The sequence below is a fragment of the Triticum aestivum genome, chromosome 4A, assembly GCF_018294505.1.
Source record: "Triticum aestivum cultivar Chinese Spring chromosome 4A, IWGSC CS RefSeq v2.1, whole genome shotgun sequence".
Lineage (NCBI taxonomy): Eukaryota > Viridiplantae > Streptophyta > Magnoliopsida > Poales > Poaceae > Triticum > Triticum aestivum.
In genome coordinates, this window is record NC_057803.1 from 347,281,560 (window position 1) to 347,353,648 (window position 72,089).

Consider the following 72,089-nt stretch of genomic DNA (forward strand, 5'->3'; position numbering starts at 1 on the left):
TGCTACTTGGCATAATTTCAATGCAAATCTTCTTAATTGTGGTATGAATATTCAGATTAGAAAGAAGCAAGACAAAAGTTTATATTGACATAGAAAATAATAATACTTCAAGCATACTAACAAAGCAATTATGTCTTCTCAAAATAACATGGCCAAAGAAAGTTATCCCTACAAAATCATATATTCTGGCTATGCTCCATCTTCCCCACACAAAGTATTTAAATCATGCACAACCCCGATGACAAGCCAAGCAATTGTTTCATACTCTAACTTTTTCAAAACTTTTTCAATCTCCACGCAATACACGAGCGTGAGCCATGGATATAGCACTATAGGTGGAATAGAATGGTGGTTGTGGAGAAGACAAAAAGGAGAAGATAGTCTTACATCAACTAGGCGTATCAACGGGCTATGGAGATGCCCATCAATAGATATCAATGTGAGTGAGTAGGGATTGCCATGCAATGGATGCACTAGAGCTATAAATGTATGAAAACTCAACAAAAGAAACTAGTGGGTGTGCATCCAACTTGCTTGCTCACGAAGACCTAGGGTAATTTGAGGAAGCCCATCATTGGAATATACAAGACAAGTTCTATAACGTAAAATTCCCACTGGTATATGAAAGTGACAACATATGAGACTCTCTATATGAAGAACATGGTGCTACTTTGAAGCACAATATATGAGACTTGCTATATCATGGTGCTACTTTGAAGCACAAGTGTGGAAAAAGGATAGTAGCATTGCCCCCTTTTTTTGGGCCTTCTTTTTTTTCTTTGGCCTTTCTTTTTTTTGGGCAATGCTCTATTGAATGATGATCATCACACTTCTATTTATTTACAACTCAATGATTACAACTCGATACTAAAACAAAGTATGACTCTATATGAATGTGTCCAGCGGTGTACTAGGATATGCAATGAATCACGAGTGAAAAGTATGAAAGAATTATGAATGGTGGCTTTGACACAAATACTATGTCAACTACATGATCATGCTAAGCAATATGACAATGATGGATGTGTCATGATGAACTAGATGGTGGAAAGTTGCATGGCAATATATCTCAGAATAGCTATGGAAATGCCATAATAGGTAGGTATGGTGGCTGTTTTGAGGAAGGTATATGGTAGGTGTATGATACCGGCGAAAGTTGCGCGGTATGAGAGAGGCTAGAAAAGGTGGAAGGGTGAGAGTGCGTATAATCCATGGACTCAACATTAGTCATAAAGAACTCATATACTTATTGCAAAAATTTAGAAGATATCAAAGCAAAGTATTACGTGCATGCTCCTAGGGGGATAGATTGGTAGGAAAAGACCATCGCTCGTCCCTGACCGCTACTCATAAGGAAGACAATCAATAAATAAATCATGCTCCGACTTCATCACATAACGGTTCACCATACGTGCATTCTACGGGAATCACAAACTTCGACACAAGTATTCAATAAATTCACAACTACTCAACTAGCATGACTTTAATATTATCACCTCCATATCTCAAAACAATTATCATGCTTCAATCTTTTCTTAGTATTCAACACACTCAAAAGAAAGTTTCACAAATCTTGAATACCAAGCATATTATTATTAGGCAAATTACCATGCTATTAAGAGACTCTCAAATTAATTTAAGTGAAGCATGAGAGATCAATAGTTTCTTTAAAACGAATCCACCACCATGCTCTAAAAGATCTAAGTGAAGCACATAGAGCAAAATTATCTTGCTCAAAGGATATAAGTGAAGCACATAGAGCAAAATTATCTAGCTCAAAAGATATAAGTGAAGCACATAGAGCAAAATTATCTATCTCAAAAGATATAAGTGAAGCACATAGAACAAAATTATCTAGCTCAAAAGATATAAGTGAAGCACATAGAGTATTCTATCAAATTTTAATTCATGTATGGCTCTCGCAAAATGTGTGTACAGCAAGGATGATTGTGGCATACTAACAAACAAAGACACAAATAATACAAGACGCTCCAAGCAAAACACATATCATGTTGGTGAATAAAAATATAGCTCCAAGTAAATTACCGATGGAAGTGGACGAAAGAGGGGATGCCTTCCGGGGCATCCCCAAGCTTTGACTTTTTGGTGTCCTTGGATTATCTTGGGGGTTCCATGGGCATCCCCAAGCTTAGTCTCTTGCCACTCCTTGTTCCATGACCCATCAAAAGAATTCACACAAAACTTGAAAACTTCACAACACAAAACTCAAGATAGAAAACTCGTGAGCTCCGTTAGCGGAAAAAAACAAAAGACCACTTCAAGGTACTGTAATGAACTCATTATTTATATATGTTGGTGTTAAACATACTGTATTCCAACTTCTATATGGATTATAAACTATTTTACTAGCCATAGATTCATCAAAATAAGCAAACAACACACACAAAACAGAATCTGTCAAAACCAGAACAGTCTGTAGTAATATGTAGCTAGCACAAGATCTGGAACCCCAAAAATTCTAAAATAAATTGCTGGACGTGAGAAATTTATCTATTAATCATCTGAAAAAAGAAGTAACTAAATAGCACTCTTAAAATAAAAATGACAGCAGTTCTTGTGAGCGCTAAAGTTTCTGTTTTTTACAGCAAGTTCAACAAGACTTTCCCCAAGTCTTCCCAACGGTTCTACTTGGCACAAACACTCATTAAAAACAAAAAAACTCAACCAAAACAGAGGCTAAATAATTTATTTATTACTAAACAGGAGCAAAAAGCAAGGAATAAAAATAAAATTGGGTTACCTCCCAATAAACGCTATCGTTTAATGCCCCTAGCTAGGCATAACAAGCAAGGATAGATCTAAGTATTGCCATAGTAATAAGATAGATTGGTGAAACTCATTTCATATTCTCTATGTTCGGCAGCAAGTTTTCTTTGAGGCAAGCAAAATTAATCAAAAGGATTAAATTTAGCGGGACAAAAGTCCCCAAGAACAACATTGGGAGGTATAGGTTCCTCCTTTGGTCCTTCGTAATGCACCACCAATTCATCATTATAAGCATTCTTTTGACAGAACTTTGTGAGCCTATATTAAAGAGAATATCCTAGTTCATTATTTCGAATAGCCAAATCATCATTAATATCAGAAATTCTATCAATTAAAACATTGGTAGGAACCTTTCTTCTAAGATTTTCATTGAAAGCAACATAATCTAGAGATTGAAAACACATTATTTCTTCTTGATCAAAGAGGATAGCCTCTATGGGAGGACGGCAAGCGTCCACCCTATAATGCGCAAAGATTTCTTTGGCTTCTCTTATTATGAATCTAAACTCATGATCCAAAAAGATAGTAGCGACACGCTTAACAGAAGAATGCTCAATATTAGAAAATTCCAGAAAAATCCTTTGTATAGAAGGATGCATGTGCATGAATTGTCTTTCAAGTTCAACTACAAGCATGGCAATAGCGTCCGCAAGACTACTAGTTCTGTGGAGGATAGAACTACCCATAGAAGGTAAAGCACCAGCACAAGTAAAGAAATCTTGAATAACTCCTTTTCCAATAATACTAACACTACCAACACGGAATTTTTTTTGTATGAAAGATGTTAGGTTCTTTAGCAGGAGTATTAGATTTTTCCATGATATTGTTATTGCCCAAATTGACGATAACTTCCCCAGTTTCAGACATAACGACAAGCAGGCAAACAAACTAACACACAAACAAACAAAAAGGGAAATAGAGAGGGAGGATAGAGAGAGAGGGCGAATAAAATGGCAAGGGTGAATTGGGGGAGAGGAAAACGAGAGGCAAATGGCAAATAATGTAATGCGAGAGATAGGGATTGTGATGGGTACTTGGTATGTTGACTTTTTGCGCAGACTCCCCTGCAACGGCGCCAGAAATCCTTCTTGCTACGTCTTGAGCTCACGTTGGTTTTTCCCGAAGAGGAAGGGATGATGCAGCAGAGTAGCATAAGTATTTCCCTCAGTTTTTGAGAACCAAGGTATCAATCCAATAGGAGCCCATGCTCAAGTCCCTCGTATCTGCACAAAGCGATAGCTACTCGCAACCAACGCGATTAGGGGTTGTCAGGCCCTTCACGATCACTTACGAGAGTGAGATCTGATAGATAGAATATTTTTGGTATTTTTGATATAAAGATGCAAAGTAAAAAGTAAAAGCAAAGTAAATAGCAAAACAATATAAAAGTGATGGAGATTGATATGATGAGAATATACCCGGGGGCCATAGGTTTCACTAGTGGCTTCTCTCAAGAGCATAAGTATTCTACGGTGGGTGAACAAATTACTGTTGAGCAACTGATAGAATTGTGCATAATTATGAGAATATCTAGGCATGATCATGTATATAGGCATCACGTCCGTGACAAGTAGATCGAAATGATTCTGCATCTACTACTATTACTCCACTCATCGACCGCTATCCAGCATGCATCTAGAGTATTACGTTAAAAATAGAGTAACGCCTTAAGCAAGATGACATGATGTGGAGAGATAAATTCATGCAATATGAAATAAACCCCATCTTGTTATCCTCGATGGCAACGATACAATACGTGCCTTGCTGCCCCTTCTGTCACTGGGTAAGGACACCGCAAGATCGAAGCCAAAGCTAAGCACTTCTCCCATGGCAGGAACAACCAATCTAGTTGGCCAAACCAAACGGATAATTCGAAGAGACTTGCAAAGATAACCAATCATGCATAAAAGAATTCAGAGAAGATTCAAATATTATTCATAGATAGACTTGATCATAAACTCACAATTCATCGGTCTCAACAAACACACCGCAAAAAGAATATTACATCGAATATATCTCCACAAGAGAGGGGGAGAACTTTGTATTGAGATTCAAAGAGAGAGAAGAAGCCATCTAGCTACTAACTATGGACCCAAAGGTCTGAGGTAAACTACTCACACTTCATCGGAGGGGCTAGGATGATGTACAAGCCCTCCGTGATGACGGCCCTCTTCCGGCGAAGCTCCGGAACAGGCCCCAAGATGGGATCTCGTGGATACAGAAAGTTGCGGCGGTGGAATTAGGTTTTTGGCTCCTATTCTGATCGTTTGGGGGTACGTGTGTATATATAGGAGGAAGGAGTATGTCGGTGGAGCACCGAGGGGCCCACGAGGTAGGGGGCACATCCTAGGGGGGGCGCCCCCCACCCTCGTGACCACCTCTTTGATCCCTTGTAGTAGGGTCCAAGTCTCCTGGATCACGTTCGGTGAGAAAATCACATTTCCGAAGATTTTATTCCGTTTGGACTCCATTTGATATTCTGTTTATCCGAAACACTGAAATAGGCAAAAAACAGCAATTCTGGGCTGGGCCTCCGGTTAATAGGTTAGTCCCAAAAATAATATAAAAGTGGAAAATAAAGCCCAGTATAGTACAAAATAGTAGATAATATAGCATGGAGCAATCAAAAATTATAGATACGTTGGAGACGTATCAGATTCCGAGTCTGATCGGGTCTTCCTGGGAGAAGGTATATCCTTCGTTGACCGTGAGAGCTTGTGATGGGCTAAGTTGGGACACCCCTGCAGGGTTTTGAACTTTCGAAAGCCGTGCTCGCGGTTATGGGCAGATGGGAATTTGTTAATGTCCGGTTGTAGAAAACTTGACACTTAACTTAATTAAAATCAGTCAACCGCGTGTGTAGTCGTGATGGTCTCTTCTCGGCGGAGTCCGGCAAGTGAACATGGTTCTTGTGTTATGCTTGAACGTAAGTAGTTTCAGGATCACTTCTTGATCACTCCTAGTTCACAAACGTTTTTTGCTTCTCTTCTCGCTCTCATTTCGTATGTTAGCCACCATATATGCTAGTGCTTGCTGCAGCTCCACCTCACTACCTTTTCCTACCGATAAGCTTAAATAGTCTTGATCGCGAGGGTGTGAGATTGTTGAGTCCCCGTGACTCACAGATTACTTCAAACAGTTGCAGGTGCCGATCATAACCGTGCAGGTGATGCAACCGAGCTCAAGGAGGAGCTCGATGAAGACCGTGTTCGTTGTGTTGTTTCGTTTCCAGTTGATCAGTAGTGGAGCCCAGTCGGGACGATCGGGGATCTATGCATTAGGGGTTGTCTTTCTTTATTTGGTTCCGTAGTCGGACCTTGATTGTATTCTGGATGGTGTAATGCTATATTTATGTATTGTGTGAAGTGGCAATTGTAAGACAACTCTTGATCCCTTTCTTATTCAGTACATGGCATGTGTAAAGATTACCCCTCTTGCGACATGCCTACTATGCGGTTATGCCTCTAAGTCGTGCTCCGACACGTGGGAGATATAGCCGCATCGTGGGAGTTACTGTTGGATGCATCATGATTGGATCTTTTCTACCATGAATTACAATGTTTAGTCGTTGCTTGAACTTTGGAGGTTCTCTGCACTTATGTTTTGCAGTCTCAGAAAGGTTTAGTGAGATACCATTGTTGTCATATTATATCATGATTGTATTGACAAAGTGTTAGAATTTGAGATATCTTATTATTGCTCGCTAGTTGATTACGCCATTGATATGAGTTAATATAAATTTTAAGATCTATTTCTGATATGGTTAGTCATGATTTTTGCTGAAAACCTGGGTGCTACTTAAGCTTATTTATCTAAACAAGAACAAAAGAGTTCGTAAAAGTTTTTTCTTTTTCACTTTCAGTTTGTCAACTAAATTTCTTAAGGAGAAGCAAAGGTTTAAGGTTGGGGGAGTTGATACGTCTCCATCGTATCTACGTTTCCTAATAATTTTGCTCTTGTTTTGGACTCTAATTAGCATGATTTGAATGAAACCAACCCAGACTGACGTTGTTTTCAGCAGAACTACCATGGTGTTGTTTTTGTGCAGAAATAAAAGTTCTCAGAATGGAACAAAACTTTTTGGAAAATTGCTTTACAATAAAAGAAAAATACTAGAGCTAAGAACCACCGGAAGGGGGCTCCTGACTAGGCACAAGACACTAGGGCGCCCCCCTTTGGCACGCCCTGGTGGGTTGTGCCCACCTCATGGCCCCGTAGAACCTAATTCCGATGCTATAAAATCCTATTTTTGGAGAAAAAATGAGGAGGAAGTTTCATCGCATTTCACGATACGAAACCGCCTTCACCTCCTATTCTTCATCGGGAGGCCGGATCTGGAGTCCGTTCGGGGCTCCGGAGAGGGGGATCTTTGATCTTCGTCATCACCAACCCTCCTTCATCACCAATTCCATGATGCTCCCCATCGGGAGAGAGTAATTCCTTCATAGGCTCACTGGTCGGTGAGGAGTTGGATGAGATTCATCATGTAATCGAGTTAGTTTTGTTAGGGCTTGATCCCTAGTATCCACTATGTTCTGAGATTGATGTTCTTATGGCTTTGCCATGCTTAATGCTTGTCACTTAGGGCCTGGGTGCCATGATTTTAGATATGAACCGGTTATGTTTTCACCATTATATCTACGTTCTAGATCCACTCTGGCAAGTCATATTCACCTATTACGTGTAATGATCCATAAACCTCAGTGTGACAGTAATTGGGATACTTTCTGATGATGACCGTAGTTTGAGGAGTTCATGTATTCACTATGTGTTAATGCTTTGTTCCTGTTCTCTATTAAAAGGAGGCCTTAATATCCCTTAGTTTCCTTATTTACCCTATTGCCACGGGAGGGTAGGACAAAAGATGTCATACAAGTTCTTTCCATAAGCATGTATGACTATTTACGGAATACATGCCTACATTATATTTATGAACTAGACCTAGTTTTGTATCACCCGAGGTTATTATTGTTATATGATGAATATCATCCAACGAATCAACCAATCCAATGCCTGAGAATTTTCCACATATTGTTCTTGCTAAGTTACTACTGTTGCTATTACTGTTACACTTTCTACAAAATCATTACTATGACTGTTACCGTTACTACTGTTGTTACCATTTCTATCAAAACTATCATATTAATGTGCTACTGATCACTTGTTGTAGATATTTAATATCCATGTGTGGTTGAATTGACAACTCAACTGCTAATACTTACAAATATTCTTTGGCTCCCCTTGTGTCGAATCTATAAATTTGGGTTGAATACTCTTACCTCAAAAATTGTTGCGATCCCCTATACTTGTGGATTATTGCATACCCCCCTGATACTACCCATATATTCATTAAATTAAGAAAACAACACACAGAAAACAGAATCTGTCAAAACAGAACAGTCAGTAGTAATCTGGAAACTTCGTATACTTTGGTAACTCCAAAAATTCTGAAAAAATAGGACAATCGAGGCAATTTTTATATCAATCTTGCGTGAACAATTCAGATCAAAAACACGTTTATGTGATTTTTTTTAAATTCTGGTAATGAGCGCAAAAGTTTCTGTTTTTTTAGCAAGATCAAACCAACTATCACCATGAACCATCCCAAAGGTCTTACTTGGCTCAAACACTACTTAAAACACCAAAACACAATTACTACAGAAGTAATAATGTCTATATATTGAAAAACCGAAACAAAAAAAACACAAAATAAAATTGGGTTGCCTCCCAACAAGCGCTATTGTTTAACGCCCCTAGCTAGGCATAAAACGGAGATCTAGGTATTGTCATAGAAGTGAGGGAGATCATCCATGCTCATCTGATACTCCCTCCTCTCAGCAACAAGCTTTCTTTGTGGTAAGCAAAAATAATCAAAGGGGCCAAATTTAATAGGGAAGGATCTATAAGACCTTGTTTGGGAGCAATATGTTCCTCTTTTGGCCCTTTGTAATTAATAACTATCTCTTCATTGTGGACATTCCTTTCATTGAACTCCCTAAGTCTATCCCTAAGCACAAACCCTAATATGTTATTTTGTATAGAAAAATTATCATTGATTTTAGAAATTTTATCAATCAAAACACCGGTAGGGACATTCGTTCTTAGGTTCTGATTATAAGTCGCATAATCCGGAGATTGTAATCTCCTAATTTCTTCTTGATAAAAAAGGATCTTTTCTATAGGAGGACAACCACCATTAATATTATAATGAGCAAATATTTCACTGGCATCTTTCATGATGAACCTAAACTCGTGAGCTAAAAATGTAGTGTGACATTCTTAATGGAAGCATCATGAATATTGGAAAATTGTAGTAAAAGCCTTTGTATGCATGGATGCATGTGAACAAATTATCTTTCAAATTCATCTACAAGGAAAGACATTGCATCCTCAAGGCTAATTGTTTTATTAATAATTGACCCTCTATCATAGGTAACGTACTGGTACAAGTAAAGATATCTTGAATCACCCCTTTTCCAATAATATTTCCGCTACCTACACGGAGTTTTTTAGTGTGCATAATAGTATGTTCTTCTTCATGAGGATTATTATTAGAAAATCATTAAAACTTCCCTCAATATTATTACTATCCTTTTCGACGATAACCTCCCCCGATTCAGACATGATGGCAATAAACCAATCTAGCACACGAGGAAATAAGAAGCAAACGAAAAGACAAACGAAAGAAGGGTGAATAGAAAGGCAAAAAAATTGTTTTGCTGAAAACATTTTAGAAGTGGGGGAGAGGAATACGAGAGGAAAATGAAAAATAATGTAAGTGCAAGAGATGATAGTTTATGATTGGTACTTGGTAGGCTTGATTTAGAACCTCCTTGGGCAACAGTGTCAGAAATTCTTCCTCCTACTTCTTGAGCTTGTGTTGATTTTTCCCTTGAATAGGAAAGGGTGGTGCAGCAAAGTAGTGATAAGTATTTCCCTCGTGTAAGAATTAAGGTATCAATCTAGTAGGAGGCACAAGCAAGTCCCCAATAAATGCACCTGCACAAACTAACAAGTACTTGCACACAACGCGAAAAAGGGGTTGTCAATCCCTTCATGGTCACGAACAAGAGTGATATCTAAAAGAGATAGGTACAAAAGATAAAAATAAAGTAAATAAAAATAAATAAACTATAGTAAGGTATTTTTGGATTTTGTGGTTTGTAGATCTGAAAATATATAATGGAAATTAGACCCGGGGTCGTAGGTTTCACCAGAGGCTTCTTTCTTGAATAAAGCATACGGTGGGTAAACAGATTACTGTTGAGCAATTGATAGAAAAGAGCATAATTATTACAAGTAGACGGACTCCTGCCCGCATATACTACCATCACTCCATACATCGACCACTACCCATCATGAATCTAGAGTATTAAGTTCATAAGAACAGAGGAACGCCTTAAGCAAGATGACATGATGTAGAGGGATAAACTCAAGCAATATGATATAAACCCCATCTTTTTATCCTTGAAGGCCACATTAAAATATGTGCCTCGCTGCCCCTTCTATCACTAGGAGAGGACACCACAAGATTGAACCCAAACTAAGAACCTCTGCCATGGAAAGAAAAACCAATCTAGTTGGCCAAACCAAACCGATAGTTTGAAGAGAAATACAAAGATATCTCAATCATACATAAAAGAGTTCAAAAAAGACTCACATAATATTCATAGATAATCTGATCATAAATCCACAATTCACCGGAACTCAACAAATGCACTGCAAAAGAATATTACATCAAATAGATCTCCAAGAACATCGGGGAGAACATTGTATTGAAGATCAAAGAGAGAGAAGAAGCTATCTAGCTACTAGCTATGGACCCTTAGGTCCGTGGTGAACTACTCACGCTTCATCAGAAGGGTAGCAAGGTTGATGTAGAGGCCCTCCGTTATCGAATTCCCCTCTGGCGGAGCGCCGGAAAAGTCCCCAAGATGGATTCTCACGGGAACAGAAGCTTGCGGCGGCGAAAAAGTACTTTTGGTGTGCCCTCTGGTATAGGGCGAATATTTGAGAATATATAGTGGTGGAATTAGGGTTGACCTCTGAGGGGCCCACAAGCCCTGGTGGTGCACCCCTACGGCTTGTGGCCTCCTCGTGAAGCTTTTCGCCTCCTCTTCATCTCGTCCAAGAAAAATCACCATAAAGTTTTATTCTGTTTGGACTCCGTTTGATATTCCTTTTCTGAAAAAGTCAAAAACAAGGAAAAAACAAAAACTGGCATTGGGCTCTAGGTTAATAGATTAGTCCCAAAAATAACATAAAATAGCATATTATTACATATAAAACATCCAAAACAGACAATATAATAGCATGGAACAGTCAAAAATTATCGATATGTTGGAGACGTATCATGAGGCTGCAACCTTTTGGCCGCAACCCGGTCGCCGCCCCCTTCTGTTTTTGGTGGGCGCGGTTCCAGGCCATTAACTCGCTGTGTGTGGATGCTATCAGCGGTTCATCAATGGTGATGAGGGTGGGTAGTGCATCCTTCTCAGCGACGGTTGTGGGAGGCGCATCTTCCGTGCCTGAGGTGTGGATATTTACCACCATTTGAGGGTTTTTATACCTCGCACTGGTCCAAGTCTAGTGTTCACCGATGATGGTGGACGGTACCTCTACTGTCATGATGAGGAGTGTGGTCGCGGTGTCATCGACGCCCCTGACATTGGTCGGGTCCTCCTCATCACCGACCGGTCTCTCCTACCAGCCTAGCTTCGGTCCACCTTCATCGGCATGATCGGTTCGTCCATCTGTTGAAAAATGTAGTAGAAAACAAAAAACATCACCCTACGATCAAGATCCTGGACCACTATGAAGATGCATACAAGGTTAGATCGGATCATTACCAACTTCGAGTTGCAGGGAAAGAAGAGTTGGTGTAGATCATCGATGAAGTCTCTCGAACCATTCATGAATGATCCCCTGAACTGAAGATCCAAAGAATAATCTCTCTCCCGATTGCGCGCCTCGAGCTTCATGATCTGACAATGCTTTGTTGTCCATAGCTTTGCATCACCGGAGAACTAGAGGAGGAATAAGTGAACCTCATCGGGCTTCTCTATTATGTGGGATAGAGAAAAGTAGAACTAGATCAATCTAGAGAAGAACTAGAACAAGGGAGAACTGGAGAGGGGGAGCTGGTGGCAAAGGGACTTTTGTCTCTAGGGGGACGCTCCCTTATGTATAAATATAGGTGGACGAGGGTGTGGCTGACTTGGGGAGGCTCCTACCCATGGTGTGCCTATGACGCGGAGCATTCTATGGACATCACCATGTCAAGAGCACCTTTGCCAAGAGACATGTTGTAACAACCCGAGACTGACACTCTAGAGGCCTTCCATGTTTTTCGTGATAACTACATTACTTAATTTTTTTGTTGCATTCATCATCACATCATTCACATTGCATTGGCACTCCGTTGCCATCATTTTTTCAAAACTTGCATTTGTTTGTAGTAGCCATTTCTTCCTTGTCTCTATTGACCTTCCCTCAGATCAACCGGACCGCTCTCCCCTCTCTTTTCCCTATTCCCAACAAAACCCCCCTTTTCTCAGTGGACTTTTGTCAGAACCCTTTGTCTTCATTTTCCCTGGTCTCATGTCCATCCTCTTGGCACAGTGCACGGATTCCCTCGAGCATGTCCCAAAACTGCCCCAAACCTGAACCGCTCAGTTGTCATCGATGGGTCCGGATCAACCCTGAACATCCCCAAACATCTTCGGTTTATTTATTGGACTTCCCTCACCTATTTATCTCACCTACCATATTTAAATCGAAGATTTCTTTTAGCCCCTAAACTGGCCACCCTACGTATATATAGCAGACAACCCTAGAATTTCGGAGGATGTGTGTTAGGGCATATTTCTCCCTTAATGGTTTTGCTGATTGATGACAATGCATTTGCGGATGTGCATTGAGTATTTTAGATAATCTATCATATGGCACAAGACGATTCGAGCCCCTCGGAGTTTTAAAAGTGAAGATGGTTATATTTCTGCGTTTCTTTTTTGGTGGATTTGAGTCATAGGAGAACCATTCTATTAAGAGGGGGTCTGTTTCTGAAATGTTTGGCTGGAATCAACACATACACATTTTCATTTGGACCCTCATTCCTTTCCCATGTCGATGGAGTTGTTGCTTTGTTTTCTGTGCATGAGTCCTGAAGGCCTCAAGTGGCAGTACTACTCTGGGCAACGGTAGTACCTCTTATAAGCAGTGGTAGTGTTATCCACTATTGTGTGTACTACCGCTACTTCTAGGGACTCGACTTTTCGTATCGGGTTTGCGCGATAGTGGAATGGGAGTACGAACAGTAGTACCCCTTACAAGCGGTAGTACCGCCTGCACACTACCACTCCACTTCCACTTCCTTTTGGACTCGTCGTGCTCTCAGTTTTGGTAGGCCGGTAGATGGTTCGCAGGATTACGGATTTTAAGCCATAGTACCACTCTTCGGAGCAGTAGTACCGTTGTTGCAGTAATGCCACCATCCCCTGTTCTTACCCTGGCTCTGTGGGCTCCTGAGTTGCAACCCCAGCGGTATTACTGCTGTGGAGAGCGGTAGTACTGCTCCGGCAGCACTACCGCCTTGTGGCTCCATGCCATTGCAATGGTCGACGAGTACTTCCGCCAGAGCAGAGCGGTACTACCGCTTACATGTGGGATGTGAGCAAGAAAACAGTTGGATTTCTTCCCAATATAAATAGTGGGTCTTCTACCCCAAGAAGACCCCCCTCTTCCTCTCCCAAACTCCATTGTTGCTCAAAGCTCCAGTTTCGCCCGATCTCTCTCCCTAACCAACAAAACTTGTTGATTCTCTAGGGTTTGGTTGACAGGTCCCCGATCTATAGGTCCACTAATAGAAATTCGATTGCCGCACTAATCCCTTGTGGATCTTGTTACTCTTAGGTGTTTGAACACCCGAGATGGTTGAGGTCACCTTCGATCCACAATCCATTGTGGTGAAGCTTCGTGCTGGTGTTGGGAGCCTCCAATTAAGTAGTGGAGATTTCCCCAACCTTGTTTGTAAAGGTCCGGTTGTCACCTTCATGGGCACCACTAGTGGAATCAGGACATCTTGCATTATGTGAGGGCGTGAGGAGAATACGTGGACCTAGTGACTTCTTTGGGAGCATTGTGCCTCTACGCCACTCGAACAGAGATGTACTTCCCCTCAAAGTAAAGGAACTTCGGTAACACCCCCCTCTTCATCGGCTCCACTTGTGGTTACTTCTTACCTTTACTTTGTGCAAGATTTATTTGTGTTATACACTTTGCTTGCTTGTGTTGTTGTTGTTGCTAGCATCATATGTTGCTCACCTAGTTGCATCTCTAGACAACCTATTTGTTGCTAAACCTAACTAGTTAAGAAAAGCTAAAAATGGGTAGTTGCCTATTCACTTCCCCCCCTTCTGGTCAACCATATCGATCCTTTCAATTGGTATCAGAGCCTCATCTCATTTAAGGGCTTAACCGCCTGAAGAGTATGGTTGACGATGGGTCAAGTGATGGTGGTCTTCCCATGGCCGATGCGGTGGCCATGGTCACACGAGAGGACCTAAATGATTCTATGTTTTCACTTAGGACCTCTATGATGACCAAGGTCAAATCCTTATTCAAGGAATTAGTTGAGGGTCTTAAACTACCTCTCGATCCGTTGGTCAAACCCGCTAGCACGGATTCGGATGCCAAGTCCGTCAAGGAGGCGGCTAATTGTGATAAACTTACCGCCTCAATATAATAGTGGGATGGGAATCCATGCTGCGGTTGCCCCTCCCCCGGTCTATGGAGAACCGGTCCATGCACCTCATATCAACCACCTTGGTCCTCCTCCTAAGCTTGTGTTAAATGATTTCCTTATTGGTGTTTCATATCAAGTCTCATTTGAATAACATCTCAACTCAACTCTGGAGAATTATTGAGCAAGGATTCTAGCCACATGATCCACAAAACTTCACTCCAAGAGAAGAAGTGGACAACCAATGCAACCACTCCACCTTGTTCATCCTCCAAGCCACCATGCCTCCTGAAGAGCTCTCACATATTCGGCCATTCACGGTTGCTAAAGAGGCATGGGAGCACATCGTGTCTTTGTACAAGGGAAGCTCGAGCATTCAACGCACCAACTTTGAGGTGGTCCTTGATGAGGAAGACGAGTTTGTGATGTATGATGATGAAGATCATCGTGAGCTTTACCGGAGATTGACTACTCTTGTAGTCTCACTCCAAGATCACGGGAGTAAGGATACAAATGATACTTGGATCAAGTGCAAGTTCCTGAAGGCCATCATTCCCCACAACAAAGCTATGTCCTCTATGATTTGCCAAAGACCTAACTTCCACACCTTGTCCTCAAGTGATGTGTTGGATGAGTTTATTGATATGAACATATTGAAGAAGACCATCGACAATGCCGTTGCGCGTGCTCAACGGTCAAAGAAGCCTAACCTTGCCTTGAGGCCAAGGCCATTCCGAAATCTATCCCTAATAATAAAGCACGGATTGACTCTATGGGTTCACCGTCACAATACGCTTTCTTTTTCATATAATACGCTTTTACAATTTGTAGGAAGAGATATGCGAGGTGGTATTAATCCGCGGTCTGTTTTTTAATCGACTCGCTGCGACGTTACTTGGGCCTCGGCCTGCACGACAAACACACGGGCTGGGTTGTGACCTTATATAAAAAGGAAATACATGAGTCTCGACGCTTACAGCACCCACTGGGCTGACCTTATATTAATATTAAAAGAACACGAGTTTGGTAAAATAAATACGAGTACGATCATGTTCTCCTGGATGTGTATACGCGGACGCCGCCATGAACACGAACCGACTCCTCACCTCCGTCTTCCTTCACCAGGCCGTCCTAGGAGAGACGATGGATGCATATACGCCGCGGCCGCCATGAACACGAACCGACTCCTCACCTCCGTCCTCCTTCGCCAGGCCATCCTAGCAGAGACGATGGATGCATATACGCCGCCGCCGCCATGAACACGAACCGACTCCTCCGCACCTCCGTCTTCCTTCGCCAGACCGTCCTAGCAGAGACGATGTAGTCGTTGTCATTATGGTTAAGGTCGTAATGCATGGAATGCACGACCTCGATGATGGAGATGCAGCAGTTGCCGTCGTGTTTGAATATGCGGACAACATGGAGCAGCTCGGCTGGTCGACGAGGCGTCGTCGCGCCGCGTAGCTTGGCGTCGGGTCCTTAGGTGGTGGCCCTCAGAAGGCCTCAGTTGACGAGACCACGTAGGGGCAGTGCTGTGGTGCACGGACTATGACGGCATGCAAGGGAGTTTCAAGCCGCCGACAGCGCAGTCCTATTCTACAAGCTGCTCCAGGCCCCCGAGGCGGCGGTCCGCTTGGTGATATGGCGGAGGAGACCCTCTGCGAGAGGAGTGCGAGGCATAGCCCTATAGCTGTCAGCCCATACAAGCATGAACCTCACAAGGCAATCCCTACAAGCTGCTTATGCTGCTCACCGATGGCTTCATCGGCGGTGGATTTTGGGTTGCACAAGTACAATTAACAATAGCAGTCTGATTCCTTGTCCATCTCACGTGACTCGCCTTCCTCCTCTAAGCTACATACACTTTTTTCTCCAAATTGCAATCACTGCCTTTACGTCGATCTAACTGGCCGTAAGTTCGTTCTCTGCAAATCAAGCCTCCTAGATCCTACCCTAATTAATTCGTGATACACATGGTTTGATATTATAAACAAGACGGAGAAGCCTCCTCTCCCTAGCGTTAACGCTACACTCTTGCACATTTGCTTGCTATTGGTTAACACTATATGATGGATTGTAGTGCGAGGCTCGATTAGTACGTGCGCCCAACCTTCAGCGATGTACTCGGTAGACGAGTCCTGCTACTGCTAGCTTTGGCAGAGCCTCGCCACGACCAGGTGCTTCCGTACAGCTCAATAGGCCAGCAAATCAGAATATTTATACACACATATTGAGGTATGTAATCTGTTGTGCACAATCTAATGTACAATATGAATTTTAGTCCTACAATATCAAACACAGGAACGTCCATACTAGTTTATATGTATGCATGAGGGTGTGAGTATTATTTTTTGTTTGAAGGTCCTTTCTGCAGGTTTCTAGCTGTGGTTTGTTCTTGTGTTTTGGCGCGTACGTGTGTGTGGTTCGCTTTGTATCCTTCAGTGAGTTGCCTATATTCCTTTCCCACATAAATTTATTTTTGTTTTGTTTTGGAATTCAATACTGCTACCTCCGTCTGAACTTATTAGTCACGCTTGTATTTTGTGCAAAGTTTGACCTTTGATTTAATTATAAAAAATAAGTTACATACGACAAAAATAGTATCATTGAAATCTTTTAAATATGAATCCAACAATATAAGTTTTATGACCTACTATTTATATTTAGTTAGTCAAATCTATAGTCAAAGTGGGGCACGAAATATAAAGGGGACCAATAAATCAGAACGGATGTAGTACTTTATCGATGTACACAATATATATAGGCGACTGGAGTTTCCTCTTAGCAAAGCATGGACATTCACAACACGACCACAATCAGGGATGGGGAGAAGGAGAATATGCGGCGGCATGGGTGGATTGCCACGTAGACATAAAGAACGTGGGCTGGTGTGAAGAGGTTCTTGAACCATAAATATTGAATTAGACACATCTGAAGTGCTTTTTCTCCCGGTGCAACGCACGGGCATGTTTCCTAGTAAGAAGAAAAGGAAGAAGAGGAGGGTTGCCCCGAAGACACCAAATATGCTTACCATGAGCACATGGCTCTTGCACGAAGCAAATTTTGGGGCAACAAGAGAAACACCAAGCCCAATTTCTCCAAGAACAACTCAAGTGGATCTAAGGGAAAGCAATGTGTGAGAACTTGATACAATTGTGGAAATGTGAGTCACTTTGTGGTGGATTGCTACTATGAGAGGAGGGAAGACAATGGTGGCAAGCTTATACGCAAAGACAAGGCCAAGTCCTTCCCCAACAAGGACAACTTCACCAACAAGGTGTTAGAAAAGGGGTTGGTGGTGCAAGAAGAATACATCTCCGATGATGATCATGATGATGCAAGTGGTGAAGGAATGGCGACGGCCTCCATGGCCATTGCGACCTCTTCCCCAACCAAGATGTCGTTCTTCAACGGCCTCAACAAGAACCTCATCCCCAAGTGCCTCATTGCTAAAGGGATCAACAAGGTAACCTCCAACATCAAGACTTCCATCATGACTAATCCTTCTTTGTTGGATTGTGTGGATGAACATGAGGAGGTAAAGGTGGATGATAATGAGTTTGACAAGTTCTTCGGTAATATCAAAGGTGAGACCAAGAAGCACGTTGTTGCTCTCTTGGAATAACTAGGTGAGGCCAACAATATCAATGAGTCTCATGAGGAAACCATCACTAAGATGGACGGGCATAGCTGTTACTATGCCGATGAGATAGCGGATTTTTCCATTGCTCTTGAGGAAGAGCTAGGTCTTCATTTGGCTCTTGAGGAGTCACACAAGGATGATCTTGCTAAATTATGAAAAGATCATGATCATGCTCTTGTTCTTGCTCGTGTGCTCAAATCCAAGAAGGTTGCACTTAGGATTGGCCATGATAGACTCAAGAAAGAGATTGACACACTTGATAAGGTGCATGAGGCTTTGAAGAGTGCTCATGCTTATCTTAAATAGTCTCATGATCAACTCCAAGTGAAGCTAACCAAGGAGATAACCACTTGCCCTCCTTTATTTTAATTGATAATGCCCATGATACTAATCCTTGTTGTGAGCATGTGCACCTTGTGGAGGAGAATGGCAAGTTGAAAGAGCAACTAGAGAAAGGCCTTGTGAATTGCATACAAGGTGAGAAGAACCTCAATGATCTTTTGAGCAATCAAAAGGAAGTTGTGGCAAAGGAAGGGCTTGGGTTTGTACCCAAATCAAAGAAGAAGAAGAAGAAGAAGAAGAAGAAAAGCAAGACCAAGAAACCTCTCCCTCTCAATCAAATCTTCATCAAGGCGGGGGAGGGTGCTCATGACAAGAAGAAGGACAAGGGTGTGGGTGGTAGTGCCAAGAAGGGCAAGACCACTCATCGCAGCAAAGCCGGTGGCTTTGACTGTTCTTATGTTCTATGTCATGCTAGTGATGGGCATGTTTAGGGCAAATTTCTTGGTTCTTCTTATGAGTATATTGAATGGTCTATTTGGGTTCCTAAGACCAATGTTGGTAACATCAAAGGACCCATACAAAAATGGGTACCTAAATCCAAGCATTAATCTCTTGTAGGAGTATGCTTCTGGTGGAGGTGGCATGGTTGCTCGATAGTGGATCGACAAATCATATGACCGAAAGCAAGGACTTGGTGGTGGGCCTACAACCAAGCCCATCTATGCCCACTGATAACCACAAGTATAGGAGATTGAGGGAGTCCTGGATTAGGGGGTCTCCGGACAGCCGGACTATATCCTTTGGCCGGACTGTTGGACTATGAAGATACAAGATTGAAGACTCTATCCCATGTCCAGATGGGACTCTCCTTGGCATGGAAGGCAAGCTTGGCAATACGGATATGTAGATCTTCTTCCTCGTAACTGACTCTATGTAACCCTAGCCCCCTCCGGTGTCTATATAAACCGGAGGGTTTAGTCCGTAGGACAACAATCATACAATAGGCTAGCTTCTAGGGTTTAGCCTCCATGATCTCATGGTAGATCAACTCTTGTAATACTCATATCATCAAGATTAATCAAGCAGGAAGTAGGGTATTACCTCCATCGAGAGGGCCCGAACCTGGGTAAACATCGTGTCCCCCACCTCCTGTTACCATCCGCCTTAGATGCATAGTTCGGGACTCTCTATCCAAGATCCGCTGGTTTTGACACCGACATTGGTGCTTTCATTGAGAGTTCCACTATGCCATCACCATAAGGCTTGATGGCTCCTTCGATCATCGGTAACGATGCGGTCCAGGGTGAGTTTTTCCTCCCCGGACAGATCTTCGTATTTGGCGGCTTCGCACTACGGGCCAACTCGCTTGGCCATCTGGAGCAGACCGAGAGCTACACCCCTGGCCATCAGGTCGGGTTCGGAAACTTAAACTACACTGCCGACATTCGCGGAGACTTGATCTTCGACGGATTCGAGGCCATGTCAGGTGCGCCGCACAATCACGGCGAGTATGATGTAGCTCTGCCGTTGCATAGTGTTCGGGAGATCACACCTGCAACTACTCCGGCCCTCAATCCAGAGCAAATCTTGCCATCCGAGGACGGGGGGATAGACCCCACCATGGAGGCCGCACTCTCAGTGGCGATGGAGCCGGATACTGACTTCACCCCTCACAAGAGCCGTGTTGCCGAACCACTGGATTCACCTCCGGCGATGGACTCCGAGCCACCTGCGTCCGTGCCTATCGAATCTAATTGGGCGCCGATCATGGAGTTCACCTCCACGGATATCTTTCAGCACTCACCTTTCAGTGACGTGCTAAATTCATTAAGGTCTCTCTCCTTGTCAGTAGATCCTTGGCCGAACTATGTCCGGCTAGAATGGGATGCGGACGACGAAGAAATTCGCTGCCCACCCACCACCCACTTAGTAGCCTCTGTCGATGATTTAACCGACATGCTCGATTTCGACTCCGAAGACATCGACGGCATGGACGACGATGCAGGAGAGGAACAGGAATCAGTGCCCACAGGGTGCTGGACAGCCACTTCACCACATGACATATACATGGTGGATACACCCAAAGAAAACAATGACGAAGAACAGCAGGATGCAGCGAAGAATAGCTCCCTCGAGAAGCAAGCACAGCGTCGGCATAGGCGCCACTCAAAATCCCGCCTTGGCAAAAACAACGATAATAGCACAAGAGAAAATAACTCTCCAGTCGACTCCAGAGGAAACGACAACCACATTGACCCAGCGGCAGAGCATGATGAAACTGCAAACGGCGAACATAGTACGGATCCGATGTCCAAACACGGTGACGCCAAGGATAAACCTCATCAACCCCCCTCTGGGGAGGAAACACAGTCTGGACGAAGATGCAGACATCCTCCCGGAAAGGCACTTGGAACAAGAGAACCTCCGCAGAAGGCTTCTTGCCATAGCGAGGAGTCTAATGAAGCAGAAGCAAAGGTTCAAGGCCGCACAAAATACGCTCAACAGCAGGTGGAACAAAGTGCTTGACAACGAAGAAAAGTATGGTGGAAGTTAACACACAAAGAGCTATCCAAAGCGCAAGCTATTACCTGAATTCGATGATGAGGCCATAGAGCCCACACAGCCGAAAAATAAAACGGCCAACCGGCCGGATCAACCACCTTGTGGCCACGATAGAGCGGCTAACAAGGCCGGACATAAGTCAACACATGATCTACGTGAGGACTTGCGCCAAAAATCCAGTATGACCAGATCCATCTATGGATCTAGGAAGCGCGCTCCGGCACAAAATCAAAACCGAATACTACAACCGTCCGAACGCCATGATACATCCAAATACATGGGTGCCGCACACCCCCTATGTTTCACTGAGGTGCTGGACCATGAATTTCCAGAAGGATTTAAACCAGTGAACATAGAGGCGTACGACGGGACCACAGACCCTAGGGTCTGGATTGAGGACTTTATCCTCCATATCCATATGGCTCGCGGAGACGATCTCCATGCCATCAAGTAATTGCCCCTCAAGCTTAAAGTACTAGCTCGGCACTGGCTGAAAAGCCTCCCCGAAAACTCAATTGGAAGTTGGGAGGAGCTCGAGGATGCTTTTCGGGCTAATTTTCAAGGGACCTATGTCCTACCTCCATATGCAGACGATTTAAGTCATATAATTCAACAGCCCGGAGAATCGGCCTGAAAGCTTTGGAAGAGGTTTCTCACTAAGAAGAACCAAATTGTCGACTGCTCGGACATCGAAGCATTAGCAGCTTTCAAGCACAGCGCCCGAGACGAATGGCTCGCCAGACACCTCGGCCAAGAAAACCCGAGAACAATGGCAACCCTGACAAGCCTCATGGCCCGCTTTTGCGCAGGCGAAGATAGCTGGTTAGCCCGCAGTAGCACCAGCGACCCAAGCACATCCGAAGTCAGGGATAAAGAAGATAGCCCAGATAATACGGTGGTAAACTCCGGATTCCGGGGCTCTCGACCAGGTCAGCGGAAAAAGCCTTTCAAAGGCAGCAGAGATGGACCGTTCAGCCTAAACAAGATTCTAGACAAACTATGTCAGATTCATGGCACCCCCGATAAACCTGCAAATCACACCCACAGAGAATGTTGGGTCTTCAAGCAGGCCGGTAAGCTAAACACGAACACAAGGGGAGGGAGACACCAAGCGAAGACGAGGACAAACCTCACCAACAAAGCATTGGAGGACAAAAAAAAATTCCCACCAGAGGTTAAAACAGTAAACATGATCCACGTGACGAAGAGGAGAAACAAACATGCACTACGAGACATATGTGCCGTAGAGCCCGTCACCCCTAAGTTCAACCCCTTGTTGGCCTGCCTGATCACTTTTGATCGCAGGGATCACCCGATAAGCATCCGGCATGAAGGATTGGATTCCTTGGTGTTAGACCCAATAATAAATGGATACCATCTCACATGAGTCCTTATGGACGGCGGCAGTGGTCTAAATCTGATATATCAGGAGACAGTCCGCAAAATGGGGATAGACCCGACAAAAATCAGCCACAGTAATACTACCTTCAAGGGAGTAATACCAGGCCCAGAGGCCCGCTCCACGGGCTCTCTAATACTAGAGGTTGTATTCTGTTCATCCGACAACTACCGAAGTGACAAGTTAGACTTCGACATTGCTCCATTCCGAAGCGGCTATCAAGCACTACTCGGAAGAACAACTTTTGCTCGTTTTAATGCGGTACCATATTATTATTCTCTTAAGCTTAAGATGCCTAGTCCACGTGGCACCATCACAGTTAGTGGAAATATTGAGCGTTATCTACGCGCGGAAGAACGTGCGGCGGTTTTAACAGCTGAGCACTAGATGACCTCACCAACCAGAATAAATGAGAGGTCGTCAAGACCGCGGACACGGTTAGACGAGTCCGGTGCATCACTAGATATACCTGAGATTGGTTTGATGGTTAAACCCTCATAGACGGTACCAGGGGCTTCCCGCGTGTACTCAGGGCTAGTTCGACTCAACTTGACTTATCTTGAATTTTAATGGTTTATCGAGAATAACCAATTTTTTTTTGGCACGACAACTTTCACCTAAGTTCTTCTCTTTTACATATGACAATCGTGCTACACCCGTCTAGGACACGACACAACAGAGACACAGGCGTAGACGTGCAGCAGGGACCTGCTTAAAGGTTTCTTTTGAGATTAAGACCCTGCGTAAACCTTTTTTTACTGTCTCTTGTTGTTCACATCCTCCGGATACTCAATACAACCGAGAAGGATGCTGGCGTTATTGGCATTTCACCACGTCAGAATATTGCACGTACCTGGACACTCGGGGTTTATTATTAAGGGCATTGTTCAGCCTGGAATATGTTATAAAGACCGAATACCTTAGGGAGTGTTCGGCGTCGCGAGTTTGGCCTTATATGCATCAGCTCCGAATCATGTCTTTGGTCAAATGTTGGGTTTTCTCGGCTCCCGTGTTTTGCTACCTTACGTTCCGCTCTATCGGCTAAGGCGACACCGGGAGAACTAATGCGATTGTGCCCTGGTTCATCCGGATGAGCACCTCAGTAGAGAAAGCCGAAAACTGACTGTCATGATAAAGCGCGAGGCTGGTCAACCACTCGATGACTTAGCGGAATCTTCGGGATTCCTCCACATTAACGAAGGGCCGTTTCCCGGTCATGTACGTACGCGCACCATATTCAGACGAGCGCGGAGGTACCAGGGGCTATATAGTAGTCCAACCGTCAAACTCCTATGGCTAAGTGAAAGTGTTAAAGCAATATAGTCTGATTGCCTCGTTTGCTGTGCCACCACTTCCTTAATGGACCAAGACGTTGGATCAAGTGTGAATACGCGTTTTTTGCGAACACCCCCGCATTATATGCGTGGGGACTGAAGCCAACGACTGCAAACTTTCAGGTTATATACATATATACATAAACGGCCGCACATGAGGCATCATAATACTTTCAGGCAAAAGTATAAACACAGCCTTTATTATTCAATAAAACATTGTTTTTACAATGGGAACATAATATTCTTCGAGCACTGAGCCTCTATTGAACGAGCGCCTTCGAGGACTTCTTCAAAGTAGTGCTCGGCAGATACTCGGCCTACGGCCGAACTCTGGGTTGCAATAGCGGTGGCCTCCATCTCTGCCCAGTATGTCTTGACACGGGCAAGTGCCATACGCGCACCCTCTCTGCATGCCGACCTCTTCATAGCGTCAATGTGCGGCACAACACGAAGGAACTGTTGCACTAAACTAAAATAACTATTCGTCCTCGGCCCTTTCGGCCACAGATGATCCACAACAGACCTCATGGCAAGCCCGGACAACCTATGGAGCTCGGCCTACTCGGCCATTCGCTCATTCAACAGAAGTGGACGCACTGGAACATGGAATTGTGACTAGAATAGACTTTCCACTTCACGATCTTTTTGATCCTTGAAGTACTCGGCTGCATCAGCAGCACTGGCTGCCAAATCCACGTATGCGTCTACAGAACTCCATAGTTGATCAAGAGGGGCATAATTCGGAACTTCGAACTTCGTCCGCAACAAAAAGGGCTTCCCAGCCGCGATATCTCTAGCTTGACGCAGCTCCTCCTTCGCTGCTCTGATTTTAGAGCGGGTTTCCTTGGCTGCTACCATGGCCTTCTCCAGGTCCGCTGCCTTTGCCCGTCTTTCTTTTTCAAGAAGCTGGTAATGGTCGGCGGCATCTTTCAACTCAATGTCCATCTTGGCTATTTTTTCCTTGCTTTGGCAATGGGCAGCCTGTTCGGCCCTCAGCTCTTCGACCGCCTTTAGAGCTGCCGCATCATTATTCCTGGCTTGTTCCTTGGCTCGGGCAAGTTCCGCCCGAAGGGTCTCCACGGCGGCAGCTCCATCTGCAGTCACAACATATTAAAAATACTAGCATCATGCTCCTATTACTATGTGTTGATCACCGAAGAAATCACATAGCCTGTGCCTCGTCGAGCCGCTTGTTGACAAGCACGATGTCGGCATCTGCCGCATCAAGTTGCCGCTTCAGCTCGGCAAACTCACCAGTCCGACTAGCCACCTGACCTTCAGCCACCTGCACATGAAGGCATCCTGATTATTACCTGGGACTATGATCCTCTATTTGCCACCGTTCTCGACGACAACCAGAGTCTCAGGGGCTACTATCTGCATAGGGCACATCTAACGTTTGCGGTACTGTCAAAAACATACACTATTTCACGTACCTCAAGGCCTTTCAGCAGACACATAAAAGCTTCATGCAACCCGCTTTCGGCGGATGAAATCCTCTCAATCAACGTACCCATTAGCGTACGATGCACTTCTGAGATGGCCGCTTGCTCTAGAAGATCCTTCAGTGCATCCGATCGCACACCAGAAGGTTCCAGACTATTTTTGTTGCTCTCTTTAGGAGCCGAATACTGAGGACTTTGGGTGGCCGAAAGATTACCCTCTGGCCTTGGCAGATCAGGAGAACCCCTCCGCGACGACACTTTAGGGTCGCCCGCCTCATGAGGCGGGGTGGCATGGGGAGATGTTTCGCTCTCCATCATCTCCGAAAGAAGATCCCCCGAAGACGAACTCTATCGAGAAGGGCTACGATCCGAACTACAAGATACATGCTTTGGTTATTGTCTTCAGAAGTAATGTAGGATATTTTTACTATTAAGTACTTTTTGTTTACTTACAGCTCGGTAGAGGGCTGATCCCCTTGCGGGCACTGTGCGGCAAGAGTACCCTGCGAGGCAGGACCCTCTGGCGAAGATTTCTTCCCCCGTTTGGAAACCTTTGTTTCCGGGTCTTCAGAGGTGGTCCTCTTCCTTCCTTGGGGACAGGGAATTTCATATTCTTCTCCCTGGTTATCCTCCTTCGCGGAGGCGCTAATTCCCCCGGTTTGGATGAATAATGAGTGAGGCCTGCTTTCAGCCTCTTTATTCCCCCCTTTATCTTGCCCTGAGGGCGCCTGATAAGGCGCCGGCTCGAGCATTCTGGCCAGTACTGGATCTGCTGAGCCTTCCGGAAGGGGGTTCGAACACCTGATCATCTTCGCCTTTGTTACCCAGTGCTGGTTAAAGAGCGACCTTTCAGAATGATGTTGTGATAAATACCAAAAAACAATGCGTTCAGCCACATGATTTCTTACTTGGGTATTTGGACGTTTGCATCTCAGACCCGCATCCTCGGTGGTGTCCGGACACCTTATTTGTGGTCCAAAGAACAATTTGTATATCTCTTCGATTGTCATGCCGAGGAAGTACTGAATAGTTCGCGGTCCTTCCGGGTTGAACTCCCACATACTGAGGGGTCGACGTTTGCAAGGCGGGACTTGACGAACTAGCATGACTTGCATTACTGTGACCAGGCTGACATCTCTCTCTAGGAGATCTCGGATGCGACTCTGCAATATCAGCACATCATTTACTAGCCCCCAGTCCAGCCCCTTGTTGATCCATGACATCAGTTGTGGTGGGGGGCCCGAGCGAAAGGCAGGGGCGGCTACCCACTTGGTACCCCGGGGAGCTGTGATATAAAACCACTCCCGTTGCCATAAACTGGACACCTCTAGGAAGGAACCCTCTGGCCATGGAACATTAGCGCTTTTGCTTATTGCGGCAGCTCTCACTCTGCGTGTCACCCTTCGATCAACTTCGGCTTCACATTGAAAGTCTTGAGCCACAGGCCGAAGTGTGGGGTAGTGCGGAGGAAGGCCTCACACACCACGATGAACGACAAGACGTGAAGGAGGGAATCCGGGGCGAGGTCATGGAAATCCAGCCCATAATAGAACATGAGCCCCCTAACAAAGGGATCCAGAGCGAGACCTAGCCCTCGGAGGAAGTGAGAGATGAATATAACGCTCTCGCCGGGTTCGGGAGTGGGAATGACCTGCCCTCGAGCAGGCAGCCTGTGCGAGATTTTGCCGCTCATACACATGGCCTCTCTTAGCTTCTTGATGTCTTCCTCTGTGACAGTGGAAGGCATCCACCGACCTTGAAGGTTGGATCCGGACATGGTGGAAGGTCCGAAGCGCCTGACTGAGCCTTGGGTGTTGGAACTCGAGGCGGGGGAAGGATTTGATTGAGTACGAGAGGAAAAAAATGACAGGCCTTGGCCTCTTTATAAAGAGGGTGAATATCAAGCGTCCTCCTCCTGGTAGTTTGGGACTTGCCTAAAATCGAGGAGTCATACCAACGGGCACGATTGGGTTACCCACGTCCATATTGATGAGAATCCCGTAATAAGGGGGACACGATCTCTGCTTCGATAAGACGTGTCAAGAAAACCGCCTCGCGATATGTGCAGTGCTGGTTGAGAAAAACAGTTCGAATAATGACCGGGCCATGGCATGATGTCATGTTGCTAAACGTGTCAGCAGATTAGATTTGTGGAAATATTATTCTCTCTACGGGGGTATGTGGAACTTGTTTCACATAGTCGGACACTATCCTTGTGTTCAAAATCTTCTATGGAGTATTCGGAGGAAGAACCCGCCTTGCAATGCCGAAGACAAATATGCGCGCCAGATTCATCATCATTGAAGCCTGGTTTAGGGGCTACTGAGGGAGTCCTGGATTAGGGGGTCTCCGTACAACAGGACTATATCCTTTGGCCGGACTGTTGGACTATGAAGATACAAGATTGAAGACTTCGTCCCGTGTCCGGATGGGACTCTCCTTGGCGTGGAAGGCAAGCTTGGCAATACGGACATGTAGTTCTTCTTCCTTGTAACCGACTCTGTGTAACCCTAGCCCCCTCCGGTGTCTATATAAACCGGAGGGTTTAGTCCGTAGGACAACAATCTTACCATAGGCTAGCTTCTAGGGTTTAGCCTCTACGATCTCGTGGTAGATCAACTCTTGTAATACTCATATCATCAATATCAATCAAGCAGGAAGTAGGGTATTACCTCCATCGAGAGGGCCTGGACCTAGGTAAACATCCTGTCCCCCGCCTCCTGTTACCATCCGCCTTAGACGCACAGTTCGGGACCCCCTACCCGACATCCGCCGGTTTTGACACCGAGAGGGATCACAATAGTTTTCGAGGGTAGAATATTCAACCCAAATTTATTGATTCGACACAAGGGGAGCCAAAGAATATTCTCAAGTATTAGCAGCTAACTTGTCAATTCAACCACACCTGAAGGACATAATATCTGCAGCAAAGTATTTAGTAGCAAAGTAGTATGGAAGTAATGATAACAGTGGCAAAAGTAACAGTAGCAGTTTTGTAGCAATTGTAATGGTGGCAACGGAAAAGTAACGGAGGAAAGATGAATATGAGATGAACTCGTAGGCAATGGATCAATGATGGATAATTATGCTGGATGGCATTCATCGTGCAACAGTTATAACATAGGGTGACACAGAACTAGCTCCAATTCATCAATATAATGTAGGCATGTATTCCGAATATAGTCATATGTGCTTATGGAAAAGAACTTGCATGGCACCTTTTGTCCTACCCTCCCGTGGCAGTGGGGTCCTAATGGAAACTAAGGTGTCAGTGCAAGAAACCCTGGGCATGTTGCCTAGAATGTGCACAGGCACGGGAACATGATTAAGGCTCCAACCCGAGTTAGAGTACAAGGAACCAAGAGCTTAGAAGGACCAACATGCAGATCAAGAGGACCAAAATCAAGGCAGAGAAATAAGACACCCCCATGAGAAAAGCCTCCCTTGCCGGGCAGGCGAGCTCGACAAGGACGGGGCCACCCCCGGAAGAAGACATCCAAGGCGTCCTGGCAGGGCCTGCCGGGACTTGCGAAGGCAGAACCACCTCACCCAACCACTCCGCCACGACCGACGTCGTCAATCAGTACGGTGTCAAGCCGCAAAGTGACTAAATGGCAGCCATTCGCCACATGCCGGCCTATTTCTACAGGAGATGCATACAGATGACACGTCCCGCGACATGTCAAGCAAGCAGGCATGGAGGTGGCAAGATAGCCCAACAAGGCTTGTCGGGCACACAATGACGCGACGTTAAGCGGTGCATTTAATGCACCCTGTCAGCCTGCAGAGTTAGGTATGATAGCATTGTTTGCTATCTTATTAGTGCATATTGACTACTTTGCCATTGTGGTAACCCCTTAATCCATAAAAGGAGGCCCATAGCAACCGTAGAAGGGGTTAGAAGGCTAGACAACTCACACCCGTACATGTGTAGCCAGTGTCGTCCCCGCCAGGCAAGTGTACTACGCTCCACCACCACTCTTCCACCATCAATCCACCAAAGAAAGAGTAGGGTTTTACGCGTCATGGCGGCCCGAACTTGGGAAAAATTGCCTGTGTGATCTCTGGCACGCTGCGCCACGCCGGCCTGCTCTGTGTGCAACGCGACCTCCACCAGCCGAACCAGCAAGGGGCCCTCTGGTCCCATAGGTGGCCGTGATTTCCCCCGACATCTTTGGCAGGCCACGTAGGGGGATCGTTTGCACAAACCTGAAGGTGTGTGCAGCATGTCATATTCATGACCGTCTTCGCCTTCGATAGCGCCATTGACCATGGCGCCAAAGAAGAAAGCCATTGCTTCGGCTCATCCGTCCACCTTGAAGGCTCTTACCCCCGCAGCCTCTAATGCTGCGGGGGGATGTGGAGGCAAGCGAGGACATGGACGCTGCTGGGGACGTGGTTAGAGCAGGCGGCACCATCACCACTTCCCCCGCAGCCGACACAGGAGCAGGAGGCGTCGGAGGAGAGAAGCACCAGCAATGCCTCGATGGCCATGCTCCACAAGGTGTGGGTGAGGGGGTTACTCTATCCGTGCCCTCTCCCCTCGCCGACGGGCACAACCGCAACAATGGCGCTCGATCCGGGGTGAATCGCCGCCCTCAGGATGCACCCACCACGGGAGCGGCCGTGACGTGCGGGCCTCTGCTGGGATGGGTTGACCAAGTTGATGTGCCCAACGGCACAGCTAGCCTTCGAGTGCCTTTGTCGCACCCCCGTGCCATCTAGGTGGCCGCTCCACAACAGCGGGGGCACGGTGCTGCAGCCGCTGGCACCGTCAGGAGCCGAGCGACGACGCGATCTAATTCATCATCAACCTTGCGAAGTACAACCACAAAGGCCATGGCGCGGGCTCAGCTTGAGGTTTACGATAGTGGCCGAGCAGATGGATGATTGGCGTGCCACCATCCAAAGTCTGCTCGGTTTTGCCGAAGTTGAGGGCTCGCAGAGAGTTGGCCTGCCACAGCCACCCCAAGCAACAACAATAGCTCGTGCTTCTCGCCGCACGGAAGGAGCCACCCCCATGGTGCAGTCCCCGCCACGACAGCCAGCGCGAGCACAACATAATAAAGACCCTGACTATGTTTTGATGGCCTCCTCCGTCCCACGAGCACGTCCTGGCCGACGGCGATCCCCGGAGGATAGGTGGAGGGGAGATACGTGTCGGTGTCAAAACCGACTGATCTCGGGTAGGCGGTCCTGAACTATGCGTCTGAGGATCGAGGGTAACAAGGGACAAGTGGGACACAATGTTTACCCAGGTTCGGGCCCTCTTAATGGAGGTAAAACCCTTTGTCCTTCTTGATTGTATTTGTTGAGTATAGGGGTTACAAGAGTTGATCTACCTCGAGATCGTAATGGATAAACCCTACTTGTCTAGCCTATGAGAATTATGATAGCCTCTATGGACTAAACCCTCCGATTTATATACACAACGGAGGGATCTAGGGTTGTATAGAGTTGGTTGGTAGGGGAAGGAAATAACATATCATGGCACCAAACCTGCCTTCCACGCATATAGTAGTCCTACCCGAACACGATGGAAAGTCTTCTACTTTTATCTTCATGGCCCATTAGTCTGGCCCATATCAAGTAGTCCGGACACCTGAGGACCCCCTATCCAGGACTCCCTCAGTAGCCCCTAAACCAATCTTCGATGATGATGTGTTCGGCACACGGATTGCCTTCGCCATTGCAAGGCGGGTTCCTTCTCCTGAACGCTTTAGGATAATTCCCTGCACAAAGGAACTGAATCTAGGTCTGTATAATTGATACAACCCTTAGATACGAAGGCAGGATATCCAAATAAAACAATGTCTTTTACTGATAACTTTTGCGGCTAAGCATCACATCTAGCTCTTAACATTTCGAACCATTTTTGCGCCTCCCTCTTCACGTTTCGAGGCGTAGCCTCCACTGGCACGTCTTGTCAAAATAGAGATCGTGCCCGCCCATTACGGGATCCTCATCAATACGGTTTTTGGTAATCCAACCACACCATTCGCACGATCTCTTTGGGAACATGCGAGTTTTAAGGCTTGAGTGGGGGCGTTTGATATTTCACTGCCTATAAGAGGGTAAAAATCCCTTCTTTCTTCCCCATGCCTTCTCCTAGCTCCTGCCTTCCCAGCTCTGAGCTCCGGCGCCCAAAACATCAATCTTTCCCACCGCCACCAACCTCCCCAGCCATGTCTGGATCCGGTTCTAAAGGCAAGTGGGAGGACTCCTCTGTCATCAATAAGGACATCAAGGAGCTCCGAAGTGCGGGCTACCTGTCCGCGGATATCGCGCACAGGCTCCCAGCCAAAGATCAGGTCATCCCCACTCCGGAACCCGGCGAGAGGATTGTATTCATCCCCCACTTCCTCCGAGAGCTAGGGTTTCCCCTCCATACCTTTGTCCAAGGTCTCATGTTCTAGTATGGGTTAGATTTCCATGATCTAGCCCCATACTCCATCCTCCACATATCGGCGTTTATTGTCGTGTGCAAGGCTCTTCTCCGCATCCCCCCACACTTCGGCCTTTGGCTCAAGGTTTTCAATCTGAAGCCGAAGGTGGTCGACGGTTAGCACGCGGACTGCGGCGAGGCCATGGTAAGCAAGATCCCCAATGTCGTCTAGCCCAAGGGGGTTTTCGTGGAGACACTCAAGGTGTGGCAGCAGGAGTGGTTCTACATCACAGAACCCTGCGACGACAAGTGGGTGGCCGCACCTGATTTCAGATCCAGACCCCCTACGAGACTCACCTCGTGGACCGCCAATGGCCTTGACTAGAGGTCACAGCCGAAGGTGATGATGTTGCAAAAGTGCATCACCAATGTGTTGGGCAAAAACACTGGTCTCACAAACGTGATCCAGGTGATGCTATTCCGTCGTGTCCTTCCCTTCCAACTCCGGGCCTCCCCCATGTGGAAGTTCAATCCGAAAGAGCCTCGAACCTTGAAGCGCTTATTCGGCACCACGCATGAAAACATATGGAAGCAGCTTTTCAAGGCCCAAAAGAGTTGGCCAATGAAGACTGACATCAGACTCGACAGCGAGAATCCGGCTTCGACTGTAAGCATAGCCTTTTTTAAGACTTATTTGGCTAACGCGCCGGATGATGATGAAGATTTACACTATCCTCTTTCCACGTAGGGCTGGACAGTGAAGACAGAATGGATCAACTGTCCGACGCCGCTGCCGGAGTACCCATCCACCTACCAACTAACGGAGATGCTTGTCCCAATGTCGTATGAAACACCGGAGAAGAAGGAGAAGAAAAATAACGGCAAGGAGGGCAAGGGCGGCCCCCGCCACAAGGGTCCTTCGGACACAGTGTCCAGAGAGACCGAAGCCCTCTCATCCTATGAGGGAGATGATGAAGAACAACAAGAAGAGGAGGAGGAAATTAATTCCCCTCGTAAGGGGAGGAAGAAAAAGAGGGCGGCCTCTAAAGACCCGAAGGGGGAGACGCCCAAAAGGGGGAAGGTGATCCTCCAGGACAGTTCAGAATCAGACGCCGAACTGGTCCCCAAAAGGCCTCCCAGGGAGAAGCCCCTGGCTGAATTGCAAGTATTTCAAACACTTACTGTCTTTCTTCAGTTTCCCCAGTTTCCCCCTTTCCATTATATCAGCCATATTTTGCTATGTGCCTTCCAGCCCTCCACACGAACTCATGAACACTCTGTTATTGGAGGGGAATTCTCTGCTGCCCGAGATGGTAGAGAGCGAGGCGCCGCCACGAGGCCCCTCGCCTATCACCATGGATGACACCGAGGTGTTATCATGAAGGACCTCTCCTGGCCGCGGAGGGGAGGACGAGGCTGTTGAGAAGAAGCTCGAGGTTAACACCTCGGTTGCCGAACACATAGGGGAGGTGACCCTTATGACAACCGACGGTGGGGACCCCCATCAGTCAGGGCCCTAGCCGGACCATATTCAGAGACCCATATGACTCCGAGATTAGGTGAGCAGCCTGCTACCTCTTTTAGCACTGCGTTGGTTCTCCCCAAAGGGGAAGGGATGATGCAGCAAAGTAGCATAAGTATTTCCCTCAGTTTTGAGAACCAAGGTATCAATCCAATAGGAGGCTACGCGCGAGTCCCTCGTACTTGCACAAAACAAATAAATCCTCGCAACCAACACAAATAGGGGTTGTCAATCCCTATAGGGCCACTTAAGAGAGTGAGATCTGATAGATATGATAAAGATAATATTTTTGGTATTTTTATGATAAAGATGCAAAGTAAAATAAAGGCAAAGTAAATAGAAAAGTAAATAACGAAGTAGTAGGAGATTAATATGATAAAGAGAGACCCGGGGGCCATAGGTTTCACTAGTGGCTTCTCTCGAGAGCATAAGTATTCTACGGTGGGTGAACAAATTACTGTTGAGCAATTCACAGAATTGAGCATAGTTATGAGAATATCTAGCTATGATCATGTATATAGGCATCACGTCCGAGACAAGTAGACCGACTACTGCCTGCATCTACTACTATTACTCCACTCATCGACCACTATCAAGCATGCATCTAGAGTATTAAGTTAAAAACAGAGTAACACCTTAAGCAAGATGACATGATGTAGAGGGATAGACTCATGCAATATGAAGAAAACCCCATCTTGTTATCCTCGATGGCAACAATACAATACGTGGCTTGCTGCCCTTACTATCACCGGGAAAGGACACCGCAAGATTGAACCCAAAGCTAAGCACTTCTCCCATTGCAAGAAAGATCAATCTAGTAGGCCAGACCAAACTAATAATTCAAAGAGACTTGCAAAGATAACCAATCATACATAAAAGAATTCAGAGAAGATTCAAATATTATTCATAGATAGACTTGATCATAAACCCACAATTCATCGGTCTCAACAAACACACCGCAAAAAGAAGATTACATCGAATAGATCTCCACAAGAGAGGGGGAGAACATTGTATTGAGATCCAAAAAGAGGGAAGAAGCCATCAAGCTACTAACTATGGACCCGTAGGTCTGAAGTAAACTAGTCACACTTCATCGGAGAGGCTATGGTGTTGATGTAGAATCCCTCCGTGATTGATGCCCCCTCCGGCGGAGCTCCGGAACAGGCCCCAAGATGGGATCTCGTGGATATAGAAAGTTACGGCGGTGGAATTAGGGTTTTGGCTCCGTATATGATCGTTTGGGGGTACGTGGGTATATATAGGAGGAAGAAGTACGTCGGTGGAGCAACAGGGGGCCCACGAGGGTGGAGGGCGTGCCTGGCGGGGGGGGGGGGGGGCAGGCGTGCCCCCCTACCTCGTGGCCTCCTGTTAGTTGGCTTGACGTAGGGTCTAAGTCTCCTGAGTTGTATTCGGTGAGAAAATCACGTTCCCGAAGGTTTCATTCTGTTTGTACTCCGTTTGATATTCCTTTTCTTTGAAACCCTAAAATAGGCAAAAAAAACAACAATTCTGGGCTGGGCCTCTGGTTAATAGGTTAGTCCCAAAAATAATATAAAAATGGATAATAAAGCCCAATAATGTCCAAAACAGTAGATAATATAGCATGGAGCAACAAAAATTTATAGATACGTTGGAGACATATCAAGCATCCCCAAGCTTAATTCCTGCTCGTCCTCGAGTAGGTAAATGATAAAAACAGAATTTTTGATGCGAAGTGCTACTTGGAATAATATTAATGTAATTCTTCTTAATTGTGGTATGAATATTCAGATCCGAAAGATTCAAGACAAAAGTTTATATTGACATATAAAATAAAATACTTCAAGCATACTAACAAAGCAATTATGTCTTCTCAAAATAACATGGCTAAAGAAAGTCATCCCTACAAAATCATGTAGTCTGGCTATGCTCTATCTTCACCACACAAAATATTTAAATCATGCACAACCCAGATGATAAGCCAAGCAATTGTTTCATACTTTTGACATTCTCAAAACTTTTTCAATCTTCACGCAATACATGAGCGTGAGCCATGGATATAGCACTATGGGTGGAATAGAGTGGTGGTTGTGGAGAAAATAAAAAGGGGAAGATAGTCTCACATCAACTAGGTGTATCAACGGGCTATGGAGATGCCCATTAATAGATATCAATGTGAGTGAGTAGGGATTGCCATGCAACTGATGTACTAGAGCTATAAGTATATGAAAGCTCAAAAAGAAACTAAGTGGGTGTGCATCCAACTTGCTTGCTCATGAAGACCTAGGGCACTTTTGAGGAAGCCCATCATTGGAATATGCAAGCCAAGTTCTATAATGAAAAATTCCCACTAGTATATGAAAGTGATAACATGAGAGACTCTCTACTGTGAAGATCATGGTGCTACTTTGAAGCACAAGTGTGGTAAAAGGATAGTAACATTGTCCCTTCTCTCTTTTTCTCTCATTTTTTTCTTTGGACCTTTTCTCTTTTCTTTATGGCCTCTTGTCTCTCTCTTTTTTATTTTTTGTCCGGAGTCCCATCCCGACTTGTGGGGGAATCTTAGTCTCCATCATCCTTTCCTCACTGGGACAATGCTCTAATAATGATGATCATCACACTTTTATTTTTCTTACAACTCAACAATTACAACTCGATACATAGAACAAGATATGACTCTATATGAATGCCTTCGACGGTGTACCGGGATATGCAATGATTCATGAGTGACAAGTATGAAAGAATTATGAACGGTGGCTTTGCCACAAATACTATGTCAACTACATGATCATGCTAAGCAATATGACAATGATGGAGTGTGTCATGAACGAAATGGTGGAAAGTTGCATGGCAATATATCTCGGAATGGCTATGGAAATGCCATAATAGGTAGGTATGGTGGCTGTTTTGAGGAAGGTATATGGTGGGTGTATGATACCGGCGAAAGGTGCGCAGTATTAGAGAGGCTAGCAAGGGTGGAAGGGTGAGAGTGCGTATAATCCATGGACTCAACATTAGTCATAAAGAACTCATATACTTATTGCAAAAATATACAAGTTATCAAACCAAAGTATTATGCGCATGCTCCTAGGGGGATAGATTGTTAGGAAAAGACCATCGCTCGTCCCCGACCGCCACTCATAAGGAAGACAATCAATAAATAAATCATGCTCCGACTTCATCACATAACGGTTCACCATACGTGCATGATACGGGAATCACAAACTTCAACACAAGTATTTCTCAAATTCACAACTACTCAACTAGCATGACTTTAATATCACCATCTCCATATCTCAAAACAATTATCAAGTATCAAACTTATCATAGTATTCAACACACTCATAAGAAAGTTTTATTATTAATCTTGCATACCAAGAATATTAGGATTTTAAGCAAATTACCATGCTATTAAGACTCTCAAAATAATCTAAGTGAAGCATGAGAGATCACTAGTTTGTATAAAACAAATCCACCACCGTGCTCTAAAAGATATAAGTGAAGCACTAGAGCAAAATTATATAACTCAAAAGATATAAGCGAAGCACATAGAGTATTCTAACAAATTCCAAATCATGTATGGCCCTTTCAAAAGATGTGTACAGCAAGAATGATTGTGGTAAACTAATAAGCAAAGACTCAAATCATACAAGACACTCAAAGTAAAACACATATCAGGTGGTAAATAAAAATATACCTCCAAGTAAAGTTACCAATAGAAGTAGACGAAAGAGGGGATGCCTTCCGGGGCATCCCCAAGCTTTGGCTTTTAGGTGTCCTTATATTACCTTGGGGGTGCCATGGGCATATCCAAGCTTAGGATCTTGCCACTACTTGTTCCATAATCCATCAAATCTTTACCCAAAACTTGAAAACTTCACAACACAAAACTTAAAGTAGAAAATCTCGTAAGCTCCGTTAGCGAAAGAAAACAAAAGACCACTTCAAGGTACTATAATGAACTCATTATTTATTTATATGGGTGTTATAACTACTGTATTCCAACTTCTCTATGGTTTGTAAACTAATTTACTAGCCATAGATTCATCAAAATAAGCAAACAACACACACAAAACAGAATCTGTCAAAACCAGAACAGTCTGTAGTAATATGTAGCTAGCACAAGATCTGGAACCCCAAAAATTCTAAAATAAATTGATGGACGTGAGGAATTTATCTATTCATCATCTGCAAAAAGAATTAACTAAATATCACTTTCCAAATAAAAATGACAGCAGTTCTCGTGAGCGCTAAAGTTTCTGTTTTTTTACAGCAAGTTCAACAAGACTTTCCCCAAGTCTTCCCAACGGTTCTACTTGGCACAAACACTAATTAAACACAAAAAACACAACCAAAACATAGGATAAATAATTTATTTATTACTAATCAGGAGCAAAAAGCAAGGAATAAAAATAAAATCGGGTTGCCTCCCAATAAGCGCTATTGTTTAACGCCCCTAGCTAGGCATAACAAGCAAGAATAGATCTAGGTATTGCCATAATAATAAGGTAGATTGTTAAAACTCATTTCATATTCTCTACGTTCAGCAAAAAGTTTTCTTTGAGGCAAGCAAAAGTAATCAAAAGGGTAAAAAAATTCGGCCAAAAGTCTCCAAGATCAACCTTGGGAGGTATAGGTTCCTCCTTTGGTCCTTCATATTGCACAACCAATTCATCATTATAAGCATTCTTTTGACAGAACTTTGTGAGCCTATATTCAAGAGAATATCCCAATTCATTATCTCGAATAGCCAAATCATCATTAAGTACAGAAATTCTATCAACTAAAACATTGGTAGGAACCCTTTTTCTAAGATTTTCATTGAAAGCAACATAGTCTAAATATTGAAAACGCATTATTTCTTCTTGATCAAAGAGGATAGTCTCTATGGGAGGACGGCAAGCGTCCACCCTATAATGCGCAAAGATTTCTTTGGACTCTTTTATTATGAATCGAAAATCATGAGCCAAAAAGATAGTAATGATACGCTTAACAGAAGAATGCTCAATATTAGAAAATTCTAGGAAAATCCTTTTGTGTAGAAGGATGCATGTGCATGAATTGCTCTCAAGTTCAACTACAAGCATGGCAATAGCGTCCGCAATACTACTAGTTCTATGAAGAATAGAACTACCCATAGAAGGTAAAGCACCGGCACAAGTAAAGAAATCTTGAATAACTCCTTTTCCAATAATATTACCACTACCAACACGGAATCTTTTTATATGTGAGATAGTGGGTTCTTTAGTAGGAGCGTCAAAATTATTATCGACAATAGTATCCCCAATTTCAGACATAGAGGCAGAGGGTAAAGAACTAGCCATAACGACAAGCAAGCGACTAACACACAAGCAAACAAAAAGCAAGCGGACAAAAAGGGGCAAATAGAGAAAGAGAGGGAGGATAGAGAGAGAGGGAGAATAAAACGGCAAGGGTGAATTGGGGGGAGAGGAAAACGAGAGGCAAATGGCAAATAATGTAATGCGGGAGATAAGGGTATGTGATGGGTACTTGGTATGTTCACTTTTGCATAGACCTCCTCGGCAACGGTGCCAGAAATCCTTCTTGCTACCTCTTTTAGAATTGCGTTGGTTTTCCCCGAAGAGGAAGGGAGTATGTAGCAAAGTAGCGTAAGTATTTCCCTCAGTTTTTGAGAACCAAGGTATATCAATCCAGTAGGAGGCTACGCGCGAGTCCCTCATACCTGCACAAAACAAATAAATCCTCGCAACCAACGCAAATAGGGGTTGTCAATCCCTATAGGGCACTTACGAGAGTGAGATCTGATAGATATGATAAAGATAATATTTTTGGTATTTTTATGATGAAGATGCAAAGTAAAATAAAGGCAAAGTAAATAACTAAGTAGTAGGAGATTAACATGATAAAGGTAGACCCGGGGGCCATAGGTTTCACTAGTGGCTTCTCTCGAGAGCATAAGTATTCTACGGTGGGTGAACAAATTACTGTTGAGCAATTGACAGAATTGAGCATAGTTATGAGAATATCTAGGTATGATCATGTATATAGGCATCACGTCCGAGACAATTAGACCGACTCCTGCCTGCATCTACTACTATTATTCCACCCACCGACCGCTATCCAGCATGCATCTAGAGTATTAAGTTAAAAACAGAGTAACACCTTAAGCAAGATGACATGATGTAGAGGGATAGACTCATGCAATATGAAGAAAACCCCATCTTGTTATCTCGATGGCAACAATACAATACGTGCCTTGCTGCCCTTACTGTCACCGGGAAAGGACACCGCAAGAGTGAACCCAAAGCTAAGCACTTGTCCCATTGCAAGAAAGATCAATCTAGTAGGCCAAACCAAACTGATAATTCGAAGAGACTTGCAAAGATAACCAATCATACATAAAAGAATTCAGAGAAGATTCAAATATCATTCATAGATAGACTCGATCATAAACCCACAATTCATCGATCTCAACAAACACACCGCAAAAAGAAGATTACATCGAATAGATCTCCACAAGAGAGGGGAGAACATTGTATTGAGATACAAAAATAGAGAATAAGCCATCTAGCTATAAACTATGGACCCGTAGGTCTGAAGTAAACTACTCACACTTCACCAGAGAGGCTATGATGTTGATGTAGAAGCCCTCGGTGATCGATGCCCCCTCCGGCGGAGCTCCGGAACAGGCCCCAAGATGGGATCTCGTGGATACGGAAAGTTATGGCGGTGGAGTTAGGGTTTTGGCTCCGTATATGATCGTTTGTAGGTACGTGAGTATATATAGGAGGAAGAAGTACATCGGTGGAGCAACAGGGGGCCCACGAGGGTGGAGGGTGCGCCTTGGGGGGGCAGGCGCGCCCCCCTACCTCGTGGCCTCCTGTTAGTTGGCTTGACGTAGGATCCAAGTCTCCTGAGTTGTATTCGGTGAGAAAATCACGTTCCCGAAGGTTTCATTCCGTTTCGACTCCGTTTGATATTCCTTTTCTTCGAAACCCTAAAACAGGAAAAAACAACAATTGTGGGTTGGGCCTCCGGTTAATAGGTTAGTCCCAAAAATAATATAAAAGTGGATAATAAAGCCCAATAATGTCCAAAACAGTAGATAATATAGCATGGAGCATTCAAAAATATAGATACGTTGGAGACGTATCATAGCCCCCTATGAAGGATGGGGGGAGCATCAGCTCTAGCAGCGCCCTCCACTAATCCAGAGGCATCGAACGCTCTAGAGGAAGCACTGCAATGTGCTTCCATCGTGGAGGAGCACCGCACCCTGATGGGTGTGGTGGTGGAGAAGGTTCAGTTTGCAAAAGGCGGACTGAACAAAGCCTTTACCATCCTATTGACAATCTTCGAGGTATGTGACGTAATGCTCTAAATGCTTTTCCATATGTGGAGGTATATACCTGTATACAGATAGTAGCCCCTGAGGCTCTGTCCAGTGTAAAAGAGACCGGATAGAGGATCCACATAAGATTCGGGAAAGCTAGCATACTTATCTGTTATTATAACAGGCTTCCCTGTTGGCGGCAACCGCCCAGGCTGTAGAGGTTTCCGAACTCAATCGGAAGCTTAAGATGGCCGATGAAGAAATCGACTGCATTAATAAGCAGTTCAATGAGACGCAAGGTATGCGTATAGTGTTAAAAGTTTAGTTTTATATCATAAGCGATAGCTATATTCACAGATTAACTCATGTAATGATGTGATTATGAGCATAGTTGGCGCAGTCGAGGTAAAGACCCTCAGAGGCGCCCTTGCCCAGGCCAAAAAGGAGGCGGAGGCGAATAAGGTAGCCGTTGACAAAGCGGCTGCCGAACTAAATACCAAACAGGCCGCCCGCCGCCAACATGAACCTTGGGTAGCCGAAGTTGAGCAGGAGCTGAAAGATGCCATCGACAAGTGCAATGATTTGGAGGAGAGGGCGTCGGCCCAATCGGCCGAACTCACCAAGGCTCTCAATGATTCCCAGGCGGTACGGGTTGAGTCCCGAAGCGCTCGCGAGGAGATCCATCAAGCGAAGGAGATAGCGGCTAGTAAGGCCTTTCTTTTACCGAGTATTTTTGGAGGTAAGAGGTATGCTTTGCTCACATGAGTGTGCAGTTCTCCAGATGCGTTTGTGGATCTTCCGAGGAATGCCACTGATGCCGCACAGTACTTCCGAGCCTAGGAGGGGAACTCGACCGAGAAGTTGTTCTGGTTACAGTATCTTGCGCCGGAGCACCCGACGCCCCTGAACGACCAGCTGAAGCAGTTGATCGAGCTGCATAGGGTGGCCATTTTGGTCATGAAGGATTTAATAGTCCGTCTTTGGCCAGCCGAACCCATCTCCAATAGCTACTTCGGTTTGGTGAGGTGGCTCGTCGATGCGCTACCTCGGATTGATGTCATGAAGCGCTGGGCCTACATAGAAGGTGCCCGGATGGCCTTTGCCCGCGCCAAGATGCAATGGGCAAATATGAAGGCCACCAAGGTGGCGACTGCATGCCTGCCCGAAGGCAAGGACCATCAGAAGCTGGAGAGATACTTTGATGATGTCCTAGATGGTGCCCGAATAGTAGAGGGCCAATGCCCAAAGGACGTCATATTTGATTAGATGTGTGTGGGTTGTTAAAAACTATGTTATGAACCTACTCTTGTAATATATGTGCCCCATTTTATATTAAGCAAGTTTCCTCCTATGTGGCTGTTTAATTCTAAAAGTAGCTAGTCATCGGCTTCAGCCCCCATGTAGATGCTACGGGGGTGTTCGGCGTAGCGCGTGGTCACACTTGATCCAATGTCTTGGTCCATGAAGGAGGTGTCCGCGAGGCGAACCAGGCAATCAGACTATGCGGCTTTACTACTTTCACTTAGCCATAGGAGTTTTGACGGTGGGGCTAAGTACTAGCCGCTTGTGCGTATGCGGCAATCCGAACTAAGGGGCCTTGCCCGCACGGCAGGATGAGGACCAACCCCTTGTATAACACGGATTAAATCTCTAATGATTTGTAGTAAGTCACCGTATCACGGACTGGCTCTCGCTGTATCATGATAGTCAGTTTTCAGCTCTCTACTGAGGTATTTGACTGGACGAACCAGAAATACAATCGCAACAGTTCTCCCTTTACTACCTTAGTCGAACGAGCGGAACGTAAGCTGGTATGCACAGGAGCCGGGTAACCCAACTATAGACCAAATACATGATTCTGAGCTGATGCATATAGTGCAATATTCCAAAAAGTACCCTATAGGTGTTCGGACTTCGAAACATGCGGAGCCGAATACAGCCCCCGGTGTTAAGGCCGGTTTGGAGCACGTGTGGCAATCTGAAGTAAGGAGGGGAGACAGCTGAAAAAATAAATCAGTACCAAACAAAAGTGGTGACAACTGTTTCCTTGATATCCTGGTTAATACGCCTAGACGTCAAATTATAGATAATGCCAAAAAAAATATGAAGGCTATGTTATATGCCGAAATTTTACTTAATGGAAAGTTTTACACAAGGCCTAAGAAATAGTGGTCTTGAAGATCCCAGTGGTGCCCTGCCGCACGTCTGCGTCGTTTCTCCTTGGTGAGAAATCCTTTGAGAGGAAAAGTCGATGGTTGTCTATAATAAAGGGGAATCTAGAAAGGAGCCCCTATACAACCATAGGGTGTGTAGGTTTCAATGATCCTATAGTAAAAAAGAAAAAGGAGAAAGAAAGTTTAAGGTATGAGGGTCAAGCCGCACTATTAGATCCTTTTCGCAGTATGCCTCCGGCGCTGCCCAAGGTATTTTGAGTGCGTAATTATGTACAAGCGGTACGAATGCCGCAACCTTATAGGGCGATCGGCGGAGGTTGAACTGCTATTTAGGTGTTGGATCCGCCGAGCTGTCGCTCTGTAGCATAGGCCGGACTCGCTTGGCCGTGTCAGGGGTCTTGATGACCAACGAGTTTGTTCGACTTGATTAGGCCCATCTATACCTTGGCTGCTAGGGCCGCGGTGTGCTCTCGGTATGGAGGGAGCGCTCCATATTTCCGTTAATTGTGATAATGCCGCACGGTCCAGACATTTTGAGCTTTAAGTAAGCATAATGTGGGACTGCATTAAAGCGGACGAAAGCAGTTCGTCCAAGCAATGCGTGATAACTGTTGCGGAAAGGGACGATGTCGAAGATCAAGTCTTCGCTTCGGAAGTTGTCCGAAGAACCGAAGAAAACTTCCAATGTTAGGGAGCCCATACAGCAGGCCTCCACGCCGAGTATAACTCCTTTGAAGGTAGTATTGCTAGGCTTGATTCTTTTCGGGTCAATACCCATCTTACGGACAGTGTCTTGATAGATCATGATCAGACTGCTGCCGTTGTCCATAAGGACTCTAGTGAGATGGTATCCATCGATGATCGTATCGAGTATGAAGGTCGTCGAACCTCCAAGACGGATACAAGTTGGGTGGTCCCTGCGACCGAAGGTGATCGGACAAGCCGACCATGGGTTAAATTTGGGGCGATAGGCTCCACGGCATAGGCATGCCTTAGTGCGTGCTTGCGCTCCCTCTTTGGGATATGCATGACATATATCATGTTCATTGTTTTAACCTCAGGGGGAAACTTCTTCTATCCCGCTGTATTCGAAGGGTGGGGCTCAACATCGTGCTTGCTTTGAGGCCCTTTCCCCTTGTGTTCGGTATTTAATTTACCGGCCTATTTAAAAACCAAGCAGTTTATGTTGGTGTTGGCAGGCTTGTCAGGGGTGCCATGAATTTGGCAAGGCCTTTCTAGTATTTTGTCCAAGTTAGATGGACCATCTCTATTTCCTTTGAATGGATTCTTCCGCCTACTGGGTTTGGAGCCGTTGAATCCGGTGTTTCCCGCCGTATCCTCAATTTCTTCGTTGTTGCTCCGATGGTTGTTTTTTTTACGTCATGGCCTTCCATTTCCATCCCTGGCTTCAAAGGTGCTGGGGCCACTGGTGTTGTTCCTTCTACGAGCCAACCTGCTATCTTCACCCGCGCAAAAGTGGGTCATAAGTGCAGTAAGAGCTGCTAAAGTTTTTGGCTTTTCCTTACCGAGGTGTCGGCCGAGCGATTTGTCATGGACGCTCTGTTTAAAGTCCGCTAAGGCTTCCGCGTCCGGATAGTCGATGATTTCTTTTTTAATTAAGAACTGAGTCCAGAGTTTGTGGGCCAACTCTCCGGGTTGTTGGACTATGTGACTAAGGTCGTCAGTGTCCTGTGGCCGGACATAAGTCCCTTGTAAGTTGTCTCGAAAAGCATCCTCCAAGTGCTCCCAGGTGCCTATGGAGTTCTCTGGGAGGCTATTCAACCAGTGACATGCTGGTCCTTTTAGCTTTAGGGGAAGGTATTTCATGGCATTGAGATCATGGCCGTGATCCATGTGAATGTGGAGAAGAAAATCTTCAATCCATACGGGGGGATCTGCCGTTCCATTGTATGCCTCAATCACTACAAAAAAAGACACATCCGTGACATTTTTGGCCGAACGAAATTTTTTCTGTCATACATATGACACTTCTATGACGATAATTGTGACAAAACCCGGTATCATCATAGATGTGGTTGGCTCCTACTTCTATGACAAAAAACCATGACAGAAAATGGGATTTTTGTCCTAGGCGGGCTGGAGACGCAGCTGCATGACATTCTTTGGGCCGTCCATGATGGAAAAACCGTGGTAGAAGCGAGGGGGAGGAAAATTTCAGGGAGTTCCCAGTTACGGTGGGAGGTCGAGGGCCGAGCGATGCGCGCTTCTCTCGTGCATGTACGCGCGTGTGTGCGAGGCGTTGGCTCTAACTGAACCCGAGCGAGGCGTTGGGCTCTAACTGAACCTGAGCGATTGCACTGCAGGCTATGCGTTACTGAACCTGAGCGATCGATCGATGGCTTTTAACTGAACCCGATTGAGCGATTCCTTTGCTACTGCTGCTAACTGATGTCGATCGATGCTACCTCTGGATGAACAGTGAGCGTTGCGGGGGGGGGGGGGGTTGGATGAACAGGACCCCGTGGTGTTGCCTCTGGATGAACAGGACCCCGATCGATCGAGCCGATTGGGGCTGGATGAATAGGACCCCGTGGAGGGCTGGATGAACAGGACCACCCCGTGGAAGGCAGGATGAACAGTAGATGGTGGAGGGCAGGATGAACCGTAGCCCGTGGAGGGGTGGTTGAATAGGAGCCCGTGGAGAGGGCTGGTTGAACAGTAGCCGGTGGAGTAGCGCGCGATGGAGGCTGGATGAACAGGAGCCCGTGGATGAACAGTTGTAGGTGGAGGCTGGAGGAGGTCGACGGTGGATGAACAGTAGCTCGTGGAGGCTGGAGGGGGTCGACGGTGGAGATGAACAGTATCCCGTAGAGTCCCGTTTTGCAGTATGCTACACCCCTCCTGATGAACAGGACCCCCGTTTCGACCGTAGCGCTCCAACACAAGTCTGTTTCGTCCGCTTTGCGATACGCCACACCCCTCCCGATCAACAGGACCCCCGTTTCGACTGTAGGAGGTCCGTTTCCTCCATTTTGCGGTACGACAGACCCCTCCCGATGAACAGGATCCCGTTTCGAATGTAGCTGGTCGAACACAAGGCCGTTTCCTCCGTTCTGCGGTACGCCAGGCCTCGTTTCCATCGCATGTTCCGTCCAAGCCTTCCTGATGAACACGGCGCATTCCGTTACCTCCCCATGAACACGAGCATTCCATTGCCTCCCCATGAACACGACGCATTCCATTGCCTCCCTATGAACACGACGACGATGATGTTTCTCCGTTCCGTCCCAGCCATGTACACGAGCCCTGGCCGTACGTATGCGCGAGTAGGCGTTCGAGACCCCGCCCGTATGTACACATACGTGGCCGTATTTTCTTTCTTGCACCCTGGCCGCTGTACGTACGTGTACATGCTACGTGCGCGCCTCTACTACAACACGTGCGCGCCTCTACATCGACCAGTATATATGTACGTACACGTTCGCGACTAGAATGACAATGCTACGTATGCTTCGACCAAGTGGGTCCCGACTGTCAGGCACTTCCTTGCGTGCGAAGATGTAGCTGGTGGGTCCCAGCAGTCAGGGGGCGAAATACGGTGGCCCGTCCGGTGGGTCCCCACTGTCAGGTGGAGGAATAATTATTTTGCACGTAATAAGGAGGCACTTCCTTGCTGCACCATGGACCCAGCTGTCAGCCTCTCCATGTATAGTCCACGTCTGACGGAAGCCGTTCCTTGACCATGCCGCGCCGAGAGCACCAGGGCGGTGGACGACCGCGAGGCCTAGGAAGGGGACGACGCGGAGCCGGGGAAGACGCGGCAGTGGATGCCCACGCTTAGAGGAGTACGAGGGTTCACTGGTTCGCTGCAGTGTGAGGCTGCCATCGCCGCAGAATAACAGGAGGTGTGGGTGAGTAGAGGGATGGCATGTCCAGCGGTGGGAGTAGTAGGGGGCGGTGAGGCCTCCGCCGCATCGCAGCCAGCCACGGGAGGAAGGAGCACGAGGCACGATCGGCGCTGGTTTGGGCGGCTGGAGCAAGAAGACCAGAGGTTGAAGAAGCACTACGGCCGTTGGATGGACATCGTACGGACACTAGAGCTAGAATCGTGCATATTGACTAAGTTGACAAAGCCCTCCGTCCCCATCAACTTAGTAGGCCCACAAGTCAGCCTCCCACCAAGGTGGGTCCCAGCTAGCAGGGGGGTATTCATTTTTTTGAGCGTAATAAGGAGGCACCTCCTTGCGTGCGAAGATATAGCTGGTGGGTCCGAGCTGTCAGCGGCGGTAACTTTTTTTCGCGAAATACAGAGGCCCTTTCGGTGGGTCCCTGATGTCAGGTGGAGGAATCATTATTTTGCATGTAATAAGGAGGCATTTCCTTGTGTGCGGCCGTGGACCCAGCTGTCGGCCTCTCCACGTACAGTCCACTTCAGATGCATGTCGGTCGTTGACCACGTTGACCAGGCCGCGCCGAGAGCACCAGGGCGGTGGACGACGGCGAGGCCTAAGAAGGGAATGACACGGAGGCAGGGAAGACTCGGCAGTTGTTTCCCACACGGAGGGGAGTACGACTGTACGAGGGTTTACTGGTTCGTCTGCCGTCGCTGAAGAATAACAGCAGGTGTGGGTGAGTAGAGAAATGGCTAGGCCAGCGATGGGAGTACGGTGGGCTCGGTGAGGCCTGCGTGGCAGCACAGCCGGCCACGGGGAGGAGGGAGCAGGCAGTCCCATCGGCGCTTGTTTGAGCGGCTGGAGCAGGAAGAGCAGAGATTGAAGAAGCACGATGGCCGTTCGATGGACATCCAACAGTCATTGCTTGTGCGTCAACCTTTTTTTAGGAAAGCCTCAAATCTGAGGAAAACAGCATACAGCCCATCTGCCATTATTTTTAATAATTTATAGTGCATTTTCTAATTCTTAAGGTTTTTTTGGAGCTCATATTCTTTTTGTTAGCATTACAGCCCATATTGTGGCCACGGTTAAAAAATTAACAAAATTTTGCATATTTCGGTGCGGTCTGAACTGTTTTTAATCCCGAAATTCCGACTCACATTTAAACTGATTTTAAAATAAATGTATATCAATATAAAATCCAACAAATTATCCACGCATAAAAATTAATGTAATTTAAAATCTTGAAATGAAAAAAAAGATATTTTAAAATAATTGCCGGTTTGATGTGTTTTAAAAATGTACAGCCCATTTCTCATTACTGATGGGCCATTTTCTTGTCCAGCCGAATGAAGCTCTCCTCGTGTTGAAAGATTTGCAGCCCAACAGGCCTGACAAAGCGACTTACTTGGCAAATCACAAAAAAACTAGGTTGTGGCCGTGGACCCAGCTGTCAGCCTCTCCACGTAAAGTACTCTTCCGATGGAAGTCGGTCGTTGACCACATTGACCACGCCGCGCCGAGAGCACCAAGGCGGTGGACGACGGCGAGACCTAGGAAGGGGACGATGTGGAGCCGGGGAATACGTGGCAGTGGATGCCCACGCGAAGAGGAGTACGAGGGTTCACCGGTTTGGCTGCAGCGTGAGGTTGCCGTCGCCGCAGAATAACAGGGGGTGTGGGTGAGTAGAGGGATAGCATGGGCCAGCAGTGGGAGTAGTAGGGGGTGGTGAGGCCTCTGTGGCATCACAGCTGGCCACGAGAGGCAGGACCACACGGCACGACCGGTGCAGCTTTGGGCGCCTGGAGCAAGAAGTCCAAAGGTTGAAGAAGCACTACGGCCGTTGGATGGACATCGTATGGTCACTGGAGCTAGAATCGTTCATATTTACTAAGTTGACAAAGCCCTCCATCCTCGTCAACTTAGTAGGCCCACAAGTCAGCCTCCCACCAGGTTGGGTCCTAGCTAGCAGGGGGAGTATTCATTTTTCTGTGCGTAATAAGGAGGCACTTCCGGTGGGTCCGAGCTGACAGCGGGGGGGGGGGCATTTTTTTCACGAAATACGGTGGTCCGTCCGATGGGTCCCAGCAGTCAGGGGCAAACATTTTTTTGCGAAATACGGTGGCCCGTCCGGTGGGTCCTAGCAGTCAGGGGGGAAATATTTTTTCCGTGAAATACTAGTGACATGTCCGGTGGGCCCCTGCTGTCAGGTGGAGGAATAATTATTTTGTGCGTAATAAGGAGGCACTTCCTTGCAGCTGCCGTGGACCCAGCTGTCAGCCTCTCCACGTACAGTACTCTTCCGATGGAAGTCGGTCGTTGACCACATTGACCATGCCGCGCCGAGAGCACCACGGCGGTGGACGACAGCGAGGCCTAGGAAGGGGACGACGCGGAGCCGGGGAAGACGCGGAACTGAATGCCCACGCGGAGAGGAGTACAAGGGTTCACTGGTTCGGCTGCGGTGTTAGGCTGTCGTCGCCGCAGAATAACAGGGGGAGTGGGTGAGTGGAGGGATGGCCTGGCCAATGGTGGGAGTAGTATGGAGACGGTGAGGCCTCCGCGGCAGCACAGCCGGCCACGGGAGGTAGGAGCATGCGGCACGACCGGCGCTGCTTTGGGCGGCTGGGGCAAGAAGACCAGAGGTTGAAGAAGCACTACGACCATTGGATGGACATCATTGACCACACTGCACCGAGAGCACCAGGGCGATGGACGACGGCGAGGCCTACGAAGGGAATGACATGGAGCCGTCGTGTCTTCCCACGCAGTGGAGAGTACGAGGGTTGACTGGTTCGGCTGCCGTCGCCGGAAAATAACAGGAGGTGTGGGTAAGTAGAGGGATAGACAGGCTAGGGATGCGAGTATGATGGGGCCGTGAGGCCTTCCCGGCTGCACTGCCGGCCACGGGAGGCGGGAGCAGGCGGTTCCGATGGCGCTGGTTTGGGCGGCTGGGGCAGGAAGATCATAGACTGAAGAAGCACGATTGTCATTAGATTGACATCTAACGGTCTAACGCTGGTAGAGTCGATTGTTGACTAAGTTTCTTTTTTGAGAAACCTTGTGTACGCATGAACTTAGTAGGCCCACAAGTCAGCCTCCAAATCTGTGGTAGACAACTTAAAACCCATTTGCTATTTTTATAATTTACAGCCCATTTGCTAATTCTTAAGTAATTTATTACAACCCATTTTCTGCCCAGGACCACGGTCAAAAACTCCAACCTTATTTTGCATATTTCCATGGAGTCCGAACTGTTGTAATCCCGAAATGATAAACATTTTTTTAAGAACTTATTGATTTGCCAAAAAAATCGTTTTGTTTTGTAAGCAAATAAGACGTGGGACAATTTAGTTGGTTTAAGGGAAAACCAGTGGTAAAAAAATCAGCGTTGGGTGGGAAAAAACAACAAAAATAAGGATGTAAATATGAAAAGCGAATTTTATGTTTTTTCAATATAATGATACGTGTATATGAACTAGTAAAACTACAGGTAGAGATTAGAAAACAGATGTATGACATGCGTTTCAAGAGGAAAATAAAACTGGGCTGTGTGTTTGATTCAGTAAAAAAACTGCATGCGGATGTTGTAGGACAAAATATAACTAACGCTGGCGGGCCAGAGGCCAGTAGATACCTCCTGGATCTTAGTGCCCCGTTGTCGTCATGGGCTGGGCCTATTAAAAACAAAACAACCCTGGGCAATCTACAACCCAGTTGAAACTTGCTCGACCTGAAAAAACAATATACGTGCTCAATAAACGAGAGAATTTTGCAAGTACAAACTGATAGCTGGGATGCAGCACGGATATTGTTTTTTATCGTGATAATAAGTGCATGGACTTGTTTCGAAAAAATTGGAGAACTGGGAATTCGAACGGCGGGTGCTTATGCTACCCATCAAATAAAAATCAGGTGCCTGACAATTTGTTTTCAAACAAATGATTCAGCTTTATATCCACGTCGACCCTCGGCATGATGGTTGGAAGCAAATGAAAGTTCATACCAAAAGATCGTTAACAACAATACCAACTTGCGGACGACAAGGTAGTACAACTACTAATACCAAACTAACTTATAATCTTTTTACTCCTGGCCCTAGTGTTCATCTGGTAGAAAATCTTGCAGAGGACCAGCTCCCGCTCCTTCTCTTGCTCCAAGTCCCTGAGGTGGTACTGGTGCATCACCCAGTTGGTCCTCTGCTGGTCGAAGTTCTTGTTGGTGTGCAGCACCAGAACCTTTTTTGCTGCCCGTCTGCCGGCCGTTGACCATCACCGGCAAGGTATTGCCAGTCTTGTGCCACATCGCGTGCATGCCGCACTCCGACTGTATCTTGCGACGTGTCCACGCGCCCCTTTTGGATGCCCTGGAATTGCGCTGGAAGAAATGCTTCCTTAGGCCACTTAGTGTGATACCTGCAATATTGTGGAATACAGGTTTTAGTGTACCTAGTTCGCATTTTCAAAACATCTTTGGCATGTTGTAGTCACTTGTTTCACTTTTTATTAACTGTCAAATTGTAATTTCTTCACCAGGTCTGCATCGAAAAAGAAAAATAGAGCTATAAACAAAGGAATATGTTTGTGCAAGTAGACGGCCGATCGGTGTCTTACCTGGAAGTTTCTCAGGTTGAGTGTAACATATGCCGTGCTCGCTGTCGATGGTTGGTATGAACAAATTGATGAGAGACTGAAATCCCGCGCTGTCAGCACTCACTTTGGCCTCAAGGTGCTCGATCAGCTCCTGATCTGTGGGATCGAACTTGACGCCAGCCGGCAGCACGGGCCAATCCTTCTTCAACTTGCATCGGTAATTCCAGTTATATGGTACTCAATGTATGATCAATCGACTGTTTTAAGTGAATGATGAAAGATTTCGACAGATAGGTGGTACTCCAAATCTGAAGTCCAGAATACCCGAACACGCCACCGGGATTCTTGTGTCACCTCACGTGCAGCGTGTTGTCACGTCAATTCAATGTGTGGACATGATAAATAATTTGACCGATGTATACTAGTACTGCTACTGTACTACTTACTAGTCATGTTTAGTGTCACAATTTATACATAGGTTTAACTAACAAGTACGCACTTGAAGCCTAACTGATATATCTCTCCCTAATAATAAAGCATGAATTGAGTCTCCAGGTTCACCGTCGCGGCGTTTTTCAAAGAAGACCTTACGTTTTTTTTTGTAATTCTACCCGCAGTCCTCCTAACAAGTCAACACGAACCGGTACGCGAGAGAAAAAAAAGAACCCATGCGACACGGCGACAGCCTAGCTCCCATCTCCACCTCGAGCGCATCTCCATGCTCCAACATGGCACCGACCCCTGCCATGCGCCACCGCAGCCGGCCCCCGCCCCTCCGCCGCGCGCCGCCACCGCTGGCAACCGTCGTCCGCCGCCCCTCTTCTTTGCGCCGCTCCTCCGCTATGCGTCGCCACCGCTGGCCACCGCAGTCCGGATCCACCCCTTTGCATCGAGGTTCTTCAAATCTCCGACGAATCCCTCTATGGATGGAGCAGCATTGCCGGCCACGTCTGCGTTCGGACGGCTGGATTTGCACCACCGCTGCTTGTGCCGGCGTTCCCACGGTCACGTTCCTCTCCAACATCACCTGCGCCCGCCATCGCTCATCCATAGCCATGTTATTTATGGCTTCGTTGACCATGATGCCTCGGCTGCGACCCAGGCCTGCTTGGCCGCCGGATGGATGGATACCGGCCAAGCTCACCCTCAGCACCCCGGCTGTGACCCATGGTTGAATGGCCGCCGGCTGGAGGGCGTCCTGCTCCTCCTGACTAAGCTTGATGTGGGGCGTTGGACTGACAGCCTGGTGTGTGCGACCTGCAGATGGCACTCGCTAAATGATGCATCTTCTCTTGTCATCCTCATGCTCTCTGCCCTTAATTTGTTATCCTATCTATGTGATTGTTGGCTACATGCGCATGTGTTTGAGGCAGGACCGCATGAGCGGTGGCTTGCATCCAGTAGGAGGCAGCAACAAGCAGTGATGATTCTAAACTAGCTGCTAGCAATGCACCCCACCCCTCTCATCTACTTACATGGATTTTTAACAGCCAAACTACATTCTTGATTCTTTCTTTAGCGCTTTCAGTTTTCACTAACAATCCATATTTTGTAAACCATGAACCCTGTTCATGAGCATCTGACAACAACTTGTTTGATGTTATGCATACGACGGATTGAGGTACAGTCTAATTTTCAGGTCAAACTCTTACCTCTGTTTAGAAAAATCAATATGAAGAAACAGGTGTATCTGATGTACGATCTGCACTTAAGAACAAGTGTACATGTTGCTCCAAGCTGCCGGCGTTGACAGCCAAAGAGTCGGCAAGGGTCCACGGTCCATTTGATTTCGTGGGGATTATTCAGTAAAATGCGATCTACACAGAATCCAATCCGATCCAGGTGAAACATAAGTTGGCAGATTATTCCGGTGACGGGGCTTCTACTTGTGCGGCTCTGCATTTATGTTTTCAACTTGCAAATGGCCTGATTTTATCAAGTATTCCTTGATGAAAGACTAACCAGTTTATGCCTGACATTTGCGTCTACATTTATGCGGTACCATTCCAGAGCTCAAGGCATCAGGTCTGCTTTAGAGAAAAAAACTCTCGCTTAGTTTATTTTCCATGTAGTGTTAAATTCCAATGAACTATCTTCATTACAAATGGTAAGCTAAAGTAGATTAAAAAGGGTAATAAATTTGCTCAATCCATGGTCAGTTGCTAAACTCAGCAGGATCTGCACTTCAAGGAGCTAACTGTTCACTATAATCCATGGTCAGCCTTTAGGGTATTCATCCACTCAGTGTCCTGTATCTGAATTTTGTGGTCTGGAAATTTGTACCGGTTATTTCATAAATAAGATTATAGAGTTGTCCTCCCTCTGTTTTACTAATCTGCTCACTTGCTACAGTAAATAAATAATTAAATTATCGGGAGTCGTAATTTCAAGGAAAGAAACAGAGCACTTTGAGGTCTCTGCTATCGCACCAGTACTGGCAATACATGGGAACATTTGTTGGTGTTGTATTCAGATCAGTGGAGATTGCTCCTTCAGTCACCATGCCAATCCATGTCTCGCATGTTTAGTCACATTGAGCTCTTCCAACTTTTCTTAAGCTATGTTGTACACACACACACAAGTTTGCATCTGAATATGAATCAATTTATTGTGATTTTTCATTATCATGTAGCGTGTTCTTTTATCTGATGAACAATAATATAATTCCATGCCTAAAATCATAGTTTCGGAATGTATTTCTTTGCCATCTGATTTCCGTCAATTATTAGTTGAAGAGACAGTCGATCAACCCCTCTCTATTGTATGGTTATTTGGTAAACGTGATTATGTGAATGTTTCAGTTATATATTTGATATTTTTACGCCGAAACCCATTTTTTCATGTGTGAACATTGTATACTCTACACAGGGTAGGAGGAAATATTTACATTTCTAAAGGGTCAGTGGATTGTTGTAAATGAGTTCCCATCAAAGAGGTTCTCACATTTTCTTTTGAAAGTAGTGGCTCAAGCTATCTCATAAAGCTATATAGTAGATGAAGCACAACTCAGAGAGACGGAGATGTGGGGTGGAGGAAGGAGTAACTCAACAGTAAAAAAGGTAGACAATGATGCCTGATGTACATAATAAGAGTCCTAATAAAAACATCTGATACACAAAATTGGTATTGAACCATAGAATATGCATCTTTAAGATATATGTTAAACAAAATTGGTATTGGACCATAACTATGTATGCCTGTTGCAACACACGGACTCATTTACTTTATATGATAGTTCAACTTTCTTTGATTCTACATATGATGATTTCTCATTGAAACCATGTAAATATTTTATTTGCTAGCCGTTGGTTTCATGTATTTCCCTTTTTGCTTTTACTATGACCAGTGAACTGTGAGTTTCTATAGAAAGGGAATAATATGCATGGTTTCTTCACGTCATTTCTTCATCATGTGACAAGCTTTTGGCTGTCGCTCTATGTTGGCACGTGGTAGATGTAGTCATCCCTCTAAAAACTTTCTAAAGACTTTTCAAACATGGAGGAGCAGGGTGAATGGGGCATGTGGTAGGCGAGCTTGGGATTGACCATGTCCAAATGTATTGTGATTGGGTGGACACCACGAGCACTATCGGCAAGGGCTAGAAGAAAAATTAGCGGCAACACAGGTGGGGCTCCGTGTTAAAATACATAACATGGATCTATGGCTTCTGCATAGCATCTCCATCATCATTATCAGTACATCCTACGCAGGTGAGTTAGGATGCACTTGATCCCAGGAAGGTATCTATCCTTCAAACCAGAGGAGTGCTTCAAACTAACAACAGTACATAATATCCAACAAAAGAGGGTCGTGCTACAGCAGTAGAATACATGGCTCAGTCTAGATATCAGCACGAATCAAGTTGTGCATATTTGCTGTTGGCATGAACCACATCGCCGCATGTCGGGTTTGCAAAAGCCATCCATCGCATGGAAGCTTGATGCCTTTCACACACTGAAGATTATATGGCAACAAGCTGTGTCGACGAATCTCTGGATATGGTGATTCATGAAACCCATGGTATGATGTGTAAACACAGTCCCCCTCGCGAATGGAAGTTGCATAGCAAAGTAATCATCGCCGGTGATATGATCGATGATTGGTTGGATGATCGGATAATTGAGCCCAAGGAACAAGGAGTGGTTGCCGAGGCTATAAACCCACCTCCAGTTGAATACGCCTGGCCCAACGGAGCTGGGATCTTTCCCGAAGGTGAAGCAACCATAGCCATCAATGTCACGAATGCCCCACGCATTGTACTACATGTGGTTTGATGTAATGATTTTGTCAATTTGGTACGTGCGAATGAGTATCAAATGACCGCCGTCAGCTGAACGAGCGATAAACCACCACCCATTGGCTGGTATGATTCCAGGTTCTGGAATCATGAAGGCCAGCGCATTTGTGTCTGCTGCAACAATTCAAATTGGAGACCAAAAGGACAAAAATAAACAATCATGTTCAGAGTATGTGTGGAATTAAGATTATTATAACAGTGACACATATCATAGACAGAGAATTGCAATGCCGTGGTCATAATCATACCCCAAGTTAAAAAATAAGCCAATGGCTTTCATATTCTAGCAATATGTCATGGTTCAAACATCATGTAACAATGAGAGGAAATTAGCTATGACAGCGCCTACTCATATTCTACCATAGCACTTACTACTACTGTTCTCATATCAACTCTAAGCAATAACATGCATTGTTATAAAAATCTTGTAAACGAGAGTAACATATAGCAATCATGATGTTATGCTCATAATATGTATTCTAACAATCCATAGATGCCAATTGTTCTCATATCAACTCTAGCAATAACATGTGTGGTCATAAAAATCTAGGAAATGAGAGGAACATATAGCAATGATGTGGTTATAGACATGATATGCATTCTAAATTTGTAACAAATGAACAGGCAGTCGTATTCATAAGGTAAAGATGAGATGAGATAGAACAATTACACGACGATAGATTCCACCAATATAGGTAGCCAATCTGTGCGTCGACCGTGTAAACGATGCCATCGTGCACTATAGCATCAGACATAAATGTTTCCTCAACGGGATTGATGATGAGCCATAACCATCTATGGCGACCGGATTCCAGATAGACTAATCCCTTGTTGAACAAGGCAATGAGCTTGTAAGCCATGTAGTCTTCTGATGGTGTGGGCACTTCGCAGATTACAACTTTCTGCAAACAGAGGTCGAGCCAAAAGCTTGGCGCATCTCGTGCGTAGTAGGCAGGAGTGTCCGGCGGGCCGCGAGGCTCGATGACGGCGATATCCAACGATGGAAGGGTGATCTCTCGCTGGGTGTAGATATCCATGAGACGCCACAGACTACCGGTGTGGTGGATGAGGACGATCCAGTTGGCCTTCATGCCCGCCTAGTAGTGGCCGCGCATGAAGGACAGGTGGACGGGTAGTGGTAGCATGTCGAGGGGCACCACGGCAACCTTCGTAGGATCGTCAAGTCAGTGTCTGGGCCACCTACGAGGATCGGGCATCAGCAAGCAGGGTATCTTGAAAAGAGTCGGCCGTTGCAGACGAGTAGACGGTACAAAGACACTAAGCATGCGGCCAGACGGACAGTGCTGAGTAGGTCCATACGACTACAGATCTACTCCAAGAGAACATCGGGGAGGGAATTCCAATCATGGCTCTGTGTGTCAGTCGGTTCTGCCATTGGGGTTTTCGGTGCCTGCGAGCCAGCGGGGATGTGGATTCAGGCGGGCAAGCGAAGAAGCTTCTCCTCGTGTGGCCGATCAGTGAGCGGGGGGATATGGTACGCGCGAGCTACCAAGGAAGATGGCGCGGGCGGGCGAGCAGTGAGCAGGGGTAAATGGTGTGCGGCCGACGATGGGGAAGAGAGGAGGAAGAAGAAGAGAGGAGGAAGAAGAGACTAGTTGAATAGTCCTCTCTGACCGAGATGGGGAATAAATGGATCGCAAGGACTTCCTTTCTACAGTATCCCTATGCCTCTACGCCCACTTCACTCATTTTGCTCCGTACCTAGTCACTTGTTGAAATCTGTAGAAAGACAAATACTTTGTATTTGGGAACAGAGGGAGGCTTTTACTCCGTACTATTTGGGAACAGAGGGAGTATCACCATATGGAGGGAATAGAGGAATCTTGAAATATGAACATGTCAATGGGAGGGAGTAAGCCCCATGCTTGCATGCATATATGCAACATGCAACACTCACACGTAAACATGGACGCACGCAACACTCACGCACCCATGCGGCACACAGCACACGACGCAACACACACGCTCACGCTCAAGTGCTCAACGTACTCCCTACGTCCGTGAAAGACTATACATTTAGAGATTTACACATTGAATAGGGCATAATTAATGCCCAAAAGTAGCAGACTTATGTGTGCATGCGACCATTGAGATAAGAAGATTAAATGAAGGCCGTTGCATGCTGTAATTAAGGATAGACATGTAGCCTGTACCTACAGCACAAGTTGGTGCATTAGTCAATCAATATCGATTTAGATTAAAGGCTAAACACATTGGAAGTGTAGATGTACATCATGTTGTACACTGTTTGTTGGAAGACCGAGGGAGGACACGTGCATGCACTCACATACATAGCCAGGGCGGTTCGCACGCAAGGGTTGGACTCGTGTCGCACCTGCGTAAAGTTTTGTTTAACTGATTTCTTTGCTCTGCCAACTGACAGGTGGGACCCAGAAACCAGGTGACAATTTAACCAGTCAACAAAGTGCCACATCAACTATGTGGCCTGTCAGTAGGGTGCAATACGGTGCTCTACGATGAGCTAGTGATCGCATAATCGCCGCAAAACTATATATAGTGACCGTAAAGAGCGTACTGTTACATACATTGACTGCCAGTGTATTTTTCTCGTTTCAAATTAAGCCATATTAATCGGAAAGGACGCGGTATGGACTACTACTACTACTACTACTAGTATTGCTTTGATGTGTCCCATCAACTCGCCGAACGAGGAGAAGCTTGCTTACTACGCCTCTCCCTCACCCACGCGCGCGGTGGTTCGCATGACGAGGAGAGGGTTTTGACTACAGGGCCCTCTCCCTATCCCTCTCCCTCGCCCTCACGGTGGATGTGCAGCAGTTCAATCGGTGTCAGATTGCTAGAAGCATATTGTATTGTAGTATCATCATTGTTGACCTTCCGAAGAGGCGAAGAGCCAAGTGCAAGGTTCACACGAGTACGAACTGTTGAACCTCCCGAAGAGGCAAAGAGCCAAGCGCAAGGTTTTGTAGGAGTTGTCATCCTAGTAGGAGTGTAGTAGTACAACTATAGCGAATGATGCTACTTTATGATGCCGCCACGTCACGTATATTCAAAGTTGTGCCACCTTTTTTTCTAAAAGAGCGTGTTGGAGCCAGTGCAACAACCACACAAGTTTCCCGTACACACATAACACATTTACTAGTAATAAATTCTAAAGGACAAATGCCAGTATGCCACACAAGTTCATCTCCAACTCATGTGATAAATTTGTGCACGACTAGTATACATATACTCATAGCGCTACCGTTCACAATTACTGTACTCCACTTAGACATTATAGATGGGCTACATGTCCTCCTCCAGGTTCCAGTCCCAGGTGTTCTTCATGGATGGCACAATCCATAGCGTTGGGCAACTGGAATCATTGTCGCAGCTTTCTAGTCCGGTTCCACACGATGGAGACTCATCCAAGCTGAAGTGGCATAAATCAGGGATAGCGTGTCCTAACATGTCGTTCATCCGGCGGTGCGCACTGAAGACACAACCATGCTTCATGAACGGTAGGCCTTCCGTGTCGTGCACGGAAGGTGGCATCCCCTTCACAATGGGGTAGCTGTCCCCGATGAAAAGAGAGTACTCTCCAAGAGTGTTCCTCGGCACCCACGTAGCATCACGGGGGTCGAACTCGGCGCCGTTCATCTGGTACACGCGGCATCCCAGATCTGGACATATGGTGACGTACATAGTCAAGGTCCATGCATAATAATGTTGTGCTCAAATGTGGCGGTCAGTAATACTGTGCAGCAAATAGTACTACTCTGGTATAGAGGAAATAAAATAACCTGCTTGTTATATATAGCCACTCTTGGCTACATGGATGAGATAGTAAGACATGTAAAAACAAAAATGGTGGCAGCTAGTGGGTTCAAGTCTTCAAGGGCCTAGCTAGCTATACGCGTCCTCCAAGGTAAAAAGTACTCCTACTAGTACTACAAAGTATACTACTAGTACAACAATGAAAGAGAAGGCGAGAGGCTTAAAAAATGGAATACCTGGGTAGATGGTGACGGCCCGATCGTGGTAGATTATGCAACCATGTTGCACATCAGTGGTACCATGGGTAATGACTGCTAAGATAGTTGATCCCAATATGCCAAAGTCAGCTACAAGATTCCAGGTTAGACCGAATCGCGGATGCAAATGCACATCCAGGATCGGCGATCTTATTTTGATCGGGGGATGACTGGTCCCTGCAAAATAATGGAGTACCGTTAGGGATACAAATGATGGTTTGTGCATTCCGTTTGTAATCTCCCGTACCGTAGGATGTCAACCAGATGAAACAAGTCCCCCGGCTTGTCATCGTGAAGATGCGGCCTAGATGGCGCACGTCGTCTTCGAACGTGTAGGGGTACAAATCTGCCGCCGCCAACATGAGCTATCCTTTGCCGTTACTACCTCCTGCATTGATGGAAATCCTTATGTCGAACACCACGATGAGATAGTAATCGTCGTAGCCACGTCGCTTTGTCAGCGGGTCCGCAATTGCTATCTTCTTCAATCTCATGTAGGCATCATCATATGTATTCTTGCCCAGCTAGTCTGGAAGGCCAATCCCAATGGTGGAGAAGGGGTCTACCGGAACGGCCGCACTGCTGTGGATGTTGTGCAAAATGATGGTAGTATCCGGCCGGAGGTATGCAAGCCAATCTTCGTTGGCACCGACCCAGACCTATATATAAGACGGTGGGCAGCGGAGAAATTACGGGATGGAAATGGAATAACTAAGTACTACATGATCAAACTCCATTACTGACCTGCTCATCGAACAAAATCCGACTACCTCTCAACGTCGGCAACTCTAGCGGAGTCAACGTGCAACCATGTCCAGGGAGCGGTGGACTGTTCGAAGGATTGTCCCATAGAAGAACCTTCTCCTCGAGGGCGCATGGAAGACCAACAAGCATGGCCTATTTAAGCAGCATCTTGAAAAAGTTGGTGCAGGAAGCACCGAGTCTTGCGACGGTGAGGACGTCGGAGCGGCGTGCGATTTCTCCCACAGGATCGTCGTCCAAGGTCTTCCAGCCCTGACGAGGAGGAGAACTGCCTCGTGAATCCATGGGAGCAGTGACGAACTGCCTTCACTTCAGGGGGGGACTGGCGAGGAGGAGATAAGAGCGTAGTAACCGCAGGGCCTCATCCCTTCCAACTGTAGATCGTTCCTCAGCGAAGGGGTGAGGCTATTATTTACTACTAGTACTCCCTCCGATTCTTTTTACTCTATGCATAAGAGCAGACCCGGATACCAAGGCAGGGGCTCGTTGCATTCTTTCTGGACGGAAATACCCCTGGCACATGGATGGGAGGAGTTAGCAGCTATAAATGCCCCATGTAGCCCATTGGCTGTCTGCCCGCGTTCTCCTCTCTCTGCATGTTGCATGGATGTCTCCCTCTCTCACATGACTTCATGCGGTGGCGCTGGCCTATGAGAAGCTCGCGTGGAGATAGTAATCTTCTCTCCGGAAGAGATTTTTTTGAAAGAAAGGGATTATGGAACGTTATGGGATTGCATTATACTGTAAATAATAGCACTAGTAAGAAATTTTTGGCACTAGGTAGTAGTTTTTGGCGTGGATTAAGAAGTTTTGGGTATGTTTTTGCCATTTTTTGTACAGGCCAACTAGTGTCAAAAAACGTCTTACATTATGCGACGGAGGAGTACGTACTCGTACTGTAGTAGTACTAGTACTACTTTTCTCAACTAGTAGTGCGATGTACTGTACTTCTAGTCTAGTCTAGTATAGTGAACCTGTTTTGAACTCTTGAATCTCAGGGCCAAGGAGCTACAGTTGGAAGTGGAGGGTACTACTGTTCTTTAGAACCATCGTTGTACTATCAATGCAGGGGAAGTACACATGCGTAGTGGCCTAGTGGGTACTCTCGGTGCTCTGTTCAGCCACTCCTCTCACGTAGCTGGCCTACTCAGCCACTCCTCTCACGCACACACACTAGCAGCCTGTTTATCAGCGACTGTTACTGCGGGGGCAGAACATTTGAGTTATTTGATACAGTGAGACTAGGCTTTTCGCTTCCATTTGTGGAGGTGTAATGGATCTCGTCGAACTTTGTTAGTAGTTCCTTCTTTATGAATGAGATGAAGCAAAGCTTTTGCCTCCGTTTCAAAAAAACACGGCAAGAGGAATTTCTTTTATAGTAGAGCCAATAACGGAGTGCAGTCCATGCATGCAACGCCACAAGCTATAGAGTAGTAGTAGAGCACTTTATGTACAGAGCCATATTGCACAGTTCCCAATGCCCCGCCAGGCTTTTCTAGCTCCTCGGGCTTAATTGGGAGGCGCTAGTTTAAATATGCTACTACTCCCTTCTTTCCGGTTTATAGGGCTTATCTCAAAATTTTAGTTTTTCCATTTTATAAGGCTCAATTTGGTTGTTCCCCATCACATGTTCAGACTTCAAGGTGCATTAAATCATTGCATGCAAGTATTAAGAGAAAACTGACCAATGCATGCACTTTATGCATGCATGCATTACAATTAATGCAGTCGTAAACATATTTTTTTGAGGAAAACAAGAGAATTAATTGGGTGCTTTTGCAAACTACAAAAAATATTCCACCACTCATCATCTACCTTGGTTGGTGAGATTTTTGAATTGAGCCTTATAAACCGGAAAGGAGGGAGTAGCTGGAAGCTGCAAGCGAGGTGCGTCTAGGGCGAGCACGCGAGCCACGGGATGCTGGGAAGGAAAACCCGTTCACGTGGCTAGGCTGTCCGGTGCACCCAGATTGTGGGGCCGCACGTCCGTTTGACTTCAAAACTCAAACTCCCCATGTAAAATATTGGCTCGCAGTGAAGTGTAGTAGTACTATTTTTTTTAAAAGGTCGCCGTGCGTTTGACCGGGATCGAACCCACAAAACAAGGTATACACTCCCGCGACCACTAGTAGTGCTCATTGGAGTACAACGCAACCTAGAATCGCCTTTTGTCGCTAGTAGTACGTACATTGTTCCTTACAAGAAACCCCTAAGAGCATGGTAAATAGTATAGCCAGCTGCTGGCTATAAGCCAGTGCCATGTCATCTACAACCCGTCTTTTAGCCAACATGTAGTAGTAGTTTATTTCTTATAGCCCGTTGACTCAGCTCTATTGTACTTGCTCTAATAATGCAAGAAACCACTAAAATGCCAAGAAACTACTACCACTTGCATACGTGGTAGACTTAAGATAAGACTACCTTATCAACCATTGTACGTGCTCTTACCAACAAAAATCCTCGAGTGACCTCCTACCTCTGGCCCATCCACCTAGTCATCCTCGGCCATGGGACGCAGCTACCGCCGCCGGCAGAAGGCGAGGTCAAAACTGCCGGTGGTGCAGAGCCCATGTTGCCGCAGCCTGGATGCCAGCTCCGTTCGGCGCTCGCGGCCGCTAGCTAGCCAGGATAGCTCCGTCCAGCTGCTTGTCTACAAGGTTTGCTAGCTAGATTGGCAAGGCAGCGTGGCGGCTTGCTCGTGCATGACGCGCTAAGGCCAGCCATCTGGCTCGAGCGAAGGCCAGCGCGGCGGCTTGCTCGCTCGTGAGTCATGCTCGGGCCAGCCTGCCAACCCGTGCGGAGGCCAGCGCGGCGTCTGGCCTGTCCGGCAGAGCGGCGGCCAACTCGCTCATCACCGGCGCCACCGATGAACACGCATCAGTACTGTTTGAAGTAATGTTCCGGAAAAATAATGATTTGAGGGGGAAATGTGGGTCCCTCGTGCCAACGGTCAAACAAAATGTGTTGGTTTAAGCTACCTCGTCAGCATGAACATGTGCGCCAACCCTGTCATAAATGGGTTTAAACGAACCTAATCGATAGGAGTACTAGGTAGTTTTTGGCGTGGATTAAGAAATTTTTGGTATGTTTTTGCTATTTTTTGTACAATAGATTCCTCCTAGGGCTGGTTGAAAGTCGTAGTTTTTTGTTAAATACTCTACATATTGTAAGTAGGAGTGAAAGTTAAGCTTTGGAAGCCAATAAGCAAGGCTAGTTACATAGTGCATATGTGTACATGATTGAAAGTAAATATCAACCATGAGTGACTAATATCTTGATGGAAAACTCGAAACTATGGAATACTAGGAAAATAAATGCGTGGTTGGAAATACTAGCAATGTTCATGTCCGTTGCAACGAACCATAATTAGAATAATACTTATTCACAAACTTGGTACAAAACACTCTAATTTTGATATACATATGTCACTAGAGATATATTATGTTTCAATTAGAATATATTCCTTGGGCTGTTTTGGTGAGGTCAGGGAGGGATGTGGTTGGTTTTAAGATACTAATTATGGGTTTTTCTGCAAATTGGTAGACAAGTGGGATGTTTTTGAGAAAAGGCAACAACTTACCTCACAATCATTAGATGTAGATCTAATGGTCAGAAACGACGGATGGCAGACACACCAGCATCACCAACTTAGTCTTGTGTAGGAGTACTAGGAAGATCCATGCATTGCACGGAACATCAAGATGCATTTTTTTATAAAACACTTGCTGTGATTGACCCTTGCGGGAGTAATCGCATGTGTAAAAACTAATGATATCTTGAGAAATATGAGATAAGGTGAAGAGGAGTAGGGTGTGGTGGTGGTTGGTGGTCGAACTGAGCAGAGGCATGGAGATTGACGACGCCGGCAGCGGCCACCAGGCCAGTTTGTTCCAGAGGCTTCCTTTCTTAATTGCTCAACAATGAGGTTTGTTGGAGATAAGGATGAACGAGGGAAGGCCTTGTCTGCAAATGTGGAGAGGGGTGCGGGTATCTTTTTGTTTAATTTCCATCCGTCAGATATAGATCGGATGGTCTATATTGCAAGATGGCACACGTACCATCATCACCAACTCGGTTTTTTATAAGAGAAGAAATATAAGTATGGAGATACAAACGTATTATCGATACTTGCTTCCGTAAACTAGCATCTACATTCTATTCAATGCCTCGGCATGTGGGGCCTTAGCACAATGACTTCTCGACTGTGTAAAATGAAGATTTTCCCGTCGCCGACAAGGAGGGGGTGACGGCAGCGCGCTTTTTGGCTTGCTCTAGTCCTAGTAGTCATACTAGGTGGTCTAAGCACGTGTAGATTTATTCTTTTTCACGTCTCGTGTTCGCCATACTGCCATGATTGTTCATGAATAGACGGTAAGTTATTCACGGGGAAACCTTGTTGAGCGTGTTTGCGAGAGAGAGAGAGAGAGAGAGAGAGAGCATGTGTGATATGTTAGAGACTGAGGCAATGATAGCAGATTCTTTGTGTCTATGTGTGTGGATGATAAAGAGAGACATGTACATGGGGCTTTGTGTTGTGTAAAGTGGAGACACTTATACATAATTAGAGAGTGAGTGTGTGAGATACACATGCAGACATGAGGAGAGATGAGGATCCAGGTAAATGGGTGTTTGTGCGTGTCTGTGTCTGTTTGTGCATGCGTTTGTGTGTGAGAGGGAGAGAGTGTATGTGGAGTAGAGAGACCACTGATGATTTAAACCTAGTATAAGTGAAGGGGGAATGGTGTGACATGTGTAGTAGCGAGATAGCATGGGTGCGGGCGGGGGAGCAGACTATTTGGAAGAGACATCGAGTGTGTGTGTGGGAGAGGGGTGTGAGAGCGAGAGAAAGAGAGAGCTAGCGACAGAGAGATAGAGAGAGAGGAAGAGAGGGGGCGAGGGGGGTCGTTTGTGTCCATAAATGGCGTATAGATAGGGAGACAATGTTGATGTTGTCCGAAATTGGCCTATGAATGGAGACACAAGGGAAGCGAGTCATCGTGTGTGAGATAGGGACTTCATGAGAGAGCTAGAATAGATGGTGTAGAGAACAATGTGCGAAATCGAGAATGATTATACATTAGGGAGCTATGCAAAGAGTCACGACATATATGTATACAGGGAAGGAGCTGGGGCGGGTCCGCATGTGGGAGAGATAGAAAGAGGAGAGTGGTGCACAAGGAGACAACGTATGCTTGTTTGCAGTGGGGGTGGTGTGTGAGGTGAGTGCACGAGAACCACATAGCTAGGGAGATAGACGTTTGGGGGCGACGTTTTGTGTGTATGGGAAATATACACTCTACATAGTGTGTGTGCTTGGGTAAGAGAGATAGCGGGAGACCTAGAGAGTGAGGGAAGAGATGTGTGCATGCCCGAGAGACAAAGTGATAGAGACCTATGTTGGGGTCCGGACTTTACAAGAGAGAGGGGTGTTAATGTGCTCGTGTGTTGGTGTTTGGGGGAGAGAATGACTTCTCTGTGTGTGTGTGTGTGGTGGGGGGGCGTTGACTTCAGATAAAGAGTGAGGTGTCTATATTTGAGGGACTTTAGCGTAATTGAGATATTGTGCACTCATGGTTGATAAATTTGTTTCACAGTTTGTACTATGAGATAATGATACTTTTGAACATGCGTGATATACCTTGATGTACCAGAATTACAAACCTAAGATTGGAATTTTGGAATTCGACTCCATCATTAGCTTTTGGAATTCATTTAAATGGAGGTACATTTTTTAAGCCGGGATTTCGTGATTTCAAATTCATATATCAAATCTAGAGATATACACATACGGGTAAGTTCAAACTTTATAATCATCCACTTTATTCATACACATACACATTTTTGATTTTGTCATCATATTTAGGATAAACACATTTGGAATTTCATTTGAATTCGACCGTATGATGGTATTTGCTTGTAGTAGCTCAATGATCCATATTTGAATTGAATGGACAATCTAAGTTTCGAGTTGGAGACATTGATTTTCAAAACTTGCACATTTTTTTGCATGCAAAATAAACAAATTGTCGGCCATGATATCATAGTCGGCCGTGCGAGAGCAGAATACTTATAATTTTAGGCGCCAAAAGCTTTCAAACTTCCCTCTCACATCAAAATATCACACGCCCGAAAGTTTAGCCCTGCAATATTCCTGTTTTACCCCTGCCACATGAACGGAAAAGGGCTGCTTTGGTAACTCCATTGTTTTCCCCTCTTTGCCCCCAACATTCTTCCCCAGAGCCCCTCCCCTTCCCCTCCCCCCCCCAACCACGGCAAGCCGCTGAATCTAGTCCTCCGCCACAGCGGTGGACCTCAGACCCTACCGGATATACCTTTCGCACCTTGGAACCCCCAACTGCCAACTCACCACTTCACCGGAGCCGCTTCATCGACTGGCTTGTCCACCGCTCCAGATCTCCTTGACCGCCATCATGGTCCACCGCACCAGATCTGCTTAACCGGCGACCTTGTCCACCACAGCGTAGGCCCTTCACTGACTCCCTCGTCCGCCCCTTCGCTGGCCCTTCATACAAGCCCTCATCCGCCGCAACAGATCCGCCTTCCCAAAAGCACTGTACAACGCGCCCACCGAAGCCTTCGTCCACTGTACCGGACCCGCTCCACGGACGCCATATTCAACTCCACCGGCCCTGCTTTACCGACGCCGCAGCCTCATCGGGTTATTTCGATTTGTACTCCTTCGGTTTTTCTCTTTATCGTGCAACTGTTCACTTACCACAGATGAGCTTTTTTGTATGTCGACAGGCGCCGCAACCGTAGCACCGGAGCCGCTTCAGCGATGGCGACAGCCGGCCCAAACTCAACCGCAACATGAGCACCATCGACGATCCTTAGCTATCAAGTATGACAACGATACCCATACGTCACCGAGAATCAGGTACTATTATCCAATGGCCGGCGCCTACATTCACTTTCCTAGCATAAGCACCGCACCTTTGAATTTCATCAGGGCATCATTTAGTTTTTCATGAGACGCGTTATTCTACTTGCACCTGTAGGGCCATACTTTTGGCAGTGAACATGTTACATGTGCTAAATTACATACCAGTGCATATATAGTTAATATGCTTTCGTTTTGTTCTGATGCCACCTGTTGGTTCCATCAGACTGCTTAATGTTCTCTATGCTTAATTACACATCAGCAAACTAGCATGTGGTTCCGCTGCTTTTTGTTCGTTTTACCCTACATTTTCTGATGCTAGCTATTACATCACTACTCCGAGACTCTGTTCATTACTTGTTTGTGTATTCTTGATCTCCCCAAGTTGCATGACTAATTTGATGCTTCTATTAATTATGGAGCTGCCAACCCCATCAAGCAAAATATTTGTTCTTTTGGGGCTGGCACCTCGAACAAGCATAAAAATAGAGGGAAGCAGATATACTCCCTCCGATTCTATTTACTCTGAGCATAACTCTTGACCCGCATACCAAGGAGGGCACTGGTTTAATTTTTCTGGACTAATTTGCCAATTAATTACGGCAGAGGCAGATGGGGCGGGGCACAAAAGGAAACCAGCGCTAGGAATCGGCAACGCGCAGACTAATACGAGAAAACTGAGAAAAAGTTATACGCAAAGTAAAAAGAATCGGAGGGAGTATTGTCGTGTATGCACACACCCTTCTTTCATTAGTTTAGATGAACCATTGATGATCAATTCGGACCAGTGCATGCGATTAAAATTAATTTTACCTAAATAGATGGTGCAGAATAAACTACAGCAACTAGATTTGCAACCACGGGATGCTGACGATATCTTCAAAGAACATTGCAACAGCAGCTAGGCTTCACAGCAACATATGGTAAGCCAGTGTGTTTTAGTACATGTGAAATGTAATGCGAGTGGGCTGCTTTCTTGGCTTGTGCCCTCAACGTGTAATCCTACCGAATTACAAATAGTTTAGTTGTCTGCTTTGCTGTATTGCTTGATTCGAATGCTTATTTGTTGTTACGCTATACCTGAGTTGGCCAATATGTCAGCAGTGCCTGTTGTACTATTGTAAAGAAATGCATGCATATTTCATTTGAGTCCTTAACTTTTCCTCTCAACTTCATCACAAGACTGTCTTCGTAGTTTATATGAGGCCACACTGTTAAGTGCTTTCTCAGATTATTTCAACTGCTTAGATGCCTTGGCAACTTAAATATAGCGGTTGTACACTCCCTTTCAACTAGGGATGTCAACTGGGTCCGGTTTAATCCCGATTAAAGTCCACTAGTGGTATGATAGTTCAAAAGAGTTTTTGTTTTTTTGAGGAAAATGAACTAGGGAGGTACCAAAAACTAACTAGATGGGACTGGCGGATTTCGTTTATTTTCCACTTACATCCCTAGTTTCATCTTACCATTTTAATTTCTTTTCGGTTGATGCTGCTTCGAACCATTTAAATATAGTTTGCCATGCTCGGCAATAATTCTTCCGTCGTTTACCATGTAAGCTTACTGCCTGGATCATACGATAACTATCTCTTACTAATGTCCAGCGGAAACTTTTCAGGATGCCGTTCACACTAGGACACAATGTACAACCCCAGAATCTATTTGTGGAAGCAGTGCGCCATCCATGTTACCAGATGGTAGTAGTTCAGAGGCAACACCGCCGGAGAGCAGTCTGAGCACAGATATTATAGTGCTTGAGGCTCTACTAGAGGCAGAAAGAGATGGTGTGGCTGCCATGAATGAGGTAATATTTATCTTGAGGCTGGAAATTATGGAATTAGCGGCACGCATTATGCAAGCAACCCAAGAATTGGAGGAAGTAAGAATGTTGCATTTGAAGACAGAGGAGGTCCTGCTGTTTCTGCTATGGGAAGCCCAAGATAATCCCAGTTCTTCTTTAGATACCAGTTGAAATTTTCATTAGATTATTGTACTTGCATGTTGTGTCATGTCTCTAAATGGATTATGTTGCAAGACCCCCTATGTTGTCCATGTGTTGTAATGATCCGAATTTTTTAGGCGAGATAATCCTCAGAACTTGTATGATTGACATAAGGCGAATTGTTTGTCGTGTGAGCATATTGTATTGGGTGAAATAACTGTTTGACTCAGAGTGTATCCAACCTACTAAATTCGAAGATCACGGCATTTCTAAATCATAATCATATATAAAGGTGGAATGAATCTTTGTTGTGGTTTTGAAGAAATAAATGACAAAACGTATAATTATCTATGGATATTCGTAATCGAATACAAATTGGATTTGAATTTAGTTTGCCAGGTCCCAGGGCAAACATGAATACTAATTCTCCCAAGTTTTGAACGAAGCGGCTAAACACCCACTATAATTTGTGGGCTGCTCGAAGCAAGTGTTTGCGAGATGGAAATTACTGTCTACCCCTGACACTTGACATCCTTATCGGCAGGATTTACACCGTTGTCGATAGGGGTAGACTAGTAACTTCAATCAGACATGACACGACGGCCTCTGAGCCCATTCAGACACGGTGGGCGCCAAACGTGGGCGGCAAAACACATCTGATTCAAGCTCGTCCGAAAGACATGTGTCTCTTCCTCCATTTCCCCATTCGTACACGGTGGGTGGCAAAACAAACTCTCCTCATCCGAAATCGATGTAGGCTTATATTTTAAATAGGGGCAGATGTGTAACTTCCATCAGACGTGACACAACGGCCCTACCTGTCAGCCCCATTCATACATCGTGGGCGCCAACCGTGGGCGGCAAAACACCCTCTCCTCGCCCGAAATTGATGTAGGCTAATATTTTAAATAGGGGCAGATGTGTAACTTCCATCAGACGTGACACAACCGCCCTACCTGTCAGCCCTATTCATACACCATGGGCGCCAACCGTGGGCGGCAAAACACCCTCTCCTCGCCCGAAATAGTTACCGGCAAATATTTGGGAGATGCGAGATTACCGTCCTATCCCCAACCGATGTGATGTCCGGAATTTTAAACGGGGGATAAGTTCGTAACTTTCCCCCATTTAAGAGAAGCGCATCCCAAAGTTTGAGATCCCCCCTCCCCTCCATTTCCCCATTCATACACCGTCGGCGGCACGACAACCTCCGCACTGCGGCCAGCCTCCTCCTTCCGCCACCCCATCCTCCACCTTGCCGGAGCCGCAACCCCTACCCCATCGTCCACTGCAAGAGATGGACGTCTCTCATCCACGGCGCTGGACCAGCATCCTTTCATCGCCTCCTCTCGCTTCATCAATGCCGTCGTCCACCTTGCCGTTGTTGCTCCTACAACCGCCTTGTCCACGGCAATAGGATATATCCCCTGACCTGGCCGTCTACCGTCTAAAGTCTTCTTCCCCGCAGTCGACAGCCATCGCACCCGCAGCACCCTCAACGTATCAGCATAGGCCTACACGGCGTCGCAAGAGAGGTGGTACTCTTCCATATGTGCTTAAGTTATTGATCTCACCCGGAAAATAGATCGTAATTTGTTTACTATACTTTTCTTGTCTGTACCAAATCGTAGTGGCTAGTTGAAAGCAAACATTGGTTGCGAAGTAGCTTTGTCCGGTTTGCACCTTCAGATCTGCCATGGCATGGCCACTATACTCATAAAGCTTATGGTTTCCCCCCTTTATATTCACTACCATCATTGTAGGTGCTTCGTGTCATGCTAGTACTGCTCCTCAAGACCTCAAGCCAAAGCTTACGTGTTGAAATACGAATCTGATATGATGCTCATATCACTAAAACAGAGAACGTTTAATTGGTCACCTAATGTTCCTATATTCGTTTTGAAAAGCATGTGCGCCACCCACTGGTCCAGCTAGTTCCACTTTCCTGATTTTTTCTCTTGATGCTTAGGGTTTCCCCCTTTTATCTACTCTACTATGATCTATGTAGGTGCTTTTGTCGTACTAGCATTACTCCACCTTCAAGCTAAACAACACAACACTCAAAATTCGAAAGCTTAGTTATTCAAATATGATTGTGATATGATACTGATATTAGTTAATCGACACATTTAATTGGTTAGCTAAAGGTCCCACTTGAGTTTACAAATGCATGTCGCGACATATAGAGAGACAGCATAATTGCATTTCTTTGTCACTTGTTGACCGTACTTTCTTGTCCATACCAAATCTTAGTTGTTATTTCAAAGCAAACATCGGTTGCTAACTACCCTTTGCGCGGTTTGCAGCTTCAGATCTGCCATCCCACTGCCATGGTCAACACTGTACTCATCATGCTTATGTTTTCCCCATTTTATGATGACCACAATCAGCCTACGTGGTTCGTGTCGTAATAGCACTGCTCCACCTATCGAGCTAAACAAGCTTAGTTGTACAAATTCATATATGATATTATTGCTAATATTAGTAAAATTGAGAGATGTTTAATTGGTTAGCTAAATGTTCCTACTTTAGTTTCGAAATGCATGTGAGCCACATATGGAGAGACCGGAAAGAATAGTATTTCTCTGTGTGCTCTGGTTCATCATGGGTGGCCAACTGACATTGTATTAAAAGACTTGTAATATCTTCAATCTGCTTGCTCTTCTGCTCTTCTTTAAGATGATACTCTTCTCTTGCGGTCGACTGGTCAGGTCGAGTTGTTCTCCCTTAGTATATTTTGAATATGTCAGGTCAGGTCGACTTGTTCTTCATTACTATATGTTGAAGCTATCATCTGCGAAGTGTCATCACTTCTGGAGCTCTCATATTTTGAGTAGTAGGCAACATTATATTAATGCACACAACAAATTACAGCATGCATGGCATCTTTTAAAGGAATTGCAGAGATAGCACAAAGGGGTTTATAGGGAGGCAGTATTGGATTAGAATCACTCCTACATTACAAAAAAAATCTCACTTGTTTTTATGTTTTCATGCATGTTAGATATTGAACATTATCAAAATGAATATGAGAATGGGCGCACGAGAGGAATATTGCGAAATGATCCAGTGCCTAACAAACTTGGCATGGTGGAGGATGGCCTATCTTATTCACCCATCAAGGTGCTTGCTCTAACTTTGCAAAGTTGTATTAGTCG